This window comes from Hyperoodon ampullatus, assembly GCF_949752795.1.
Source record: "Hyperoodon ampullatus genome assembly, chromosome: 16".
In the NCBI taxonomy this organism is placed as follows: Eukaryota; Metazoa; Chordata; class Mammalia; order Artiodactyla; family Ziphiidae; genus Hyperoodon; species Hyperoodon ampullatus.
The window spans coordinates 60987869-61059957 of record NC_136929.1 but is presented as its reverse complement, the minus strand read 5'-3'; the positions used below and the strand labels follow the sequence as shown (position 1 = coordinate 61059957).

The window sequence follows — 72089 nt, the reverse complement described above, 5'->3', positions numbered from 1 at the left end:
GACTGTTTACTATCGGTTTATAAAATAAAGGAGACTAACAAACTTTATTATTAAGGAAAAAAGTGGGATTGGGGGTTATCTGTGCCAAGGGATAGCATAGCTCCCCAGCCTGTGTGTTTCTGAAGACTCCTTCTCCATTCTCTTCTCTGTTTGGCAACAAATGCTAAGATGCTTAGCATCAGGGCAAAGCTACGCTATTAATCTCGCCTTTTCTCACTGAGGTTTCTTGTGATTCCAAAAGATGACATTTCTAAAATCGTGAGGGGAATAAGCTTAAGGCCATAGAGCATGTCTCTTAAGAAGACAGTTTCATGAGCTGTAAAAAGTAATCATGGTTTGTCAAGTCAGCAAATCTCTCCCCTTAGACCTTTCAACCATCACTAATGCCTGTTTTGGAGAGAGCTCGCTTTTGTTCTTTTCCTTCTCAAAGCTGTTGGTGGGGAGAACTATTTCTTTACCAGAGCGCCCTGAATGTCAGCCCTGACCACTTGGGGTGGATGGAGGATTTCACTCAACAGTTTCTTCTTGGCCTCTCAACTGGGGAGAGGGAGGCTGCTAACCAAAGAATTGTAATAGCAGTTAGAAGATGGTAAATTCCACAGAATAACTCAAGGAAAGTCCAGTTTTCCCAATAATCAAATGACAATCTTGGTAAAAAAAATATTTTTTTCTGCAATCTTTTCTGCATTGCACTGGTCTATTTCAGAAGAATCAGCTTGCAAGCATAATTAATACAAACATAAGCATGTTCCCCCCTTTTTAAAAAAAAGAATGGCATAATTAATACAAAAATAAGCATGTCCCCCTCCCGCCTTTTTTTTTGCGGTACGCGGGCCTCTCACTGTTGCGACCTCTCCCGTTGCGGAGCACAGGCTCCGGACGCGCAGGCTCAGCGGCCATGGCTCACGGGCCCAGCCGCTCCGCGGCATGTGGGATCTTCCCGGACCAGGGCACAAACCCATGTCCCCTGCATCGGCAGGTGGACTCTCAACCACTGCGCCACCAGGGAAGCCCGTTCCCCTTTTTTTAAAAAAAAGAATGACATAATGACATATAAGCAATGCCATATTTGACAGTGACTGGAAATGTAAGCATACTGAGTGTGATTTGTATCTATTATTGAGTCTTCGATGCTGAGTGTTTTGGCTGGAGCAAGAATTCTTTATAAGCAGGGCAAGGGCCATGTTCTGTCATTTAGGTATATAATAAGAGAGTGTGGATCCCAGCTCCCTGCTTTGCCAAAATACCCATTTGGATGAGGGGCATGACCAGGTGGCTCATGCCAGTGTAGCCTGCTCTGTGGTCAGAGCCAAGATTATGAATTGTGCTCACACAAGATCTCATCAGAGACTCATAATGAGCCCAAGGAGTGGCCGTCATATCTTCTTTCTTACGAGCAGGGCAAAAGACTCAGAGAAGTAAGCAACTCATCTGAGGATGCTCAGCAAAGAAAAGGTAGAGTTGGGATTCCAACACGGTCCTTCTGAGTCTAAAGCCCAAGGACTTTGGGTATCCTGCACTGTCGGTGTGGCGTTGCTACAGCTCTGATTTTAAAAAGCAAACTCCTGGGACTTCCCTGGAGGTCCAGTGGTTAAGATTCCGTGCTTCCATGCCATGGGGCGTGGGTTTGATCCCTGGTTAGGGAAGTTCCGCATGCCACGCAGCACGGCCAAAAAAACCAAAACCAAAAAACACCTTTAAAAAGCAAACTCCCCATTATCCCCTATGATCCTTCTCAGGATCTTTTGGTTGTTGAAGATGACCAAGCACCAGCTGTGCGTTCGGTAGCCTGCCCAACTATTTCATATGCCTGGAATGGTGTCCAGGTCTAAACCCCAGTGCGAAGAGACTAGTGAATTGAAAATATCAGCTGGACTCTATTTAAGGACTGTAAGAGGTTTTTGTCTTAATGACTTAGCTAATCATTCAGCTATAAAGGTTTTCTACCAAGCTGTTCCTTTTCAACAGAGCTTTAATCATTTTCTTGAAGACTTCTATGAGAGAAAAAGGGTTCAGTGACCAAAAGAGTTTATTTCATACTCCCTACGATATTCTAATCTCAAAAATTCACAATGGGGCCGGAGGAAGATGGCGGAAGAGTAAGACGCGGAGATCACCTTCCTCCCCACAGATACATCAGAAATTCATCTACACGTGGAACAACTCCAACAGAACACCTACTGAACGCTGACAGAAGACCTCAGACCCCCCAAAAGGCAAGAAACTCCCCACATACCTGGGTAGGTCAAAAGAAAAAAAAGAATAAACAGAGACAATAGGATATGGACGGGACCTGCACCAGTGGGAGGGAGCCGTGAAGGAGGGAAGGTTTCTACACACTACAAGCCCCTTCGAGGGCGGAGACTGCAGGTGGCGGAGGGGGAAAGCTTCGGAGTAGCGGAGGAGAGCACAGCAACAGGGGTGTGGAGGGCAAAGCAGAGAGATTTTGGCACAGAGGATCGGTGCCCTCAGGCACACACCAGCCCGAGAGACTTGTCTGCTCGGCCGCCAGGGCGGGCGGGGCTGGGAGCTGAGGCTCGGGTATCGGCTTTCAGTCGGAGCGCAGGGAGAGGTCTGGGGCTGGCGGCAGGAAGAGACCCTGAAGGGGTTAGTGCTAGCCCGGAGGGAGTCCGGGGAAAGGGTCTGGAGCTACCGGAGAGGCAAGAGACTTTTTTCCCTTTTGTTGCCTGGTGCGCGAGGAGAGGGCATTCCCCTCCCTCCCCTCTGCCTGAGTGAGCCAGAGCCCCCGAATCAGCGGCTCCTTTAAACCCGTCCTGTCTGAGCGAAGAACGGACGCCCTCCGGCGACCTACGCGCAGAGGCGGGGCCAGGTCCAAGGCTGAGACCCGGGAGCTGTGAGAGCAGAGACAGGGAAATCTCTCTGTGCAGCCTCCGAGGCAGCGGATTAAAGCTCCACGGTCCATTTGATGTGCCCTGCGTCTGTGGAGTGCATGAATGGACAGCGAATCATCCCAAATTGAGGAAGTGGACCTTGAGGACAAGATTTAAGACTTCCCCCCCTTTTTTTTCCCCTCTTTTTACAACGAATTATCTCAAATTAAGGAGGTGGACTTAGCAAGATTTCAGACTTTTCGCCCTTTTCCTCTTTTTACAACGAATTATCCCAAATCGAGGAGGTGGACTTGGAGAGCAAGATTTTTGATTTTTCCCCCTGCTCTCTTTTTGTGAATGTGTATGTGTAATCTTCTGTGTAAGATTCTCTCTGTATAGCTTTGCTTCCACCATATGTCCCAGGGTTCTTTCGGTCCGTGTTTTTTTTCAATAATTACTTTTTAATTTTAATAACGCTACTATATTTCATACTTTATTCTATTTTACTTTACCTGCTCTTTCTTTTTTTCCTCCCTTCCCTTCCTCCCTCCCTCCCTCCGCTCCTCCTTTCCTTCTTTCTTTTTCTTTCCTCCATCCCTCCCTCCCTCCCACCCTTCTTCTTTCCACTTTCTTTTTCTTTCCTTCCTCCCTCCCTCCCTCCTGTCTTTCTTTCTTTCTTTCCTTCCTCCCTCCCTCCCTCTCTTCTTCCATTCACTCTTCCTTTTGCTTTCATTCCTCCCTCCCTCCCTCCTTTCTTTCCTTTCTTTCCATCCTTCCTCCCTCCCTCCTTTCTTTCTTCCTTCCTTCCTTCCTTACTTCCCTTCTTCCTTTCTTTCAATCTCTCTTTCTTTCTTCTACTAATTATTTCTTTCTACTTTTTCTCACTGTTATTCTGAGCCGGGTGGATGAAAGGCTCTTGGTGCTGCAGCCAGGAACCAGTGCTGTGCCTCTGAAGTGGGAGAGCCAACTTCAGGACACGGGTCCACAAGAGACCTCCCAGCTCCACATAATATCAAGCAGCGAAAATCTCCAAGGGATCTCCATCTCAACACCAGCACCCAGCTTCAGTCAACGACCAGCAAGCTACAGTGCTGGTCACCCTATGCCAAGCAACTAGCAAGGCAGGAACACAACCCCACCCATTAGCAGAGAGGATACCTAAAAACATAATAAGGCCACAGGCACCCCAAAACACACCACCAGACGTGGACCTGTCCACCAGAAAGACAAGATCGAGCTTCAACCACCAGAACACAGGCATTAGTCCCCCCCACCAGGAAGCCTACACAACCTACTGAAACAACCTTAGCCACGGGGGACAGACACCAAAAACAACGGGAACTACGAATCTGCAGCCTGCAAAAAGGAGACCCCAAACACAGTAACATAAGCAAAATGAGAAAGCAGAAACACACACAGCAGGTGAAGGAGCAAGATAAAAACCTACCAGACCTAACAAATGAAGAGGTAATAGGCAGTCTACCTGAAAAAGAATTCAGAATAATGATAGTAAAGCTGATCCAAGATTCTATTTCCCAGATCCAAAATCTTGGAAATAGAATAGACAATATGCAAGAAACAGTTAACAAGGACCTAGAAGAACTAAAGATGAATCAAGCATCGATTAAAAACACAATAAATGAAATGAAAAATACTCTAGATGGGATCAATAGCAGAATAACTGAGGCAGAAGAACGGATAAGTGAGGTGGAAGATAAAATAGTGGAAATAACTGATGCAGAGAAAAATAAAGAAAAAAGAATGAAAAGAACAGAGGACAGTCTCAGAGACCTCTGGGACACCATTAAACGCACCAACATTCGAATTATAGGGGTTCCAGAAGAAGAAGAGAAAAAGAAAGGGACTAAGAAAATATTTGAAGAGATTATAGTTGAAAACTTCCCTAATATGGGAAAGGAAATAGTTAATCAAGTCCAGGAGGCACAGAGAGTCCCATACAGAATAAATCCAAGGAGAAATACGCCAAGACACATATTAATCAAACTGTCAAAAATTAAACACAAAGAAATCATATTAAAAGCAGCAAGGGAAAAACAACAAATAACACACAAGGGAATCCCCATCAGGTTAACAGCTGATCTCTCAGCAGAAACTCTACAAGCCAGAAGGGAGTGGCAGGACATAATTAAAGTGATGAAGGAGAGAAACCTGCAACCAAGATTACTCTACCCAGCAAGGATCTCATTCAGATTTGATGGAGAAATTAATACCTTTACAGACAAGCAAAAGCTGAGAGAGTTCAGCACCACCAAACCAGCTTTACAACAAATGCTAAAGGAACTTCTCTAGGCAAGAAACACAACAGAAGGACTATACCTACAATAACGAACCCAAAGCCATTAAGGAAATGGGAATAGGAACATACATATCAATAATTACCTTAAATGTAAATGGACTAAATGCTCCCACCAAAAGACACAGAGTGGCTGAATGGATACAAAAACAAGACCCATATATATGCTGTCTACAAGAGACCCACTTCAGACCTAGAGACACATACAGATTGAAAGTAAGGGGATGGAAAAAGATATTCCATGCAAATGGAAATCAAAAGAAAGCTGGAGTAGCAATTCTTATATCAGACAAAATAGACTTTAAAATAAAGACTATTAGAAGAGACAAAGAAGGACACTACATAACGATAAAGGGATCGATCCAAGAAGAAGATATAACAATTGTAAATATTTATGCACCCAACATAGGAGCACCTCAATACATAAGGCAAATACTAACAGCCATAAAAGGGGAAATCGACAGTAACACAATCATAGTAGGGGACTTTAACACCCCACTTTCACCAATGGACAGATCATCCAAAATGAAAATAAATAAGGAAACACAAGCTTTAAATGATACATTAAACAAGATGGACTTAATTGATATTTATAGGACATTCCACCCAAAAACAGCAGAATACACATTTTTCTCAAGTGCTCATGGAACATTCTCCAGGATAGATCATATCTTGGGTCACAAATCAAGCCTTGGTAAATTTAAGAAAATTGAAATTGTATCAAGTATCTTTTCCGACCACAATGCTATGAGACTAGACATCAATTACAGGAAAAGATCTGTAAAAAATACAAACACATGGAGGCTAAACAATACACTACTCAATAATGAAGTGATCACTGAAGAAATCAAAGAGGAAATTAAGAAATACCTAGAAACAAATGACAATGGAGACACGACGACCCAAAACCTATGGGACACAGCAAAAGCAGTTCTAAGGGGGAAGTTTATAGCAATACAATCCCACCTTAAGAAACAGGAAACATTTCGAGTAAACAACCTGACCCTGCACCTAAAGCAATTAGAGAAAGAAGAACAAAAAACCCCCAAAGTTAGCAGAAGGAAAGAAATCATAAAGATCAGATCAGAAATAAATGAAAAAGAAATGAAGGAAACGATAGCAAAGATCAACCAAACTAAAAGCTGGTTCTTTGAGAAGATAAACAAAATTGACAAACCATTAGCCAGACTCATCAAGAAAAGAAGGGAGAAGACTCAAATCAGTAGAATTAGAAATGAAAAAGGAGAAGTAACAACTGACACTGCAGAAATACAAAAGATCATGAGAGATTACTATAAGCAACTCTATGCCAATAAAATGGACAACCTGGAAGAAATGGACCAATTCTTAGAAATGCACAACCTACCAAGACTGACTCAGGAAGAAATAGAAAATATGAATAGACCAATCACAAGCACTGAAATTGAAACTATGATTAAAAATCTTCCATCAAACAAAAGCCCAGGACCAGATGGCTTCACAGGCGAATTCTATCAAACATTTAGAGAAGAGCTAACACCCATCCTTCTCAAACTCTTCCAAACAATATCAGAGGAAGGAACACTCCCAAACTCATTCTACGAGGCCACCATCACCTTGATACCAAAACCAGGCAAGGATGTCACAAAGAAAGAAAACTACAGGCCAATATCACTGATGAACATAGATGCAAAAATCCTCAACAAAATACTAGCAAACAGAATCCAACAGCACATTAAAAGGATCATACACCATGATCAAGTGGGGTTTATTCCAGGAATGCAAGGATTCTTCAATATACGCAAATCAATCAATGTGATACACCATATTAACAAGTTGAAGGAGAAAAACCATATGATCATCTCAATAGATGCAGAGAAAGCTTTCGACAAAATTCAACACCCATTTATGATAAAAACCCTGCAGAAAGTAGGCATAGAGGGAACTTTCCTCAACATAATAAAGGCCATATATGACAAACCCACAGCCAGCATCGTCCTCAATGGTGAAAAACTGAAACCATTTCCACTAAGATCAGGAACAAGACAAGGCTGCCCACTCTCACCACTCTTATTCAACATAGTTTTGGAAGTTTTAGCCACAGCAATCAGAGAAGAAAAGGAAATAAAAGGAATCCAAATTGGAAAAGAAGAAGTAAAGCTGTCACTGTTTGCAGATGACATGATACTATACATAGAGAATCCTAAAGATGCTACCGAAAAACTACTAGAGCTAATCAATGAATTTGGTAAAGTAGCAGGATACAAAATTAATGCACAGAAATCTCTGGCATTCCTGTACACTAATGATGAAAAATCTGAAAATGAAATCAAGAAAACACTCCCATTTACCATTGCAACAAAAAGAATAAAATATCTAGGAATAAACCTACCTAAGGAGACAAAAGACCTGTATGCAGAAAATTATAAGACACTGATGAAAGAAATTAAAGATGATATAAATAGATGGAGAGATATACCATGCTCCTGGATTGGAAGAATCAATATTGTGAAAATGACTCTACTACCCAAAGCAATCTACAGATTCAATGCAATCCCTATCAAACTACCACTGGCATTTTTCACAGAAGTAGAACAAAAAATTTCAAAATTTGTTTGGAAAAACAAAAGACCCCGAATAGCCAAAGCAATCTTGAGAACGAAAAACGGAGCTGGAGGAATCAGGCTGCCTGACTTCAGACTATACTACAAAGCTACAGTAATTAAGACAGTGTGGTACTGGCATAAAAACAGAAAGATAGATCAGTGGATCAGGATAGAAAGCCCAGAGATAAACCCACGCACATATGGCCAACTTATCTTTGATAAAGGAGGCAGGAATGTACAGTGGAGAAAGGACAGCCTCTTCAATAAGTGGTGCTGGGAAAACTGGACAGGGACATGTAAAAGTATGAGATTAGATCATTCCCTAACACCATACACAAAAATAAGCTCAAAATGGATTAAAGACCTAAATGTAAGGCCAGAAACTATCAAACTCTTAGAGGAAAACATAGGTAGAACACTCTATGACATAAATCACAGCAAGATCCTTTTGGACCCACCTCCTAGAGAAATGGAAATAAAAACAAAGATAAACAAATGGGACCTAATGAAACTTCAAAGCTTTTGCACAGCAAAGGAAACCATAAACAAGACCAAAAGACAACCCTCAGAATGGGAGAAAATATTTGCAAATGAAGCAACTGACAAAGGATTAATCTCCAAAATTTATAAACAGCTCATGCAGCTCAATAGCAAAAAACCAAACAACCCAATCCAAAAATGGGCAGAAGACTTAAATAGGCATTTCTCCAAAGAAGATATACAGACTGCCAACAAACACATGAAAGAATGCGCAACATCATTAATCATTAGAGAAATGCAAATCAAAACTACAATGAGATATCATCTCACACCAGTCAGAATGGCCATCATCAAGAAATCTAGAAACAATAAATGCTGGAGAGGGTGTGGAGAAAAGGGAACACTCTTGCACTGCTGGTGGGAATGTGAATTGGTACAGCCACTATGGAGAACAGTATGGAGGTTCCTTAAAAAACTAAAACTAGAACTACCATATGACCCAGCAATCCCACTACTAGGCATATACCCTGAGAAAACCATAATTCAAAAAGAGACATGTACCAAAATGTTCATTGCAGCTCTATTCACAATAGCCCGGAGCTGGAAACAACCTAAGTGTCCATCATCGGATGAATGGATAAAGAAGATGTGGCACATATATACAATGGAATATTACTCAGCCATAAAAAGAAACGAAACTGAGCTATTTGTAATGAGGTGGATAGACCTAGAGTCTGTCATACAGAGTGAAGTAAGTCAGAAAGAGAAAGACAAATACCGTATGCTAACACATATATATGGAATTTAAAAAAAAAAAAAAATGTCATGAAGAACCTAGGGGTAAAACGGGAATAAAGACACAGACCTACTTGAGAATGGACTTGAGGACATGGGGAAGGGGAAGGGTAAGCTGTGACAAAGGGAAAGAGAGGCATGGACATATATACACTACCAAACGTAAGGTAGATAGATAGTGGGAAGCAGCCGCAGAGCACAGGGAGATCAGCTCGGTGCTTTGTGACCGCCTGGAGGGGTGGGATGGGGAGGGTGGGAGGGAGGGAGATGCATGAGGGAGGGGATGTGGGAACAGATGTATATGTATGACTGATTCACTTTGTTATAAAGCAGAAACTAATAAAAAAAAAAAATTCACAATGTACTTGGCAATGAAAAAACTCTGGAAATCCCACAGCAATAAACAAACAAAATTTTAATTTTGTTTAGCACACAATTTCCTCACCTTACTTGAGGATAGTCTTTGCTTGTGTAATCTCTGTTAACATCTCAGAAAATCTAGTTCCATGGAATATGCTTTAGAAACTCTACCAGAGGTTCCCCTCTAGAACAGAAGCACCTTTAGAAGAGAGCTTTTTGTTTCTCTTATTTATTGCTGAGTGCTAAGTTTCTAGAATAGTGCCTACCATATAGAAAGTAGTCAATAAATATCGTTTGAATAAATGTATAGATACTTCTCCTTAATTTTAGCTTTGGTCTTCTAATGTTCTAGATAAACTCATCACATGAAAAATTCCATAATTAATCATTTAATGTCAGTTGAACAAAGACCACACTGATGGAAACATTTATGGCAAACCCTCTAAATGAAATGTCTAAAAAATTTTTTTTCTATATTGCTTATAATATTAAAAAGTAAAGGCCATAGTGTACTAGCTAAAGATCAAATTAAAATACTAAACTAAGTATTTTTCACATGGTAAGTCTGCAAGACACCCAAATTTTTGGAAGAAAAGTAAAAACTTTGATCATTCTGATACCCTGCACACAGATGCCAAGTATCTTTATATTGAAAACAGCTGCTTGACTGGCCATTTTTCACACGTCTTCCAAATGTTGGATGCAGAGAGGACTCCATTGCTGCAAACCTTTCAGGGAAAGGAAAACAGTAATGTTTCCCCTTCCTTGATTGGGTGTTGTGAGAATTCAGATTGTTTTCAAAGAAAATAGCATAGACTACACAATACCAAAATCTGGTTGATTTGACCTCATAAGCAAGGAATATTTTTAAAAGCCAGTAATATGTTAGAATTTTAGAGCAAAGCAGGCCTTAGACATCATTCAGCTCAGTGCCATCATTTGATGGATGAGTAAAGACTGAAAGTAATAGAGTGACTTTTCCCGACTTATGTAGCTTGAACTGATGGTGCTGGGAGTTACTAAATCCGAGCTCTGTAGGTTCCAAAACATTTTCTCTACAACACTGCTCCCTTTCTTACTGTGGCCTTTCTGAGAGTTGTCATGCAGAATTGGCCCCCAGGTATCAAGAAAGAGCTTGGGATGAGATGCTCAGAAATGGGAGGGTCCCCAAGACTATGTAACATCACCCTCTTATTTCCCAGTTGAGAAATATGCAGAGATCAAGTGTGGACAGCTGGAATAATTACCCAGTGAATTCAGTATTCTTTAGAGCAGCACTTTCTGAAAGAACTTTCTGCAATGACGGAAATGTCTAAAACGGTAGATTGAAATACAGCTAATGCAACTCAAGAACTGAGTTTTCAATTGAGGTTTTAATATAAATAAGTACAGGTGGCTAGTGGGTACCATATTGGACAGCAAGGCTTTAGAGGGCTAGTCTAGATAAAATAAATTCACTGGGCTTGTTGTACCTTCCTCTACTAGGATTTGTTCATGCCTAAACTACCAAAAGGTACCACTTGTTAGAGCATTGTGTTATATACATTTTACAAATACCAGGAGTTCAATATGAGAAAATGAGAAGAAAAAGCATCTCCATTTTTGATTACACAAGTAGTACTAGATTCAATATAAAAGTCATCATAAACAGTCATTTTGCTTGGAATAAATCTATCTTTTCTATAGTCCTGGTAAGGAAGTAAAAACATGAAAATGTATACTAGCTATCTATAACCCTCCCATGTCTTTTTATTTTTGAACTGTTCAGATGATTTCTAAAATAATTACAAATTATTTATTTCTAAGTATAACCTCTAAATAATTTGTTAAGGCCAATCTCTTAGCTGCTTTCTTGCAGAGATATGCACTAATCACATCATTAAGAAAATAAGCAGGGGAGTTTTGCTTCCTTCTGCCGTGTATTGTCTCAGAAGCTAACTGAAACATCTCAACTTGTCTACCAGCTAGCTGTGTCCTGTATCCAATTAGTTTCAGTCCATTATTAGAAAAATAGGAGCATTGTTGAACCGAGAGCTGCATGCAATATTTAGATTTACAAATTAATACAGTATAAAGGCTTCCTCAGAAACTTTCTTGCTTTGGTCTGAAAGACTGGCTCCTTCAAATGATACCAGTGATTACCGACATCAGACAGTCGGCCACAAAGAAGTCAGGCAGTGGACACTCAGAGGACTGATTCAAAGAGGGGGTGGTGCTAGCTCCATGGCCTATTACTATGTAATGGGCTCAAAAGGCTCATGTTCTTGTCTCCTTACATGCTCTACCAGACAATTAGGCTTTCTTGTCCTGCTAAAGTCTGGCCTTGAAGACTTGTTTTTCGATGTCCGTCTTCCAAGAGAAAACAAAAAGTTTTAACTAGATGAAATTGGCCTACGGGAGTACTTCCCCAGCTTTCAGGTGGCTGAATCTCCTCTTTTTAAAATAGCCTTGCTGTCTGCAGAAGCCAAGACTGGTCTACCAATAGGATCCTCCACTTGCCTCACTGGTAGCAGGAGAAAGCCAGTACAGATCAAAACTGGAAGTTCAAGATTTGTTCTATTGTCCAATTTTGTCTAAGACTCTTTGCTTGATAACGGGGAGGGTCACAAGCTTGGAATCAGAATGGAAGCTGCAGACTTTATCTCTAGAGAATTTGTGGTGAAAACTGTGTGGGTAAGTACTTTGACCACAGAGAAGATGAGGAGACCAGATGAGTCCCATGGGTCCATGAGCACGGAAAACTGTTTATGGACCATTTTTTGGACATACATGAAAGACGCCAAAGCAAATTGTAACAAAGCTTCTAAAAGTTGAGACACTCTTTGATGTGACTCATTAATTCAAGGAAAAGGGAAAATCATATACAGAAATTATAAAAAAAACTTTGTCACATTATTTTTGATCCAAATCAAGATTCCTAATGTTAAAATAAATATTTTGTGTTTGCATGTGTGTAGGCTGTATTTTGAGTCAGTAGATGAATATAGATGTCTGAAAATTGGCATGTCAAATTGTTCAGTCCAAACCTCCAGGTATTCCAGCAGGGAGTATTATTTTCTGCAATCAAGCAAAAGAGAAGATACATATTTGAATATTTTACTGACTTGTGAATACAGATCATTACTTCTAACAATCAGGCAGAAAATAGCATCTTGGTTCAACATAATGCCACATGGTATATAATAACAAGCTGCTTTGAAATGTAATTACTTTTATAGAAATATAATCCTTTCACATTTTGTTTTGTTGACAAATATACCAGGCAGCTGCCAGAGGAGTGTCAATGGAACACTTTTCTCAGAAGCATATGCTTCACTTTAGCCAAGAAAAAAAGAAAAAAAAAACTTGATCAATGTGTATGTGTGTATCATGAAACACTTAATCAGAAAGATATACAGTTCTTTCTTTTCCATAATCATGAGACCTGAGATTTTCTCGAGGGAAATGTTCCAACATGAGAAAGAAAATACATAGTTCAAAAAGCCCATGTTTTCAATTTGCTGCCACATGGTTTAAATTATCTATGTATTTATTAAGGGCACTAAATAGGCAGCTTAATTTAGGGAGAGGGGTCATTCAAGTTGAGAAAAATCATGTTTAATCCCTTAGCTCACTGCAGGTTGATTATGCTTTTTAAATGCATACAGCCTCAGCTAACAAAATTCCCCATGATAAGAAGGTCCCCTGTCTGCTTCTAAATTCGTTGGCTGCCAATAACAATGGAAACTTGTTAAGATCCTGGCTCCAGGCCCAGCCTCTCTGGGTATCTTCCAAATTAGGGATTTGTCAGTTACTTTCTCTTTATGTTGCCAGTGTGCTTGCCTCCAATTTGGGGGTCGCCCTCTCTGCTCCTGGCATACCATGTGTTTGTTATATTACTATACGTGGAAACAAAAGGACCAGGGCATCAGAGTTCCTTTCCTTGTATGATAAGTCTGCCTTGGTTTTCCCTCTGGACAGGGGATTCAGTAGGTCTGAGGGGAACCAGGAGGAAGACATGGTTAGATGTCAGGAGTTGGAAATTTGAACACTTACTGGATATTTGATGACCTTACAGAATTTTAATATTTTTAGGCATAATAATGCAATAGTTATGTTTTTCAGAAAGCATCCTTATGTTTTAAAAATACAACATGAGGGGCTTCCCTGGTGGCGCAGTGGTTGAGAGTCCGCCTGCCGATGCAGGGGACACGGGTTCGTGCTCCGGTCTGGGAAGATCCCACATGCCGCGGAGCGGCTGGGCCCGTGAGCCATGGCCGCTGAGCCTGCGCGTCCGGAGCCTGTGCTCCGCAACGGGAGAGGCCACAACAGTGAGAGAGAGGCCCGCGTACCGCAAAAAAAAAAAAAAAAAAAAAAAAAAAAATACAACATGAAATATTTTAGATGAAATTATATAATGTCTGTAATTTGTTTCCAAATAATATGGAATGAAAAAGTAGATGAAACAAGACAGGCCATGAGTTGATAATTGTTGAAAGTGGTTGATGGGTACAACAAGTTCATTAGATTATTATGTTAATTTTGTGTACATAGTTGATATTCTCCATAGTACAAACTAAAACAAAATGCCAAAAAAAGAAAAAACTGAAGAAAAAAAGTGCCTGATAAGAATATAAGATCCCCAAATAGCCCTTTTTGGACTATCAACAAATCTTAAAGAAACAAGGTGAGAATCCAAGAAGGCTTGAAAACCTGACTTTCAACCTTTGTTTAGCATTTATGAAACAGTATGTTGCTGCTCTGTGCTTTGCCCTGAGTGTTATACGACTCCAGTGTTTTGTATTGTATGGTTCTCTGTTCTATCAAACATTGCTGGGGAGGACCCATAGGCTGAGAAACTCCTCTCTAGAAGGCTTAAAGTGTGGCTGAGGCTTATCAGCCTCGCTCCTTGGGTCTCCAACCTCCGTATCCCATATTCACAGGGCTGAAACGCCCTGGGTCATTTCTCCATGGCCCCCAAACACAGCACAAATGGATTCTCTGCATGGATCTGGCTCCAGATACACACAACCAGTCTTCAAGTTCCACCTATTTTTATTTTCAACCCACCCCGTGTGGCCAGACAATGGCAGGAAGCGTTTCTCCCAGTGACCCCCAGTTGCCTTCCTTCCTCCTCAGTTTGTTGCTGTGGCTTTGGTTGTCTTAGACCCTCTGTGTGCTAAAAGCAGCCCCTTTCAGGACTTCCTGAGACTCCGGGCTATGTCCTTCCCTGCTCTGAGCAGTTATTTTGACGACCAGAGCGTGGACCCCATTCTTAAACAGACCCAGCACTGTCAGCTGAAGACCTGGGTGACAGCCCCAGGCATAGGCTTCTTAGTCTTGTGCCCAATTCCAAAGGCAGGAGGCACTCTGCCTTTCTTAGGGCAGCTCCTGCAAGCCTCATCTTGGAGAGTTAGCCCTGATCTTAGACAGTGGATACCATGGGCTTCAGAGTTTGACATTAAAAGTTCCTGCAGAGTGACCTGGGCCTCAGCAGAATATCTTCTTCCTTGGTTTGGCCTAAGGTACCTCTATCCAACCACTTCAAACAAAGGTTCTTGAGAAAAAAGGAACAGAGAAGTATAAGAACAGACCATCACTAACACACTAAACAGTAGATCAAGCCTGAGCAGAGGAAATCACTCACATCCTGTACCAGAAACTCTAGTGCTCAAGTACTTCTTTCACTTGACATCACAGTTTACTTTTATTCTTGAGGGTACTAAGAGGTTGAATAAGAAAAAGACTGGTTTGAGAAAAATGAGATTGACCTGGCCCTAACCAGCCACTAACCAGCCCCCTTCCAGCAATCTGACTTTGGATGTACTTTATTTCATTCATTTATCCAACATCCAGCACCTACTATGAGCCAACAGTAGTACTAGGCACTTCAGGGACAACATACACAGGTAAGAAATGGGCTTTGTTTTTAAGAAGTCCATGGGAAAGCAGACCCATAAATAAAATATAAGCCACCCAGTATTGTGAGATTCATAGTACAGAGTGCTAGGGCGTAGGGTCCAGGGACCTCCAAGAAGGGACTGGTCTACTCCACCTGGTTAATGGAGAAGAGGATGATCGACAAGGGCTCACTGCACCTCAGTCTTCCTGTGTTATCGTAAGAAAGTCAGACTAGAGTATCTATAATTATTCTTCTTCTAGAAGCGTAAGTGTCTCTGAATTTATATAACTGGGGGACCAAGGCAGAGAAGTGTTGGTGACTTGCCCATAGTCCTACAAAGAGTGTGTGGCAAGGCCAAGGCTAGGACAGGGGCTTTGTGACTGCTGGCTCAGAGTTCCTTCTATCAGGCACTAACTCAGTCTCAGTGCTAAGACTCACCTTCCAACGTGAATTAATTCAAATATGCCTGCTTATTTCATTCAAAACAAGACTGGAAAAATCACCAGTGGTTGCCAGATTGAACCTAATTTTGAATGAAGGGAAAGAACTGTTCTTCAAACTCTCTCCATTTTCCTCGCAACACTGGGGCTCTTTGCAGAAGTCCCTTACGGTAAAAAACAAAACAAAACGTAGTGCTCATTCCAATAAACTTGCAGTCAACCCTAGCCCAGAAGCAAAATCCCATGCAGAGAATATAACCCCTTGTTCCTCACAAATCTAAAAGAGAAAGAGATTTGTGAGTAGAGCTTTCAGCTGTGCGAATAGACCATTGTTGGGCGTCTCGTTGAAAATTCTACTTTAGAACTTGTTTTTTTTCCACTGATACCCTAAATTTTTTCCTTGTGTACCTATCAGTAGCAAAAAGGAGAGTTCCAAAACAGAAAGGAAATGTAGAGAATGAGAGGAAGAGAGTGAGGAAGAGAGAGGGAGAGAAAGAGAGAGGAAAAATGCACTGTGGAGTTCAAATGAACCTGTAGCTAATGACATCTGCACTTTGCCAACTCCAGTCTGTCCATACTCTATAAAAATGCCACATTTAGGAGTGTAATGAACCTTGATTCTTTGTCAGATTAGTAAAGGTTTCACCATCTGACTCTAATGTTTCTAATGCTTACATCTCAAAGGCTCAAAGTTGAGCGAGACTGGGATCATAGAATAAAGGACCAAGTACACAATCCCTTCTGGATTGCTCACCTTCTGGATTCTAAGACCTCAGTTGGAAGTGTGGCTGATTGCTAATTGTGTCTCCAAATCTCTTCTCCCAGTTTTAGCTGAGCACATGGATGTCCGGGTAACTACTTCATTTCCTACCTTTTCTTGCAGCTACGTGAAACCAGTGACTGGGTCCCCACCAATAGGATACAATCTGAGATGGCGTGTGACACTTTTGGATCTTGCATTTAAGATAATTGGTGGGTGCTCCCCCACAGATTATTTCCTCCTTCTCATTGTCTGTAAAACAATGAGAATGGAGTGTCACTCTGAAACCAGAAATGGAAGCCATGTGTTAAGAATGTCAGAGTCTTCTTACTGGCCCTGAACCATTCTTATCTGAGCAGTAAAGTGAGAGAGAAATAAATTTCCATCTGATTTACACCACAGTACCGTGGGGTGCCTTCGTTATAGCAGCTCCCCTCTACCCTAACGACCCCACGGTTTGAGGTCAGAGACCAGCCTATAGACCTATCCATGCTTTCTCAGGGACACAGTCTCACTTTGGCATTGAGAGTGGGCAAAGCAGAGCTGAGCCAACTTCAGAGAAGTTACCACATGAAGTATTCATTTCTAGATATCTGTCCTAAGGAAATGGTGCAATCATGAAAAAATCAACATGGTATGTATTCGTTATGAAACTAAGAATTGAACTCCATCACCTTGAACAACAAGAGTAGGGTGATTAATTAAAATATGGGCTATCTATCTAACATTTTATCTTATTATAGAAAGGATATAAAGTGTAACCAGTGGGGGGAAAAACATGTTTCTGTAGAATGTGTTTGTGTGTGTGTGTGTGTGTGTGTGTGTGTGTGTGTGTGTGTGTGTGTGTGTGGTGTGTGTGGGGAGGGGGTGTGTAGGGAGAGACTATGCATTTTTATCAAGCTCCCCATTATGTTGATATACATGCAGGTTTGAGGAACCACTGTTTCTTTTATCTTAATCACATGATGATTTTATTGAATATTTTAAAAGGCAACAATAAAATTTCCAGGGAAACCTTGCTAAAAATGTGTTTTGAAAGTAGTATAAATAAATGGAGACTGATTCTTCCACATCCGCAAGCTCACCAGTGCCCTCGAACATTTTTAAAACAAAGTTTTAAATATTAAGAGCTCTTTCTTTCTTTAGTTTTTCTCAACATTTCAGCAACCTGTGTCACAGAGAGGAGAATGATGCAGCAAATGAGTAGCAAGGATGAAACGGGTCTATCACAGTGAGTTCTAGCCTCATGCTGTCTGAAAAAAACCAAGAGAACCACTATTTTAGACCCACGTTTCCATTCCAAAGGCAAGGAAAATGAGGCTTCTATAGAATCCACACTCATCTGGGCTCTTGGTCCAAGACTGAATATCAGAGGTACGCGATAAAGGCTCAGTGGATGAATAAATAGATGAATGCCAGTTCTCAGGACTTCTGAACCTTCCCTAATCATTAATGTTGACCATGCAGAACTACAAGTGCTGCTCAAATTATCTGAGCTCTAAACCAGTGGTTTTCAATTTTAGTACATCCAAGAATCACCTACAGAACTTATTTTAAAAATGTGTGTCCCTGGGCCTACCTCCAGAGGGTCTTACTAAGTAGGCTTAGAATGGGGACCAGGAATCTGCATTTTTATGAGCATTCTGGGCAATTCTCTTCTAGGAACATCTTTTGAGAAACACTGCATACATATAATGGGCACAAAATATTGTGGCATTGTTCGCTTGAAAGGAGCTCTACTATCAATCAAAATGGATCACTGACACTAATAGATTTAGTCACATGATTAATTCAAATTTTGTCCAATATTTAACCAAGAGTAAAGAGTCTGGAAAGCTGGCTCAACTGATGTTGTGGCTGGTACTTTGAAGGTTTCAACGGATGTATATGCTTCTATCTTACCATCTAGACTTGGTCATTGGGGCTGTCTTCAAGTCAGGAGACATCAAAAAAAAAAAAAAAAAAAAAAGGTAAGTCAGACCAGGTAGCTCTAGCCAGACATTTTAGTGAAAAGGGATAATTACAAAATAATTGTTTTTTTAAAGGTAAATTTATTCCTGTACCTGTCCCCCAAAGCAGGATGAAGATAGGAAAACATTGACGCAATGGTGGTATGAGATTATGCTGGGTCAAACATGACTAATGCTGGATCAAAAGTCAAAACAGGAAAGAAATAGGAATTAAAAAAAAGAACTCCAAAATAAAAGAAATTAATAATAGGAATTAGTATTCTTAGTGAAAGGAACCAAATGTTTAGATTTAACATTGTCACTCCATTCTGGTTTTCTTTGTATCTCTCCTTGAACACTTTTATAAACTTCTCAGACAGAAAAAGAGTCTTTTTGTCTGCTGCTGTCTGCTGGCATGAAAAATATAGCTTTTTTCATATAACAGGAAAATAAGCTACTGACTCTGTTTCCAGGTCTTGTCTGACATTAGTATCACAAACCACACACACAAGGGCCAGTGGTGTCGGCACCCTACTGACAGCCTCTCGTCTTGTCCCCGAGCATCCTTCACAAGGATTTGCCTGCAGGGGTGATAAGAAGCGTGACCACCATCTGAATGCTGTAGCAGGATCAAGGGCCCCATGAGGAGCACAGCCATGTCCAAACGTGTGTACCGTGTGCCTCAAGATTGCCAGAGATCCCTTTCAGAGTATTAGGAAACTCCTCAGCAGGGGTCAGAGCCACGAGGGACATTTCTAAGAGACATTCAGAGTTTTCCATTTCTGCTGAATCCATCTTGTATCTTATGCACTAGACAATCCTGCCTCACAGCTGCATTGAATCCTGAATCCTTCCAGTATTCTTGGAAAAGAATACTCCTCAACCAACATTGCTGAGATTGGCGCCATGGTTTATAAGCTGGAAGGAGAAAGCCAGTTTCTTTTCATTGTCTTCTCTTGGAGACAGTAGCCTGCTTGCCTATCACCTCACCCCCAGCCCCACTGTTCCCACATCCCACCCACGGGCCTGCTCACCACCATGTGGTAGGCTGTCCTCTACTTCTTTCTCATAATACTAATAAGCCTCATATCCTCCCCCCAACACACCACAAAAACCAAAGGAATGGAATGAAAGCGGGTGACACACAAGGCAGATGTGTGACGAACTCAGATTCTGGAGTCACACGGCCCTGGATTCCAGTCCCAGCTGGTCACTTACCACTGCCTGACCTTGAGCAGCTTATTTTAACTCCCTACACCTCCGTTTCCACCCCAACTTTGAGATTAAAGCAAGGCAACACGCTCAAGGCATTTAGTATGGTTCTAGCAAGCTCTCAGTAAAAGGGAGGTAATAGTAATAAGCATGGGACTAGTAGTCAGGGTGGATGCTGATAAACTGTTTTATCGTGTCATTTCTCAGGCTTTCCACAAAGAAAAGAACATAAAACTCTTATTCCCTGGGGCTGTACATCAAACCAGTACTTGGTAAGCAAGATTCTAGATATTTACAGACCTGACAGGCCTACAGAACAGATCCCTGACTTTTTTGTAGCACTTTGTTCTCTTTTAAACTCTGCCATTTCAATGATGGTTCTCTGGAGAATGCACCATTATTTGGTTTTTAACATTGCCTATGTAGCCACGCGTTCAAGGGGGCAAAGACTGGCCAGCAGTCCTGGCCTCTATTACAAGGCCCCATGAGGCTCTCTGTCCTCTGGCTGTCTGAGGAGTCACCAGTGACGTCAGCCAGATAGCTGCCACCGCTCACAACCCCAGGCTGCTGAAATGAAAAGCGTCCCCACTTTCTCCTCCTTGGCTGTAGCTGGAAAATTTGGAGTCTCTGGGGGTGGGGAGCGTGGGGGGAGAACACAGCCGAGAAAGCCCGTCAGCAGAGGGGGGTAGTGGTGCCAGCGATTCATGTCTCTATGACTTGCCACAGACACTGTGGGCATTGTTTAAAATCACACAGAAATTGTTCTACACGGCCCTCAATCTTATTAGCTGCCCAGCCACTTTTCCACATTAATCATTCAAACTGACGTGAGTAAATAATACCACATGTGGTCGTGATGACAGTTGTCTCCATAATGTATTCGTCTCATGGTACTCATGGTTTTTGCTAAAAAACAGTGTCAGTAAATGACTTTAGAAAATTCTGCCGTCAGAATAACCAGCTGTCTTTATGAGGAGAAGTGTAACACCTTGGAGACTTATGTTGGGAGAAGCCGAAGGCAGGTGAGACTGGTGTGTTGTGCTCACAGCCTAATGATGCCTTATGACTCTGATAAGACATAGAAAAAATTAATAGCACTGAGTCCCCAATCTCTGTGCATTTCACACGCACGCGTGCTGCCCCACTCCCAACTGTGTCTGTTACGAGCAGTTTTGCACAATGCTCAAGCAATCTTTGTTGAAACCAGACGTAATCCTTGGGACAAGCACATCCTTCCTTCTCATCTTCCTTCCTTCCCTCCTCAAATACTGAGTACAGGGCTTGTGCCTAGTTTTGTGCTAGATGCAGGAGATCCCAAGAGGGAATGCACAGTCCTGGTCCTTGAGGAATAGAGGTTGGTAGGGTCTGGGGAGAGGATACACAAACAAACCAGGACCACACAGTGAAACATGTACATCGGGTTCAAATCGCAGATGAACATTATGTACAAATAGTTGAAAAAATTTAGCCATCTTTGTGGGGGTCATAACGCCTTTTGAAATGAGTAGTCTCAAAAGATGTAGGTTGAAGAAGTGGGGGAGGAGTGTGACTGGGATGGAAGAGCGCTGGCCATCAAAGACACAGTGAAGGTACAGTGCCAGTGGCCAGTGGGTCTGGGACTCAAGCAGAAGACAGAGGCAGCTTTTTAGGGCTGGGCAAACACATGGATCAGAATAAGAACATCCCATAGAAATTTACATTCGTGATAGATTAAGGTCAAAACCATCCTTCCCAGTTGATCCTTGGGGGTTTGGTTGAGGCAAAGCTTAGGAAAATGTTCCTAAATCTTGACTAACCATCAGAATCACCTGAAAACATTTTTATAACCCTACCTCAGACCTGCTGAATCAGTATCACATCAGAGGCCTCGGGAATCTGTTTTTTAAGAGCTAGAAATTTATCTGGAAGCTGCCCTGCAGAGTAACCACGCTGACTGTACTGAGACTGCCAGCTAACCCGTACGAGTTGACTGAGGAGTGAGCTGAAGCCCAGCCGAGCTTCAGCCTAGTCACGCCCACTGTCAGAAGAGAAAAGCTTTTGAGGCATTAACCCTCCAGTGAAAACGGTTAGTGTTTGTTCCCTCAAGAGTAATTTGAGAAAGAGAGAGACCTGCCGTCTGCAGCGGTGGACATTCAGGAGTCATACAGGCAAAGGGGACAGCATAGGTTTAAGACTCTCAGAGTTGGAAGAGGCCATCTAGGCTATGCCTCCACCCAAAGAGAAGTCCACTCAACAACATGCCTGCTCAGTGACCATTCAGTCTTTGCTTGAATACATCCAGAGACAGGAAGCTCACTACCTGTAGAGGAAGCTTGTTCCATTGTGTTACAGCTCTTGCTGAGTCAAAGGAAAACAGGAAGAACTTGTGTAACTTTTTGCAACTTCTCCCTTGCTCTTCCTGCTGAGATTTTGAAGAACATACCTACTTTTTCCTTCAAATATTTGAAATCTCCTATCAGATGCCCCAAATCTTTTCTCACAAGTCACACTTCCAGACCTTTCCACTACCCATTTTGTAACAGGTTTTGAGACCTTTCTAGATATCATGGTGCTTTAAAGTCACAGTAGGTAGGTCCTCCCCCTCCCCCCTCCCACTGAACCAACACGCACAGAGGGCTTCTCTTGCCCATACCCAGCCCATGGTTGCAAAGACAGGGAAGTCTCTCAGGCAGCCTGGGCAATGCCTCTGAGGTGGTGGAGAAACTGAGGTTCCATCTTCCGTCCTCAGCCTTGTCAGGACTCTCTGGGGAAACAGCCTGAGCTCCTGGCGCTTCCAGTCATCATAATTACAGCAGACACGTGGTATAAACCTCTCTTCCTCCCCAGAAGGGCAGTGAGCCCTTCTTACTAGTGTGCTGAAGGGGTCAGACTCTGTTTCTCAGTCCAGGATTCTGGCCATTTGGAAAAGAAAAAGGAGCTGAATAAATAAGTCTAGTGACTGCTTTCCCACCCGAGGCTCTGCAGCGAGCATTAGCATTTGGAGTCCTCCAGCAGCACTGCTCTCAGTCTGCGTGCAGCCCATTCCATGGTGACCCTCAGCCTTACAAGCAGGGCACAGCTGCAGGACAGGGCTTCGCCTCAGAGCTGGGACAGGGACAGGGTGGTGACTGGCAGTGAGGTGGAAGTTAACAGACACACCGTAAGTAAGCCGCAGCCCAGGTTCCTGACACTGGCTTTCTGAGAAAAAGGAGCTACAGACCCATCTCTCTCTTGTCACCTTCCCCACTCCCCTGCCCCGAAGCGGCATCGGTCGGACCTATTTTTGAACACAGCATATGAGGAGGCTCAGACCTCACAGCATGCTTTCTGCATAGCTCACCACGCAGGGAATCTGTATCGCTCCAGGGGCAGGGACCCCAATCGGCTATTCACACAGGTCATCTCGATCCTCTGCAGCCAACCTTCTGCCTTGGGTTTAGAACAGAGGGGCCCCACTGTTAAAGCGGGGGTGGGTATCAGAATCATCTGGGGAGGTGTCTGAAAATATTCACGGCTTGGGGGAAATGAAGAGGATTTGCACTGCAGATTTCACGCGTCCCCTCTTGCTGTGGAGGAGTGTGGACAGGCACACACAGTGTAAGTTGACAAACCTCCCCAGCTGACACTTACTTGAGGAGAACTGCTGGTTTAGACAGGACAGCAAGTCAAGTCTAAAGTCACCTGTCTCTCATTTACATGAAAGCATACAATAAAAGTGTCACCATCACCAGGGCTAGAAAATCCCTGGAAGCAAACACTTGAAGGCTACCAGGACTTTCTCCCTTGACTGCATGCATCTTTTTCTTTCTCTGCATTTCCATTAGCCTTTCTGGTCAGCTTCACCCCCAAGCTGGGAACGTGGCTGCTGAAGTGTTTTACTCCAGAGCTCCTGTTCCAGGTTAGGACTGAAGTTTTTTCTCCAGCAGCAGTCTGACCTAAGGCTCTCCCCATGTCCTTCTGCTCGCCTTGAGGTCTCATAAGCCCCTTCCCATCCCGTCCAAGCAGAGAAGTATGAGCTGGTGTTGAAGAGTAACAGAGACTTAAGCTCTATGGCAGATGCTGTGAGCTGGCTTCCCCACATCCATTCCCCTCTCTTCCTCACTAATAAAACCCCAGTTTTTGTTTGATGTTGAAGCTAGGGATGGCTGTGGAACAAAGTTCTGGTTAATGTTATATAAGCTGAGGATTTCTGGGAAAGTTGTTGTTTTCCTCATGCTGCCATTTCCTATTTCTACTTCATTTTCTTTCTGCTTTGGAAAGATAATGTGTAATCTGGTGGTGCAGTAACCATTTTGCAACTGTGAAGCAAAAAGCTTGCAGATAAAGACCTATGGGTTAAGAGTGGTGAAATGGAAAAATGGAGTGAAACTGGGTCCCTGATGGCATTGTTATAGAGCGCTAGCCTGCCTAATCGGAACTTCAATTGTGTAAGATTTCTATTCTCTGCTTAAACTACTGTGGTCAGGGTTTTTTGAGGTCACTCAATTCATCTATTTAAAAATTATTTATTGAGTACTTACTTTGTGCTAGGCACTGCTCTAGACAAAATGTAACCTCACTGACTTCATGAAACCTACATTCTAGTTGGGGAGGAAAATAAAACAATAAGTCTGTTGTATAATATATGAGATAATCATAGGTGCTAATAGAAAAATAAAGCACAAAAAGAGCTTTAGAAAGTTTAGGGGGAGGGGAATGGAGAGGAAGTTACCTTTTTAGACAGGGTGACCAGGAAATTTTTCATTGAAAAAGTGACATTTGAATACAGACCAAAAGGAGATGAGATAGCCAGCCTTGCAGGTGTCCAGGGGAAGAGCTGTCCAGGAAAGAGAGCAGCAAGTGCAAAGGTCCTGGAGCAAGAGAATGCCTGGTATGTTTAAGCAACAATGATGAGGCCAGGAAAGAGTGAAAGAAGAATATTGAGATGAAGCAGAGACAAAATGAGCAGCCACAGTAAGAGGATCTTCTAGATCATCATAAGGACTTTGGCTTCCATCTGGGTAAAGTGGGGAGCCACTGGAGAGTTTAAGCAGAGGAGTGACATGATCTGACTTTCACTTTAACAGGCTTCCTCTGGTGCTACCTTGAGGTGGGGGCAGAAACAAGAAGGCTTCTGAAATAATCTATGGAGAAACGATGGCAGCTTGGACTGCAGTGGCAGCGTGAAGTGGTAAAGAGCAGTGGGATTCTCGGAACAGGACGGCAAAGCCCACAGGGTTTGCGGATGGAGTGAATGTGTAAAGTGTGAGAGGGGAGTCAAGGGGGACTCAGAGGTTTGGACCTCAGCAAATGGGAGAAGGAGTTACCATGAACTGAGTGTGAGAGGACTGACTGCAAGAGAAGGAGATGTGGAGGGTGGAGGAGCAGGCACTCGGCACAGTCCAGCTGGTTCAGGCTCATTATGGACAGACGTGAAGTGGAGGATGTGCCCTGAGCCCCCGTTTCTTCTCTGCTTCCTTCCCAGTGAAATCTCCTCTTCCACGTTCACATCTCTGGTGCTAGTTGGTGACGCTGGGGCTTCTGAAAGTGCTGGAATCAAGATTCTGTTCTGTCCTTTCTGTGCTACTTCATAAGGCAAGAAAATGGGCCAAGCGAACATTTTAGCAATGTTTTCAATTAAAAGAATGGAAAAGCTTCTGTTTGCTTAAGATTTCACAGTGAGGTCATGTTTCATAAAGTCTAATAACTCAGTGCAAGGACTCTGCTTTTTCCTGGGGGAGAACAGACCCCTGGGGAGTGGTCAGCCACCAGCTGGGCATGATGACCACTCCTCTCACTTGAATAGCCTTTACAGTTACTGAGCATCCTCACGGTGCTTTCATCTAACATTATTTGATTTTCAACTAAATCTCTCAAATTCTCTCTAATTTATGGTTAAGGAAACTGAGGCTCAGAGAACTCAGGCCACTCAAAGAAGGCCATCCAGTCAGAAATCAGCAGAGGCAGAATTTTAATTCGAACATTCAGCTCTAAATTTGATTCCTCATTTTCTACCATACACACTACCCTTTAACCCCATGTGTCGTGAGTTCGGTTGAATTTGTGAAATAGCAGTAAGACTTTTAGGCGGGAACCTTATACAAGTCCTTGTGCGGGGGCCGGTGCGGGGGGTACCTTTGCTTATATCAGCTGTACTCCAAAGCCTCAGTTTTTCTGTGACTCCAGCGAACAACTGCGATTCACTTGTTGCAAAGGAATGTGGATTGATTCCAGTGAATAAAAGACAGATTAAAAATGTGACCTAAATGATCTCCTTCATAATGGGGCCGCTGTGCTATATCTTACAAAGACTAGCCAAACTTGTGATGAAAAATCGTGACTGGTCATTACAGAGTATTGAGTAGAGTTCCCTGTGCTACAGAGTAGGTTCTTATTAGTTATCTATTTTATATATAGTAGCGTGTATATGTCAATCCCTATCTCCCAATTTAACCCCTCTTTTCACCTATATGGGAAAAGAATCTAAAAAAGAGTGGATACATGTATGTGTATAACTGATACACTGTGCTGTACAGCAGAAACTAACACAACATTGTAAATCAACTCTACCCCAATAACAATTAATTTAAAACAAAGAATCATGATGGGGAGCCCCCCTCCCCAAAGCCCTCCTCCCATCTCCTAAACCCCTTTTTCATTTCCATGGGACCAAAGCAGAAACAATTCTCCCTTCTCTCCTTCTTTTAAGCATTCCCTTCTGTTCTCCGTGTAGCAGTGGGATGTGGGAGAATGTCCTCTTATGAAACATGGAGGTCAAGGGAAAATAGCAAAGTTGCCATGTGTGACGAGGCAAGGAAAGGAAGGCTCTCGCCTTTGTCCCCTCCTGATCCTGTAAGATGCCTTCACCACAAATGGCCTGGTTCATTCTTTCTCTTTTTATCATTTCCAGAGATCTTGAAGTCCCACCTTTTGGGCAAACTCCAGGTGGCCTCAGGAAGCATTCTGAGTGTAGGTGACAAGGGAGAGGTAGGGTGTGAGCCTTCTGCCAGTGGTATAACTGTGCCCAGGCCCTGCCAGGCAGTTTTTGTAAAGGCACTTTTACTCAAAACCTATTATGAGTGTTTCAAAAACAACGAGGGTCAGAAATAACAAAAGGCAGATGTTGGCTTGTTTTGTGAGAAATGGAATTAGCAAATGAGATGTTCATGGGCCCTGCAAGTGTAATTTAAGACAGAAATATCAAATGTTGGCTTCCAGCCTTCTTGGTGCCTGAGACACTCCCTGGAATTGGATCAGGAGCCATGCGATGCAAAATACCGCACCAACCGATTCATGTCAGGGCACAGGAGGGAGAAAATGAATATTTCTCCAAATTTATTCCAAGATAGTCACATCTGCATGACTCCTGGGACACAGGGATCATTTTGAAGATGGAATCAACTTAACTCTTTTTCATGTTGTCTTATGAACAAATTATACTGGTGGGGAAAGTTCCAGGCTTCCCTTTTACTCTCTAACAGTCTCCTTCCAGGCAGGGTAATGTAGTGGAAAATAACACAGGACATGGGGTCAGAGCCCTGCACTGCTCCCTCCTTGCCAGGTTTTGATCCTGGAGAACCGTCTCGGCAATATCTGTGGGCCTCTTGTGCATTTGTAGAATGAAGAAAATGGGAAAATGATCACTAAAAACTGATTTCTATCAACTCCATGCTTGTCACTTCTTCACAGGCCACTTTATCTGCTTTTATTTATTTTGCTAAGGTTTTCTTTCTCCACGATGAGAAAGATAGGCAAAAGAAAATGGGAGAAAACCCTGTGACTCTTCAGTTTTGAATTGAGCGTCTCACATCAAGCACTTGGATTTTTCAGGACACTTTTGTGAAAAACAACTTAGAAAACCTCCTTCAGGATTCAACATGGTGTTTTCCACTCAGTGGGATAATGAAAAAAATATATTTTATTGACCTGACAACTTATACATTTATAGATACATATAGTTCAGTAGGACTACCACTGGAAAATTATATGAATTGGTACCAGATTACATCTTCTCCTGGGTATCTGGGACTTGGAGCTAATCTCAACAAAGGAATATCTTAATTTCCCTCAATCTGGAATCTGTTGCATTATATTCAGTTCCTTCAAGCAGCTGACATTCCCAGGCTCTGCCTCCATTGGTCACTGACTGGTTAGTCCTAGGAAAGGGCTACTTTTCTCCATTAAAATTGGAAACAAACTGCAGTTGGCAAGAACACCGGGCAGGTGGGCACTAGTTCCCTTTACTTCATCTTCACCCCAAGGGAAAATGGGAAAATTCATGAGACAAGTTATGTTATTTATTTGCTTAAGAACTTCCCTTCTGCCATTCCCTCCATATGGTTTATGTTTTCCTTCTGAATTGGTGCTTTCACAGTACAAAACTGCCTTTGTTGAGAGGCAGTAACAGGTGTGTTGTGAGAGAGGGAGCGTGTGAGAGAATGGGAGAAAATGTGCATCTGTGTGTGAGAACGCGGACGGCAGAGTGTGAGTTTTGTGTGTGCAGGTGTCCATGTAGTCTAAGGCACGAAGACCCAGTGTGCTCAGGGAATTCCTCAGGAGAATGTAGTCACATAATATTTAAGAGCTCTTGGCTGAGAAATCTATGCACCATCTGTGAACACATCTCTTCCAGAGAGATGCTGCAAAACCACCTTTGATTCCTAAGACAGATGAAGCAAATGCATTTCAGCAAAAGAGTTCTGATGAAACTAGCTCAGCAATATTCACTTTGTCTTGCTTTTCTCCCTAAACAGTGTCTTAGACAAAGCGTGGGCCTCAGGCCAGACAGACTGGACTTGCATTTCAGCCAGGTATTCCTCAGTGTGGGGATGTTGGGTAATTTACTAAATTTCCCCAAGTCCCAATTTTTTTACCCATAAAAACTGATAACAATGCCCAAACTCACAGTGTAACTGGGGGAATTTAGTGCCCAGGTCACAGTGGTCATTTAATAAATTCCTTTCCCATAAATGCAATTCTTAGACCAGATTGAGTAGAGATGGGAAAAATTCTTCCCACGTGTTCAGGTAGGTAATTGACAACGTCCAAATTGCCTTCTAATTTGCCAACAAGGGTTTTGACCTCTTGTCCTTTGGCATGGTAAAGATGCTGGAGATGCTGCAGTTGCATGTTTTTGCTTTAAGCTCATCTTCTCTACAGAACACTGGAATGACTGTGCACTGCTTTTAAGACAGAAAAGCACTCCTTCCGCTCTGCTTTTAGCAGATCCTGACCCCCAAGCTGTTTGCATGGGGATGGTATTGGATCTGTGGCCAGCCTGGGAAGTCTATCTGGACTGATTCCCATTGTGTCCAGTGGCACATGGGATGGACTGCTGCCTAGGATATGCTCCATGGCAGTGAGACCACACACGACAGACACATCTTTTGGGGAAACGTAAAACCAGGACCCTTTGTTTCATCAGCCCGACAGAGCAAGCCGCTCAATTAGACTCTGGTTCGAGAAGGAAGACTTGCTCCCTGCTTTTCAACAGCCATCACAGTATTGTGGAAAGAGAATGGACTTAGGAGTCAGAAGAAAGTTCAAATCCCACAGCTGCCACTACGATCCAAAAGCAAAACAAAATAAAACAAAACACTGATTTAACTCCCCAGTTTCTGTTTCCAGTTTCCTGCATGGTAATACCCAAAACATCAAGTCGCTATTCCTGAATCCATCATGAAAATCACCTTATGCCATGCCTGGTACAAAGTAAATCATCAATGAGTATCAGTGCCCTTCACAAAGCTTCCAAACCCACATGACAGAGAATTATTTTACGCACATATTTGAACAATTTGTTACTTGGCCTGTTGGCAGTGCTTAGCCAACTCCAAAGGAGAAACCACTCTGTGCGGACAATTAGGGGAACACAGACATTGAGGTAGAAGCAACTTTTCTCTTTGCTCCAAGAATAATTTAAAAATTTAATAATAATTTCAGCCACCATTTCCTACTTTTGAAGGCAGATCAGCGTGCTGTACAGGGTTCTAAGATGTATCTTCGTGGGCTGGCATGGTGGATACTGCAAACCAGCCCCCTCTGCACACAGTCTACCCCATCCAGGCATGCCTTCCCATAGTTCAGAGCTTGCAAGGCTCACTACTGCATTTCCAAGACCCCTAACAGTTAGGGTTTCACATGTGAAGTAGACTGCAGTAATCAGGTGCACCGCATCTTAGATTTGAAATCAAGTTATATGGTTGCTTAGTTTGGAACCCCTGAAAACAGATTCCTAGACAAAGGTTTGCATACAGAAGATTTATTAGGGACTGTCTTCAGGAACAACACCCAGAAGGAAAAGAGAGAAGCAGGAATGGACCGAGTTTAGAGAAATTGAACTGTAAGGTAGTTGCAAAGGGGACTTCAACCAATCCCAAGGGTGTTCTGCCCTGGGAAGGCCAGTCAGAGGAGTCCCTAATCAAGACGGAAGGGACTAGTATATTGTATCCTGCATCTCTTAGGCAATGGACATAGGCTGCCCCCAGGGACAAGGCACACCTTGGACAAGGCAGCTCCTAATAGTCAAGAGCGATTTTCAAAGATGGACAGAGCGATCAGCAGTCACCTCTCTTGGCAGCTGGGAGGACGTGTGCCTGGGTCCTGCAGGGGGAATGTGGACGGCCCAGAACACATCCCTAAAGTCCACTACTGAGCACCCACTGTGCTGCTCAGACTAACTTGCTTATACTATATTTACCCCATCTGCAAACAGCTTCTCTGGCATTTGGTTGGCATCATTTCTGGAGAAAATTTATAAAGGAGGTTGGTCAAATGAATACAGTCTCCACTGATGCAGCTGGTTTTAAGGCCACAACTGATACTCATGGTCTCCCTTCTCTACCGCTCCTTCTATATTCCCTCCACTCCTAGCTATCACCTCCGCGGCTCTAGATGCTTCACTGTTGCGGGGACCAAATCCTCCTCCCTGAAGGAAGGTCTGAATCCCTGGTCAGCATGCACTTTTCTGGCTTGACTACTGCACTTGTCCATTGATCATCATAACTGTACAGGGTCAAACAAAAAGATGTCAATTCCAGTCAATCTTCAGAATGCCAGAACTGTAGTTCATTGCATCTTTTGTGCAACAACTCCCTACCTTTTTCTGGTGATCACGCTAATTGTTCCTAAGTGCAATGATGACTCCTTTCCTTGACTGCTGGTCTTTTGGCATGATGGGCCATAGTGCCTAAAGGTTCAGGGATAGAAAGCACAGATTCCCTCAAGTAGATCACTCGGAGTGTGATCACTTGGGGTACTCGTATTTCTACCCCTTAGTTCCTAGGCACATGCATTCTACCTACTGGGGGCACAGCACCATATAATGTTGGTTAGTTTTGAGTGTATTGTGTCCTAGAGGACAGCATCCCATCTGTGAATGAAGTTTAGCCTTTTTCCACTTCTGTCAGCTGGCGATAGGGGACTCACCATGTGGCCATGTGTGTGCACTGAGCGACAGCAGTGCAAGAGTGGTGGATGACACAGGGATTGGGGGTCACTTGCTTGTGCAGCTAATTTGTGCCAGTCCCAGATGCACTACTTCCATCTTACGACAGATTGCTGTTGGGCCACCAATCATATGACTTGGTGGATCTGACAGATAGGCAGCTCTGTCCAGAGGGCCACTTGATGCCCATGGTCAGGGCCTAATGGTTTTTCAAACGGAATAGAATACAATTTTATGCTGCAGATATAAATTGCTTTGCTAGGTGCCTGTGTTATGATTCTCCTATAAGGATAAATTTCCCCTATAAGGATAAATAAACTCCACAGGGCAACTGTTTCCACCACAGGTACCTCTATCCTAGCGCCCTGGTATTGCCAAAGTGGCCTGGCTACGGTACAGAGACTTGGTCCTGCTGCACAGCCCCTTACTGTCCTGCCCTTCCGGCTCCACCTCTAGCTGCCCCAGCAGGCAGGCTTACTTAAGTGGATTGGACAAATATTCCAAGGTGTGCAATTTGCTGTGCCCAAAACCTGAAGAGGTCTATCACACACGTGCTTCCTTCTTGGTGGTGGGAAGTACAAGATACAATAATATGCCCTTTACTTTGGCATCGATGCCCTGGCATGCCCAGACCCTAAAAACTGTACTGATATGGGGCCTCTGAACTTCAAAGGGTTACCTCCTATCCTCTGAAGCTCATAGACTTACCAAAGCTTCCAAAGTATTTGTGTTGGCATTTACCTCTGTCACTGACCCCAAGATGTGATACTGTTTTTCTGTTTACAGTCTTGGCAGGAAGAGGCAGGCAGTTTCAAAGCCTTCCCTTTGCCATTCCCCACTATGGTAGTGCTAACCTCCCAGGCCAAGAAACCAGTGTGGGAGATTTGCCAACTACTACATATGTCCATTCAAAATATCCACTCAGGTACCACCTGAGTGGTGGAATCATAACACAGGCACCTAGCAAAGCAATTTAATGACCAGTAGGTGGGTCTGTGGACCCAGTGATCCACACCTGGGCCCAAACTCCATTTATTACCTCTCATATCCAACAGTGGGGCCATGTTGTTTCAGGTACCCAGCTATCAAAGTCAACTTGGAGTCCATGTCCACTAGTTCTCAAAATATCTGAGTATTTTCCTTTTCTCAGTATATAGTTACCCAAGCAAGTAGCTAAAGATCCCTTTAGGGAGGGGCAGGGAGAATCACTATGATATACAAGTACCATGGTGCTCTGGGATCCTTCGTCCTGGTGACCCAGCTTCTTCAGTCAGTGGATTCCAGATATGAGAATCAGCTCAAATCTAGGAACTACTTATTGGCGTTGCCGCCCTTAGTCTCCTAACCATCCATTTTAAATTTCTTTTGATTGTATAGATTGAGAAATACCCTTTTTAGCTGCCTATTTCTCTTGCCCCTAGGAATGTCATATTCTATTCATCATCTCCATGGCTCTCTATGAGTCAGGCTCCCTGGCGGCCACTCAGACTTTGTTGTTCATTATAATAATTGTACCCACTTGCTTCTGATAGGAAGAAGAAGCTAAACTAAGATACAATAGCAACAGAGGCCTCTGCTGATTCTGTAAGAAATGAAGCAACTCACAAAGGATTAATCTCCAAAATTTATAAGCAGCTCATGCAGCTCAATACCAAAAAAACAAACAACCCAATCCAAAAATGGGCAGAAGACCTAAGTAGACATTTCTCCAAAGAAGATATACACATTGCCAACAAACACATGAAAGAATGCTCAACATCATTAATCATCAGAGAAATGCAAGTCAAAACTACAATGAGATATCATCTCACACCGGTCAGAATGGCCATCATCAAAAAATCTACAAACAATAAATGCTGGAGAGGGTGTGGAGAGAAGGGAACCCTTTTGCACTGTTGGTGGGAATGTAAATTGATACAGCCACTATGGAGAACAGTTTGGAGGTTCCTTAAAAAACTACAAATAGAATTACCATATGACCCAGCAATCCCACTCCTGGGCATATACCCTGAGGAAATCATAATTCAAAAAGAGTCATGTACCAAAATGTTAATTGCAGCTTTACTTACAGTAGCCAGGACATGGAAGCAACCTAAGTGTCCATCAACAGATGAATGGATAAAGAAGATGTGGCACATATATACAATGGAATATTACTCAGCCATAAAAAGAAACAAAATTGAGTTATTTGTAGTGAGGTGGATGGACCTAGAGTCTGTCATACAAAGTGAAGTAAGTCAGAAAGAGAAAAACAAATACCGTATGCTAACACATATATATGGAATCTAAGGGAAAAAAAAAGTCATGAAGAACCTAGGGGCAAGACGGGAATAAAGACACAGACCTACTAGAGAATGGACTTGAGGACATGGGGAGGGGGAAGGGTAAGCTGTGACAAAGTGAGAGAGTGGCATGGACATATATACACTACCAAACATAAAACAGATAGCTAGTGGGAAGCAGCCGCATAGCACAGGGAGATCAGCTCGGTGCTAGAGGGGTGGGATAGGGAGGGTGGGAGGGAGGGAGACGCAAGAGGGAAGAGATATGGGAACATGTATATGTACAACTGATTCACTTTGTTATAAAGCAGAAACTAACACACCATTGTAAAGCAATTATACTCCAATAAAGATGTTAAAAAAAAAAATGCTCTGTAGCCAGGATGGCTCTGCAGAGTTGCCCCTAATTGAAGCAAGGAGGCTGGGTCTTTGTAGCCCTGCAGCAACAAGTCAATGGCGTGGAATGCATTCTTTAGGCTATGCAGCTTCCTATGGCCAAGGGAAATTCTTAGTGGTGAGTTGCAGCCAACATTCCTGGCATTTGCAGGACCATGCTTCAGGACCGCGCTTTAGAGCTTAAAGGAGTTTGAGTAGACACACTACAGTATTAGCTACTGTGGGGAGAGAGGTAGATGACAAAGCATCTATTTTGCTTATGTGGACTGCGGTGAGGGCAGTATGATTCTGGAGCCAGGTGCTGTAGCAGCAGTTTGCTGACTGTTTAGCTTTTGATCATGTCAAAGGTGGCAGCTCCCTTGACTTTCCAGTTCTGCAGTGTTGTTTTGAGACATATCCTGAAAACTGAGATCAGAGTCTATTTCTTTAGCCCTCACAATGATTATGTGAACGTTCAGCACCTCTAAATAAATCCCTTCCTGCTTAAACTAGTTCAAGTAGATTGTATGTTCTCAACTAAGAACCTTGAACAAAGTTGGTATTTGATAGCCAGCATCCGTTCTGGTTAGATGGTGCCATGATGTATTGGTCATTATATACACTGAAAATTACATAAACCTTCACCAATAGAGTCAGGTTTCTAGATTAAAGGCAAAGTAGCTAATATATGCTGTACGCTGAACTTCCCAGGACCCACAGCTCTCTGTGGCTGATTGACATGGGGTTAGTGCTCAGTTTTGGACAGTGTGTGCTTATATTACTTTGATAGTTAGGCCTGCAAGAAAGGGACACGAACAGATGACTTTGGAGAAAAGTCTCTGTGCTAAGATTTTGTGGGATTGTGGTATAATAGGTGATGAATCTCAGTAGCTATAGTCACTCAGGGTCTCAGTGCTTTAGGAAACCAGGACAACTGGCCAGTGTCATTCAGTATGCAGTCTAAACTTGAAAATCTTGCCTTCTCTTTGTACCTTGGCATTTACTCTTTTCCAAAACATTGGATTGGAACTGTGATTATTGGACAAAATTTCTCACCAAGCCTTTGCAAAGGGAGTTGGCTTCTCATGTGCCTAGTGCTTCTGGTTTCTCCATTGATCCCTGGTTCAGCCCACTGGAGCCAGGGTAGCAAGAGCCATTCATAGAAAAAACAGAATGCTACTTCCCTTTAAAATGTAGCAACTGTTTTGTGGCAGTTAAGTGGGGTTTTGTTCAGCCCCAGTGCAGCTATTCCAGTGCTGAATCCTCCCAGAAAATGGCTTGTGAGAGTTTGGGTCCCAAGTGTTATATCAAGGGGAGCTGCTGCTTCCCTTCCCTTCTCCAGAGTCCTTTGTATAAATCCATCTCTTCCCAATAGCCTTAGATAAACTTAATGAAATATGCTTTGTTGAGAAGCAGGTTTATAAACATGCACACATTTGAAGGTAGAGCCTGCAGAGTTTTGGATATATACATACTGAAGCACAAGAGGATAAACTGCATCCATTTTCTCAAATAAACAAGTATTTTTAAAGCTCATATAACCTTTACCACAGTGTTTTCCAAATGTACCTGAGGATAAGTTTGAAAAGTTACCTGCGCTTTTTGTTAGACTTTCAAGTGCTCAGACCCTTTGAATCAGAGTCTCTAGGAGCAAGACCTGGGAAGCTCTGCATTTAACAAGTGCCCAGCCAGGGTGATTCTTATCAGAAAAATTTAGGAAACCAATCCCTTCACTATAGCCACCTCTCTGGCCAGTCCTATAAATTGCCTGCAGGTGTCTTCACCCACCTCAGGGTCACAAATGGACCCCTTGCATGGGTGAACCAATTGTATGTGCAGAAAGCAGTTGTTAAACAGATCTTAATATTCAAACCAACCAAGGGAACTAATATCAATGTGGTCTTTTTTTTTTTAAATCAAAGTGATGAGATAAACCTAGGCCGACAATCTAAAAGCAAGTGTGCTGAAATATGACCACTTTATGAAATAATATATTGAACAGTACTAATCCATTACTTTTTCCTTTCATCCAGGATTCTTAGAAATCTCTGTCTTTTTTTCCCCCCAATGAGAAATAATTCCATAGAACATGCACTAAATGCTGGACTGTGTTCTTTGTTGTAAAGGCAGAGAGAAGTGTAGCTTGACAGTAATGAATGACTATATTACACAATTACTTAAATATGAGTCTTCAGCAAAAATGAAATGACTTGAGGCTTTTCAACAAATGCAGCTTTAAGCTCAGCAAATAATGGCTTGTGTCAAATTTGTTTATTAGCATGGGTAATTTGTTCTTAACTAGACATATTTTACACTTGAAGTAATGTTTTACTAGAATTCCATAAAGCAATTGTGCAATTGATAATAAATATGTCACTACTGGTAAGTAATTAATTCATATGAAGTTAGTTAAAACCATGCTAGCACCGCCTAGAGTATAGGAAAAGAACGCATAAATAACTAAAGTAGTTATAGTCAAATAACAGATGGTATGAAGAAGTCAGCAATAGAAGAAATAAAGATGTGGACAAAGTGTGCGTGCGTGTGTGTGTGTGTGTGTAATCATATTTATCAAGCACCTATAACACACCTGACATCATGCCAGACCATTTCCTCAGAATTTTTCAGGGAAGTATTGAATTCAGTTATTACAGATGAGGAAACGGAGGATCTGAAAGTTTAAGTAGTTTGTACTATGATACACCATTGCTGGAAATAAGGTCTGAGCACAGGTGTAAAGCCGTGCTTTTTCTACTAGTGTTTAGTATAATGTTATACAAGTATGAGTTTTAGGGTCAGATATAGCTTGTTTGTGTCCTGAGTCAGCCACTCACCAGATATATAATCTTGGTAAGGGGACCTAGCACCTCTTAGCCTTAATGACAACAGCATCTACTACACAGAATTATTGTGAGGATTAAATGGGAAGACACATGGGAAAAGATAGTATCAATATAATGCCTGGTACACATCAAGCACTAAGTTAGTCAATTACATGGTATCTCCAGGAAAGTTATCACAGAATAAATAATTACTCAACAGAGTAAGAATTGAGCATTATTTTCATTTACAGTGAACAGATATTATTTTCTCTCTACTATTCAGGTATATATGGACTGAATTTAACAAAGATTGATTAAATACAGACTTCAGATTTCTGAGGCAGTCTTATTTTCATGAAGTTTTACTTTTGAAAAATGTTTCATTTAATTCAACTCAATAACAATTATTTAAGCACCCGTGTCAGTTACTTCCTTCAAGGACCTCACAGCCTTAATGATTGGGTATAAGGTGGTGGCAGGACAGAAGAGGAAGAAATGGGAGGTATCTTGAAGGGAAAGAAGTGGAACTTCAGACTGACAGAACAGCTCAGAAGACCTAGTCCTACTTTTAAAGCAGCAAACAGATCCTAGAAAGCCTTACAAACTGATGCAAAAGACACATAACAGTTAAGTGTAGTATATGAAGAGGTAACACTTAAAACGAGATATAAAGGATGAATAAAGGAGTGGGCCAGGCAAAGAAGGGTGATAAATGCAAAAGATTGAAGATAAGAGAGAGCACTGTGGTCTGGCACATCAGAAATGGTAAGTAGTTCCATCAGGCTGGAAGGCATATGGGCTTGGGAGCCAGTCGATAGAGAAAAGACTGTGGTAAAACATTAGGTTACATAGATTTGAAGCAATCAATTCATGAAGAATCTTACATGCCTTTTATGCTCTATGTCTGTGGTTTGTTACTGCAGCTGCCCGCCCGTTAGAATCACCAGGGAAGCGGGCGTCGGTACTAAGCAGCGGAGTCTGCTCCGAGGGTCCCGAGCCAACAGCTTCTTCGCGGGCCCCGCCGCCGCCGACCCCACTCCTCGCTGGAGAGAAGATGGTGGGCCAGAACAGCGCCATCGCTGTTTTCATCGGGTACTGCAATTACTTCGACCGCAAGAGATGGAGTGACCCCAACTTCAAGAACAGGGTGCGAGAACGAGGAAAGAAACAGAAGCTTGCCAAGGAGAGAGCTGGACTTTCCAAATTACCTGACCTTAAAGATGCTGAAGCCGTTCAGAAATTCTTCCTCGAAGAAATACAGCTCGGTGAAGAGTTACTAGCTCAAGGTGAATATGAGAAGGGTGTGGACCATCTGACAAATGCAGTTGCTGTGTGTGGACATCCACAGCAGTTACTGTAAGTATTGCAGCAAACTCTTCCACCACCAGTGTTCCAGATGCTTCTGACTAAGCTCCCAACAATTAGTCAGAGAATTGTAAGTGCTCAGAGCTTGGCTGAAGATGATGTGGAATGAGAAACAAATGTCAACATAATAATCTCAATTAAAAAATATTTTTAAAATCTGAACTTGGAAGATGATCAGCTCTGGGGGAGTAAGGGCAAATACGCTTGTTATGGACTGTCCTACACTGAAATCTACCAAAGTTCATTTTTACTTTGTGTAGATCCATTTGTCTGTTTTATTTATTTTTCCCAGTGAAAAGTGTAATTTGATAGAGAGGTTTTCGTTTTATAAATACACTCTCAGTTACTGAAATATGGATTTTGTTTATTCCTAAAATGTGCAATTAGAAGGTACATATATAACATCACATTACTTACAGTAAAATGACCCAGTGCTCAGTTTTGAAAGGCCAAAAAAAGTGTAGAAGAAAACTGAAGAAAGCACTTTTTTTTAAAGCTAGTACAGTTTGCTATACATCAGAAAATTGGATGGAAACTTGATTGTGTATCAAAACTGAGCATTAAAATCTTTAAGAGATTATTTCTTTCCATTTAATCTCTTAAATATGTATAATGTGCTGCTGTGCTACAATAACTTCACCCCCACTGTTGAACTGTTTTGTTTAAATCAGTGGGCCTAATGTGTTCCAGATATTTATCTCCTTGTATTTTAGATATGTGTAGTTGCAAATAGCACCAGGAATTAGATCTATGTACACCCTTAATCTAGCTGAGTAAACTTCGCCAGTTAATGTCTGCCCACATTTATAAAATGAGGGAATTTGTCTGCTAATTCAGCTTCTAATTCCTTTGGTTCTGCTCAGCATTTTCAAATCCCTTTTTCTGAGGGATATATCTGTTTGGGCAACCAGCCCTTGCATTTTTTAATACTCTGAATTTTGTATGCTTGCCTGATTTAGTATTTCTGAACTGATTTTTTTTTAAGGTGTAACTTGTGTTGATTTTCACTGAAATCATGGTTCTGTCACTACTTTTGTAAATTAATCTGAAATTTAACTTTCAAGGTAACTGGGACAATATGCTTGTAGAAGTGTGTGTTCCCCTTTGCTTTTAGCGTCAGTGTACCTCCTAAATCCCCTTCCAGCCTCATTCACTTATCTTGTTATGAGAATAAGGTGTAACTTTGTGGCTGAAGACTTGCAAAGGATGAAGATAATGGGACCTTTTATTCTCAAAATAGTGACATCATCTGCAGCCACAGATTCAATATCAGACCTGAGAATAAAGATCCTTGGTACTTAAAAAAAAAAAAAAAAAGAATCACCTGGGAAGTTTTTGAAAACTACTGAAGGAGTACTGCATCCCTAAATAACTATCTAGACTGTTTAGGGCCCACCCTCCTATTGAGATAATATAAAACTGGACAAAATATATTTTAAAAATGTGTTTGAGCATCTGAAACTACCAAGAGAGTAAGAATTTGGAGGGCCAAGATCCAGATGGGAAGGAAATCCAAGAGTCATGATCTGACATTTGGGGCAACTTTTTCCCTCAAGAGGATTGACAGCCTATTTCAAAATCAGTGCCTGAGAGATTGAAAAGTTGGGGAGTTTCCAGTAGTTTCACAGGAGTGGGGATTGGGGTTGGTGAAAATTGGAGTTCAAAGCCCACCAAGGTGGACTGGACCTGGTATATACCCTCGGACTTCATTTGGGACCCTCAAAATTTACACACTAGGAATAAGTATGGCCTGGAAATAAATCAGACTTCATAAGAATTGGAGCCTAGATTTGATCATCTCATTCCCTAATTGGATTATGGTGATCTTATCCTAGTCTAGTTGTCTTTCAGAAACAAAAGTAAACTCTCTCTGGTCAAAATAACATTAAAATATAAGCCAGAAACTTAAAGTATGTCTACCGTGCCGCATACACAATGTCCAACACACTCACAAAATAGTTATTATAAAGTCCATGTTTGGAATAGACATAGACTTTTAATAACTATTGTTAATATTTTTGAGGAATTAAATAACAAGTGGGAGAGTTTCAGAAAGAATAGAAATTATTACAAATATGAGAATGGAACTAAATGGAAAAAACAGTAACTGCAATTAAGATATCAATGGATAGGCTTAACAGAAGACTTAAAGTTAGTGAAAAATAGGAGAAAATATCTAGATGGAGGTGTAGAGAGACAGAAGTAGACAAAATAGATAAAAGAACCTAATACAAGGTAACAAGTCTAAAATTCAGGTAACTTGAGTCCCAGAAGTAGAAAAGAAAACGTCTTGGAAGAAGTAATATTTGAAGAAATAATGGTTGTAAATTTTTTTTTAAATGATGAAAGACACCAAGCCATTGGTACAAGAAGTTCAACTAACCCCAAGCAGGATAAATACACAAACAAATCACATATAAGCACATAATAATAAAACTTCTGAAAACCAAAGACAAAAAACAAACTCTTAAACAGGTACAGAAAAAAATGACATATTACCTTCAAAGGAGAAATAATAAAACTGTTGACTTTTCACAATGTAAAGATTAAAAGCCAATAACCAATGGAATAATATCTTCAAAGTTCTTGAAGAAAATAACAGTCAATTTATAAATTATGTATTTTGTGAAAATATTCTTCAAAAATTAAAAGATTCTACTTGTAAGAACCTTGTAAAAGGTTATGTCAGACCAATGCTCCTGTGACAATGAGATGCCACTACAAACCTATTAGAATATCTAAAATTTAAAAACTGACCAAAATGAATGTTAGTTAGCAAGGATAAAGAGTAACTAGAACTCTTATACATTACTTGTCAGAATGCAAAATGGTATGACCACTTTGATAATCAGTTTGACAACTTCTTATAGAGTAAAGCATATGCTTCTCATATGAACCCACAGTCTCACTCCTAGGTATTTACCCAAGACAAACAAAAACTAATATTCACTAAAAATCTATATGTTAATATATATAATGGCTATATTCATAATCACCCCAAACTGCAAAAAGCTCAAATATCAATCAACAGGTGAATGGTAAACAAACTGTGGTATATCCATTCATATAATAGAATATTACTTAGCAATGAAAGGAACAACTACTCATACAACATAGATTAATCTCAAGTTCATTAGGTTAAATGAAAGAAGCTAAACTCAAAAAGACTACATTCTATATGATTTCTTTCATTCAGGAACAGACAATACTATAAGAACAGAAAATATATCAGTTGCTGCCAGGGGCTGGGGGTGGCATAAAGGGGTGTGAACATAGTATGCTGGCAAATGTTCAAGCTGTCCAAATAAAAACTCTCTGATTTGTAGCACTTGCCAATTTCTCTAGTGTAAATATTCTCATCATGGCCAATTTTAACCTCCCAAAGTGATGACACTGAACATAGAGTTGGGAAGAGATGCAAAGCAGCACATTATTATATGGTATTTCCACCATACAGATAAAATAGATATAAATAACTACACAGCCACAGATAATAGTACAGTGTAAAATAATGAGGAAGCAACAAGTTTTTCGTACTTATTACCTTTTAAAAAATATAATTATATTGAATTGTAAGTTTATGTAATTTAATTTTAAATAATGGCTGTTTTTAACAACGGGCTTTGAAAATTCCTTAAAGTTTAACAATCTGCTGACTCCAGGGAGTCACTAGGCACAAGGGAAATGTTTGAGGTGATAGAAGTGTTCTGTTGTCTTGATTTTGGTGGTGGTGTACAAGTGTATGCATCTGTCAAAACCTATAGATCTACACACTTAAAAGGGTTAATTTTATTGTGTGTAAATTATAGCTGAAAAAACCTAATCACAAAATTTGCATATATCCTTTCACTCATCAATATCCGTTCTAGGAATCTATCCTCAGTTATATTCAAACCTGTCCACCCCTGATTTTAATAATAAAATTTGAATTAACCTGAAATCCACACATTGGATAATGAATAATAAATTATTGTATATCCAACAAGATATTTCAAGAGATATTCCAAGAGAATTTTCTTAGCAGCTAGAAAAAGGTGAGGCATGAAAAAGTAAGTAGTTTCTTCTGGAAGGTGGCTGAGGGATAAAAGTTAAGAGGGACTTACATGTATTAATACCCTGTTGTAATTTTGAAATTTTCCATGTGTGTGCATGACTTTTTCAAAAGATAAAGGGACCCTAAGTTGGTTTTAATCAAAATGAAATACAGACTTTTTAAACAAACAAACTCTCCTGAGATAATTTACAACCAACACACCTTCACTAATACTTAAATGCCTTCAAGTACTGTCTCATGCTTTGCTCACCACTGTATGGATGGAGAAATGGAGGCCCAGAGACTGAAAAACTTTTTCAAAGGCACACAGCAATAGTGTAGCTCTGGGACTTGAAAATGCACACTCTTAGCTTTGCTAGACTGTTTTTCAGGAAAGTTCAGGGAGGGTCTAGGCGTCCTTTTCAGAGCAGTGCTAACTGAAGTCAAGGTGAGCTAGCAGTTCCCTGAGAGGGAGTTTATAAAGGAGGAAGACAAAGAATCAAGAATAGAACCTGGAGACATCCATACTTAGGAGAAGAAAGAGAAGGCTGACAAGAAAACAGAAGAGGAATGATTAGAAAGAAACAATATAACAATGTGATCTATTGCTTAAAATGTTGGAAGAAAATACATTTGTGGGGAAAAAAAATCACTTTGTTCTGTTACTTGAACTGTAATCTTCAGACCTCGCCCTGCTTTTTAAGGAGAAAGCATGTTCACCACACCCATGGGCACATGCATGTTGGAGCACGTTGGACCCAATACCATATCTAGGATTCTGGCTTCTCTGTGCCCTACTATTCAACAGTTAGAAAGGTCCTGTCCTCTACTTGCATTTCAGCCAGAAATACAACTCCCCAGCACATGGGGACTTAATTTCCTTGGACAGTTTAGATTGGAGCTGTGAAGAAAGAAATGGTTTTAAACCATTGCTTCTTGTTTTGTTTCTCTGTTCAGTGGTGGGAAAGAAATAAAAATGATAGTACCTCCCTGCCCCACAAATAAAGTGAAACCAGTGATATGTGTGCGGAAGGAAGCTGGAGCAGGGAAATCAGGAATAGCTGGGCCTAACACAGTGCAGTTACATATGTGTCCTTTTTGAAAGACAAATCAGAATGGCTCAAGAGAAGGCCGCAGAGACACACAAACTTCTAAAACTCTGGACTTGCCAGCTGCAGAAATGGATTGTGCTGGGAGAACTTAAGAGTCACTTGAGAGTATTTAGTTCTTCAAGTGAGTAGCAAAAGTGTGCTAATGAGGTCTTTAACACCTGTACTCCAACCAGCAGCTGGGTCTAAGCAGAACCAGGCGGGGCAGCCAACAGCTTAGAGGTGGCCTTGGGGAACTCGGAAACAGAAAATCACTATTCCTGGTTAGTAGGATGCAGATGATATTTGCTTTCCTTTTTATGCTTTTTTTTCTATTTTCCACATACACATCAAATCAGGAAACAAAATGTTATTTTGAAAAACAAAAAATTGCATTCAGTTTATCTTTCCCAGTTATTCATTCCCTGGTCACTTGTTTTTGTCTCTGAGCATGTAATGGTTCAGGCACTAGATGCAGCTCCGCTTCTGTCAGTTGTCACCTCCAGAAAGTCTACATACAGGCAGCATCAGGTGGCTAATACAGAATAGATGGGATGGGAAGGGAAGAGAAAACATCCTTCCAGGATATCTCTCCTTGGCATACTTCGTTTTCTGTACGTTTTCTTTGCTCTGAGAACTGAAGAAGACTCCTTTTAAGTACCCTATGCCCCTTCTCTCCCCAAAATACTCCCTGATGATTACTTGCCTCTCTTTCCCACTCAGGTTTGACAGAAAAAATAGTGATAACTAGAGAAATGGAACATGAAATATCAACTTATTAATCTGGGTAAGTGGCTGAAAACTAAAAAAGGAAAGACTTCAGGTAAACTGGACAGGAAAATGGGACTTAGAGCCAAAGCAAATGAGAGTGAGGCATTCCACCTTGAATCTAAATCTTGGATTCTGTATGGTGAGGTGTCCTACAGAGAGAGGGAGAGAGGAACATGCCTGTGCCTATGGGGCAGACTTGGAGGCTAATGGCCCACCTGGGCACAGGTGGAACAGCAGGAGGGTGGCCCCTGTGCAGACCATGCCCTCTGCAAATGTGGTCTGATCACTTTCAAATTCTGACCAATCAGATTAGTGACTCCTGTAATGGCAAGTGTTAAGGAGGTCTCCAATGGCAAGGGTAGAGGCTGAGATCTTTTTCATGGGCTGCGGCTGGTAGCCTAGGGGTAGAGAGTGAGGAAAGTGACTTTCTTGCCTCCTTTTCTCCTCCTCCCAATAAAGACTGGAATCCGTTTTAGAGTTCCCCATGACTGGATTCTTCAGCCCAATTTGTTACCATTTCTTCCTGAACCAAATCCTCATTTCAATAAAAATATGAATGATGCAAATCTTTATGAAGCTTCCACACTCCTTTCAGCTCCAAATCTTGCTTCTATAGAAACCTGCTGTACACTGTGTTCTATCTGCCATTTTTCAAAAAGTAGGAAAGTTATCTCATGGTAGGATTACATTTGGTAAGAGCTGTGCATGGTGAGTAAGACAAAAGCTTACAATTGAAATGGTCACTATTTGCTTTTTCTAAATTGAGTGTAATAGGTTACAATTCTTTGGGTTATTGGCATTTTAATCAAGACTCCCAGATGTTAGGGTAAATTAATAGCTTATGATTAAGTTTCTATTGGCAATTAATGTCAGCTTTTAAATCAGTGTTTGTTATACTTCATATCACATTTACATTTATTAAGTAATCAAATATTTATGTTTATTGCACAATGTTCTTATGAATGCTCACAAGCATTCTCATTAATTATAAAGCATTGCTCTGCAAAATATTTCTTGTGGTGAGAATGTTTAGATACATGTTTTCACAGTGTAAATTTGCAATGCCTGTCTGGCCTAATGTTTGCACATTGTGTGCACTAGAAAAGCAGGTGTGAAGGGCATAGTGTTCCACATACTCTAATTGAACAAAGGTGGTTTTCACCCTCAGTTGAATGAGATTGATGAACTCACAGGAAACACTGATTAGATGGAACTCGGGAAGTTTTTTTCTACTTATTCCTGGGGTTTGCTCCATGAAAATATTGTTTTGGAATTGGCGGGAAAACAAATTTATATAAAAATAAATGTCCTTTCTTCAACTGAAAGAACTAGGAAACTTCTTATTGCCTAATGTTAAAAAACATAAGAAAGCAAAAAGATGTTCTGTTTTTCCACAATGAACGAATTAATTTCAGCTGCGTTTTGAGATGGGCCATCAAGGCAATTATGATATTAAGATAATTTAAACAACAGCAAACCTTCTGTTGAGGAAAAAGTGAACTTGGGGTGTTCAGATGATCTCTGTGATGTAGATACTGCTTTAGGCTTAAAGAAAAAATCTACTGTCATGCCCCCAATATATGATCTTTCCCTTGTTCTAACTCTGAAGAAAGTGACACACAAAAGTAGAGTGTCCCACAGCAAATGAGTGACAGAACTCAGTTTAGTACAGGGTTCTTCATTCTCAGACTATGGCTCTCTTGCACTAGGCCAATGGTTTACAAATTCTTTGGAGCCACAGAAATCTTTCTTCAATGAAATCTCATCAGGAAGCCTAATATTTAAAACAGAGTAGAACTGCTTGATAATTCCAAGCCAATTTCAGTGTCTCCAACAATTTTCAAAGTTCTTGCCAGATTGTAATAATTTCCAAGAAAACTGACTTTTCCCTACTTCATCTCCAAGAAATGGAATTCAAAGGACTTCTGAAAACTTCTTCATTAAAGGTTTCATCACCGCTGATGGGCAGAGCCATTACCAGGCAGGTAAACACTCAGGCACCACATGCACTTCAGCAGAACCTGAAGATGGGAAACTCACACTGATGCTAGTGAATGGAACAACTTCCACGCAGCTCCTATCATTAATATTCTACCTGGACATGTCCATGCATTTCTCCAGGTACTGGCCTTGCATTCTGGATCATGCAGAAAAATATCAAAAGGGAAGCCTAGCTGAATCACTCAAGATTCCTGTCCCCTGATAAGATAATACATCCTTTCTCAGACTGTAAGAAAAGAAGAAACCCAATATATATGAGTAGCTACTGAGGGCAAGGCATTTTTTGCTAGATGATTTTCATATCTCACTTGACCTTGTGAGATGTGTCATTTTGTTCTCATTTTACAAAGGAGGAAAACAAGACTCGGAGCAGCTTCATAATTTTCTCAGATGACTCTGTTGAGAGTTGGGATTTGGATCTGGGTGAATCAAATTCCAAAGCCCATGTTCCTACCACCATCCCATCTCTGAGTCTCATTGCTGATGTCTCTCATAATGACCAGAAACAATAGGCTACTGGGCACAGATTTTGTGTTATTAGGTACCTTTTTAATTATAAAAGCCAGATCTCCTCAGTTAGTAGACTACATGCATTTTGAGGAACAGTTTCTAGCATAGAGAAGAGGTTCCCTGGTCTAATTCCCTCTTTTCAGAATGATAATACTGCATGCCATTGTAATCGATATTTATGGTTACATGCTATACTATTTATCTACTTGAAAGACACAAATGGGCATCACTAACAATCAAGCTTTCAAAAACATCTCTTTCCATTCTGTTACAGGATGGTCTGTACTGCTAAGATCTATGGGTCTGTTAGCTTGAATTTTGTTTGATTAGAAGAAACAGTTACTCAAATCGAGGACACAACTGCCATTCATGTACAGAGAGATTCTTTGACAGGAGAGGAATACACACTTCTAAATACACTCATTGACTTTGCTATTCTTGAGTTTTCATGACTATGTATGATCCTTTGCAAACATACCAGAGTTATAATTTCTGAATGCACTAACGACGAATCTCCCCTTACTGAGTAGCTCTTTCTGGAAGAGTTCCTGGAGGTATATATCATTTGATTTCACAATATCAAGTGCAGTTGCCCATACCAAAAAAAAAAAAAAAAGATAGAATTGTCCTTTTTCATTACTTGTAACTTTTTTTAATCCAATTTTTTTTCTCTGTTCCCTCCTCTGTCAGTTAGTAATCTTAGGAGATAGGAAATTTGGGCAATTTCTTAGAGTGTAATCATTTCTCGCCCCCAAGTTTTAAATTGCACTTGGCATTAAATGACAATAAAGCATTGGTATCAAATAATAAGCCTGGAGAATGTCTATACACATACACACACACAGCAGTTTGAATAAAAAAAGATAATTCCTCTTTTTCTGAAAGTAGAGTTTCTCTAGTTGGAAGAAAAAACCTGAATTTGCCCCCCTCAACCTTTTCTCCTCCTGTCTTAGTCACCTCAGGCTACTGTAACAAATTACCACATGGTTTAAACAATAAACATTTATTTCTTACAGTTCTGGAGGCTGGGAAGTCCAAGATCAAGGTGTCTGGTGAGAGCCCTTTTTCTGGTTTGCAAATAACTTTCTTCTTGCTGTATCTGGTGGAGAGAAAGAGAGGGCTCTGGTTTCTTCCTCTTCTTTTAAGGACACTAGTCCCATCACGGGGACTCCACCCTCATGAACTCATCTTACCCTAATTACCTCCCAAAGGCCCCACCTCCAAGTACCATCACGCTGGGGGTTAGAGCTTCAACATACAAATTGGGGGGAACACAAACATTCAGTCCATATCTGCTCCCTTCTCCCTCCCCACTTTTCACCCATGCCTACAAGAGACTCTGCAAAGCCAAATTTAGAAGCCCCTGTTGTCCCCACTGACTCTTCTTTCTTGAGGACACTCCTTGGATAAGGAGGTCATTTCTCCTTTTCCATTTGTTCTAATTAACATATAACCTTGATGAATCAAAGTAGCCAGCCCCACACCAGGCTCCAGAATAGTTCCCATTCAAGGAACCTGAATTCTGTTAAGTCCCCCAGTGGTCAGGGGAGGAGAGAGAAGAAAAGTTGTAATAACAAGAGATTTTTCATTTTTTTAAAGATCACTTTTTGTTGCTATAATATCTTATTTTTCCAGTAAGGAAAAAAAATAGTTCCATGAACATTTTTATTAAATTTAAAAATAATTTTCAATATTACAAAAGAATTTGTGCTCAGTTAACTTGGGACCAATAAATTAAGGATATATCTTTGAATCAAACTTCGGGTTTTAAAAACTTGCAAAAGCCTAGTTATTTTGGGACACATAAAACAAGCTGCAGCTCTACACGGCCAGAGACTGCTAATTAGAAGGTCCTGTGATGTTTCAGAAAAGGGCTGTGCCTTTGAAGACCACTGGCAACAGAAAAATGGAAAAAAACAAAACAAAGCAAAAACAACTGGCTGGATCAGAATGACGAGCATCTACCTGCATGAAAGGATCTGACTCAAAAGCATAAGAGGGGTTTTTCCAGGTCCTGAAAGAGTTTTCCCCTCTGTCTTCCTCTTTGTAGCTCCATCCCTTAAGCAGGTCTGCCAGGACCTGGAGCTGTCCAAAGGGGAGGCTGTTCCTGACTTCTTGGACTCTGGACGCTCAGAGGACAAACAAATCCCTTCCAGGCCTCCAGTCCGTAGCCTTATAATGGCAGATTGCACCAGCAAATCTCAGGGGGGATGTTTATAACAAGCAAACTGTTACTAAAAACAGTTAGAAGATACCAAAGTTTTTAGATGATAAACGTAAAAGCAGTAAGAGTACATCCCAAGTTACCCCTCCAATGCTGCTTCTTTTGTTCACTTGCACTCTAAGACACTTTCCTGGGCAGGGGAGAAAGCGGTGGGGTTTCAGCCAGCACCTGCAGAGCTGCACTTCACTCCTGGTCTATTTTATTGATGCAGCAGCCTGCAGTCTATGCCCATGGGAATAAATCATCACCCATCACAGGCGGTAGCAGAAGGAAAGATTGAGAACTCCCAGGTGATAAGACGCCCAGATGTCTGCGCTCTTTCCACACAGTGACTTTGCATCTCTGAGGTTTCTGCTCTGAGGCCTCTGCTTTCAGAGGCCACAAACACACGTGTGGTAAGAAGCAGCTAAAACCCAAGGACACCTTACCTCTCAACCCCCAACACTTAATTCCCCGAGAGAATTTTAGTGGAAGTGTAAGAAGATTAAGCTGAGTTTCTAAAGGAAATTATAGGTGGCCACATTCCCAGATGGGAATTTACACGCCAGTTTGGGGCAGCCTTTTTGATCTGTCCCTGACCTATTTTTTCTACTAAATACTCTTGTTATAGGAGTAGCTCACCTTATCTGAATAAAGAAATGATGGTATATTACTGCCCTTATAGAGAATAGCTACTTACAGTTTCTTATCACCACGCTTCTTGTAAAGCAAGTAATTCTATACTGCTTTAACCTTTCTATTCGCTTATAAATTTGGAATTTCATGCATTTCATTGGCTTAAAGCACGGCATCTCTATATTATAAACCTGCCCATGAAATCTACAGTTTATTGCACATTTTATAAGAAATGAATGTTTTCATGTCCTTTATCCAATGAGATGAGTGTGTCTGCATCTTAAATAAGCACAGAATCTAGGAAAGGATGAGACTGAAGACTAGGGGCCCAGACTCCTAGCCTGACCTTTGTTTTGTTGCAGAGGAGTGGCTGGGGGGAAAGTTCTCATGCGTGCAGCTTCAGAGAGTTTTGACACCTTCAGTGGTAGGCTTGCAGCTCACGTGGAAATCCATCTACAGAAGAGAATCCTGCTTTCACTCCACAAAGACGGCACTCTCTCTGCACCAGAGCAGCTGTTTCCCTATGATAGTCGTGGAAGCCTCCACAAACACACATGGAAGTCACTGATCAGAGGTCTGTCGTGCAGGGTGAAGCTAGCTCTCTCATGGCTGCTGAGCTCTGGGACCTACTCCGCGGGCAGGAAGATTGATCACGAGGTAGTTTATTTAGTCAGAGGATCATGGGTGAGTCAGGAGACGAGGAAATTCAGAAACCAAAGTCAAAAATGACTGTGTATAGAAGAGGAAACCAGCTGCACCTGGCAGTCTGCTACCAAATCAGAAAGGGCTGTAATGGAAAACGGATGCGTTTATAGAAAATCCACCTCCCGTCCTCCACTGGCCAGAGCTGCTGCCCTCTTCACAAGGAGTCAACGTATTAAGTTTGGCAGCTCTTGTAGAGCTTGCCATGCCAGGGAGGTTATTAAAACTGAACTGAAATGGTTTCATAACTCAAACTGGAAACAAGAGTGAGGAAAATGCTAACACCAAAGTGACAGACCAGAACGAAATGGAGCTAGATTCGTACGCTCTCTGGCTCATGTTTCAGGAGGTTCCACGTGTTAAAATAGGCTGAAAAGTTAGCTAAATAAAACAAAGTGCCAAGCAAGACATTTAACACCCTCGAAAGGGGGCTTACCAGTGAGAGAATTCCGTGATTCACAATGTTGACTGAACTGTACTTCTGGGAGTCTGAAGACAAGAATAATTATAACTACATCCCCTAAAATGTCTGTCACATGTGAGGGATTTCTCCCTTCTCTCCAGTGCTCCTCATTGATTCGAAGGATCTCAAAGATATTTTCTGGTTTGCAAGGATAAACTGCCCCCTGGTAGAGAGTACCAGAGACTGAAAAAGCAGATGAGTGATGTGTTTTACTGTCACATATTACAGTCTTCAAGAGTGTAGGCCAACTCCTTGTTGGAAAGACATACTAATTTCAGAATTATACAATTTAAAACACTTGCTAAAATTTTAGAGGTTCTGATGCTAGCAGAGTAGTTCAGGAGAGCTACCAATAGGCTATACTATTTTTCCAGGTGGATTTGTGTGTTTCCAAATAAAGCTATTAGTGCAAAAATATCGGCTATCATCTCTGGGAGGCCCTCAGTTGAGAAGCAGAAAACAGCTTTCATCTTTGGAGCCAAAATGGATGTTTTCAGGCTCATTGAAAAGGGTAGGCTTCATCCATGAGAATACATGGTAAGACCAGGTTATGCCAATGCAGTTCAGAGGAGAAAAAGGGCTGGGTCTGCAAAACCAGTGCCCATGACCAAAAATGGTGGTAAGAATTTTAATGAAGAAGATCAGGAATGTCAGAGCAAATGGTCAAAACTAATGTTCCTTGTGGCTTCTTGGGACAATTCCATGACTATTTTTGTTCATTTCAAAAAATAGGCATTTCTTTTTCTTTTTCTTTTTTTTTTTTTTTTGTGGTACGCAGGCCTCTCACTGTCGTGGCCTCTCCCACTGCAGAGCACAGGCTCTGGATGCGCAGGCTCAGTGGCCATGGCCCATGGGCCTAGCCGCTCCGCGGCATGTGGGATCTTCCCGGACCGGGGCACGAACCCATGTCCCCTGCATCGGCAGGCGGACTCTCAACCACTGCGCTACCAGGGAAGCCCCAAAATAGGCATTTCTTATATTCACTTTCTTTTCCATAAATTTTTATTTGCCTCTCATTCAGCAGCATATCTTGGAGGCTCTACCTTCAGAATACATCCAGATTCAAATATTTATCAACACAACAACCCCGTGGTGGTCAAGTATGATTATATCTCACCTGGATTACTGGAGTAGTCTCCTATCAGGTCCCCCTTTACCCACCCTTGCCTCCCTGTGGTCAGTTCTTAATGCAGCATTCGGAGTGATTCATAGACATAGAGGAGCTCTGTTTAAAAACTCACCAATGGGAGAGGATTTGGGGAAGATGGCAGAGTAGGAAGCACCAGAAATCTGTCTCCCCATCTAGACAACAAATGCACTGGCAGAATCTGTCTGATGTAACTATTTTGGAACTCTGGAGTCTGGCTTGCAACTTCCAGGGAAAGGTCTGAACAGTAAATTGTAATTAATTTTGGTCAGTTTCAGCTCATACTACACTAATAGCTACTTATCCTCTACCCCCAGCTGCATGGCAGGCAGCTGTGCATGTGTTCCTGGAGCAGCCTGCACACAGCTTGTAGGAACCAGGGCGGGCAAAAAGTACCCTGTCCACCAAATGTCAGGGATCTGTGCTTTGATAGCTGATTGCTGCTTCTGATCACAGAGATGCAGACAAAGAGGAGAGCAACCATTGTTGTTGCACCTCCTGCATTGTTGCAAGCCTCTTCCCTTATGGCTAAAGTAACTTAGAGGCGTTTTAAAGAACTGGAACCCTTCCCCACCTCCTCATTTTTCTCTTTTTTCCCCTTTTGGGAGCCAGACATTAAGGCGAGGACATTCAAAAACAATTGCATATATGGGGAAAATTAGAAAGTAAATGCACATGTCCAGGGAAAGGCATGGGCTCAGAAAAGACCTGAGATGATCTTAAGTTTATACCAGGATGATCCTTGGCATAGAGACAGACTACAACAATTGAGAAACAAAACAAAACAAAACCCAGAAACCATAACAGAACCAGCAAACCCAGGGAACAGGAGACAATATGATTTCCAGAGTTCCCATGTAATCATATTCAAATGCCTAGTTTTCAACAAAAATTCAAAAGGCATACAAAAAAAAATAAGAAAGTATGACCCATTCAAGGAAAAAAATAAGTCAACAGAAACTGTCCTTGAAACTGATGGCAGTTGTACTAGAACAAAGACTTTAAATCAATCATCTTAAAGATGTTCAAAGGATGAAAGGGAGACATGGAGAAAGTCAAGAAAATGATGTATGAACAAAATGGAATATCAATAAAGAGGTAGAAAACCTAAAAAGAAACCAAAAAGAAAATTGGAGCTGAAAAGTACAATAAGTGAAATAAAAATTTCATTAGAAGGATTCAAAGGCAGATTTAAGCAGGCAGAAGAAAAAATTGGTGAAGTTGAAGATAGGGCAAGGAAATTGTTGAGTCTGAAGAGCAGAAAGAAAAAGGAGTGAAAAACAGTGAACAGAGCCTAAGGGACCTGTGGAATACTATCATGTGGACCAAAATATGCATTGTGGGAGTCCCAGAAGAAGAAGAGAGAAGGTAAAGGACAGAGAGAATATTTGAAAAAACAATGGCTACAATCTTCTGAAATTTAACAAAAGACATGAATATAAACACTAAAGAAACTTAATGAACTCCAAGTAAGATGAACTTGAAGAAATCCACACTGAGACACATTATAATCAAATGGAGAGACTCTTGAAGGCAGCAAGAAAGAAGCAACTCATCGCATACAAGTGATTCTCAATAAGATAATCAGTAGATTTCTCATCAGAAACTTTGGAGGCCAGAAGGCAGTGGGCTGATACATTAAAAGTGCTCAAAGAAAAAAAGCTCTCAACCAAGAATCTTACATCCAACAAAACTGCCCTTCAAGAGCAGAGGAATTAACACATTCCCAGATAAACGAAAGCTGAGAAAGTTCATTACCACTAGACCTGACCTGAAGGAAATGCTCAAGGGAGTCCCGCAGGGTAAAATGAAAGGACACTAGAAAGACTAGAACCTATATGAAGAAATGTCTCTCAATAATGTAAGTAATTGTAAACACATGGGTAATTATAAAAGCTGGTATTATTATAACAATGCTGTGTAAGTCCATTTTATGTTTTCTACATGATTTAAGAGACTAGGATATTTTAAAAAAATGATTAGTCTAAAAGCTAATATTATTACACCCTTGGTTTGTAACCTCACATTTTGTTCTCTACATAATTTTAGACACCAATATATTTAAAAGAATTCTTATATTATATTTTGGGGCACACATGTATAAAGGTATAATTTTGTGACATCAACAACTGAAGGGAGTGAGGATAGAGTTGTAAAGGAGTAGGAGTTTTGTATGTTAAAAACTATTAAATGATTACTGTGTTAAAAACTATTATTGAAGGTAAGCTGGTATACATTTAAATTGGAGTGTTATAACTTTAGGATATTAAATGTAATACCCAAACTCAACAGAAAATAGCTATGACTATATACAAAAGGAAACAAGAAAGGAATTTAAATGTTTCACTATAAAAAAATCAACTAAGCAGAAAAGAAGACAGTAATGCAGAAAATGAGGAACAAAAAGCTAGAAGGCAAGCAGCAAAATGACAGAAGTAAGGCTCTCCTTATCAGTAATTACTTTATTTGTAAATAGATTAAAATCTCCAGTCAGAAAATAGAGATTGGCAGAATGGATAAAAACATATGATCCAACTATGGTCTATCTATAGAAGACTCACCTTAAATCCAAACACAAAAATAGACTGAAAGTGAGAGGATAGAAAAAGATATTCCATGCAAATAGTAACCAAAAGAGAGCAGAAGTGGCTATACTAATGTCAGACAAAATAGACCTTAACCAAAAAAGTTTTCAAGAGACATAAAAGGACATTTTATATTAATAAAATTTCAATACAGCAAGATATAACAATTATAAACATTTTTTCACCTAATAACAGATTAGCAAAATATATGAGGTAAAAACTGAAAGAATCAAAGGGAGAAATATCACTATAATAATAGTTGGAGACTTCAATACCCTACTCTCAATAATGGAGAGAAAAACCAGACAGAAGATAGTTAAGGGAAAAAGAGGACTTAACACAATAAACCAACTAGATCTAACGGACATGTACAGACCACTCTACCCAACAACAGCATACCCATTCTTCCCAAGTGCACGTGGGACATTTTCCAGGATAAACCATAGGTTAGGCCACACATTAATTCTCAACAGATTTAAAAAGACAGATATTTTACAAAGTATCTTCTTCGACCACAATGGGATGAAGTTTGAAATAAACAACAGAAGTAAAACTGGAAAGATCACAAATTTGTGGAAATTAAAAATGCATTTTTAAATACCAATGAATCAAAGAGGAAATTATGAGGCAATTAGCAAACACTTACAGGCAAATGAAAGAAAAACATACCAAAACTTATGGGGCACAGCAAAAATGGTGTTAAGGGGGAAATTGTAAGCTTTATTTTAAAAACTTACATTAAAAACAAGAAAGGTCTCAAATCAACAACATAACTTTACAACTTAAGGAACCAGAATAAGAAGAACAAACTAAACCCAAAGCTAGCAGAGGAAGGAAATGATAAAAATTAGAGCATAGATTAAAGAAGTAGAGAGTAGAAAAACAATAGAGAAAATCAATGAATCCAAAAGTTGGTTCTCTGAAAATATCAACAAAAAATTGATAAAACCTTTAGCTAGATGGACTAAGAAAACAATGGAGAAGACTAAGAATCAGAAATGAAAGTGGGGACATTGCTACTGATTCTACAAAAATAAAAAGAGTAAAAGCGAGTACTATGAAGAACAAATTGGATAACCTAGATGAAATGGACAAATTCCTAGAAACACAAAACCTACCAAGACTAAACCACAAAGAAATAGAAAATCTGAATAGATCTATAACAAGTAAGGAGATTGAATCAGTCATCAAAAATCTTTCTACAAATAAAAGCCCAGGACCTGATGGCTTCACTAGTGAATTCTACCAAACATTTAAGGAAGAAGTAATACCTATATCTCCCCCCAATTTTTTTTTCCAAAAAACTGAAAAGGAGAGTACACTTCCAAACTCATTCCATGCAGCCAGCATTATCCTATACCAAAGGCAGACAAAGATATTACAAGAAAACTATAGACTAACATCCCTAATGAACATGGATGCAAAAATCCTCAACAAAATACTAGCGAACTAAATTCATAAGCAAATTAAAAGGATTATACACCATGGTCAAGTGGGATTTATTCCTGAAATGCAAGGATGGTTCAACATACAAAACTCAATCAATGTAATACATAATATTAGCAGAAAGAAAGGGCACAAACACATGATTATCTCAATTGATACATAAAAGGCATTTGACAAAATTCAACATACTTTCATAATAAAAACACTCAACAAACTAGGAATAGAAGGAAACTACCTCAACATAATAAAAGCTATATATATTAAAAACAGCAACAACAAACAATATATGCAATGGTGAAAAACTGAAATCCTTTCCTCGAAGATAAGGAACAAAGCAAGGGTGCCTGCTTTTGCCATTCTATTTAACATAGTACTACAACTTCTAACCAGAGAAATTAGACAATAAAGAGAAATAAATGGCATCCAAATTGGAAAGGAAGAAGTAAAAAATATCTCTGTTCATAGATAATATGATCTTATATGGAGAAAACCCTAAAGATTCCACAAAAATCTGTTAGAACTATTAAATAAATTCAGCAAAGTAGCAGGATACAAAGTCAACACACAAAAATTAGTTGCATCTCCTTATACTAAGAATGAACAATTTGAAAAGGAAATTATAAAAATAATTCCATTTACAATAGCATCAAAATGAGTAAAATACTTAGGAATTAACTTAACCAAGGAGGTGAAAGACTCGTGTAATGGAAACTACAAAACATTGCTGAAAGAAATTAAAGAAGACATAAATAATTGGAAACAGATTCCACATTTGTGGATTGAAAGACTTAATATTGTTAAGATGTCAATACTACCCAAAGTCATCTACAGATTCAATGCAATCCCTGTCAAAATCCCAATGACACTTTTTTGGAGAAATAGAAAAACCCATCCTAATATTCATATGGAATCTCAAGAGATCCTGAATAGACAAAACAATCTTGAGAAAGAACAAAGCTGGAGGACTCACATTTCCTCTTTTCAAAGCTTACTTCAAAGCTACAGTAATCAAAACAATGTGGTACTGGCATAAAGACAGATGTATAGACCAACTGAATAAAATAGAGACCCTCAAATGTATTGTAAAATGATTTCTGATAAGGCTGCCAAGACTATTCAATGGGGAAAGGACTGTCTTTTTAACAAATGGTGCTGGGAAAACTGGATATCCTCATGCCAGAAAATGAAGCTGGATTGTTATCTAACACCATATACAAAAATTAACTCAAAATTGATCAAAGATTTAACTGCAAGTCCAAACCTGTAAAACTCTTAGAAGAAAATATAGAGCAAAATTTAATGACATTGGACTTGGCAATGATTTCCTGGATATGGCACCAAAAGCACAGGCAACAAAAGAAAATGTAGACAAACTGGACTTCATGAAGATTAAAAAATATTATGCATCAAAAGACACTATTAACAGAGTAAAAAGGCAACCCACAGAATGGGAGAAAATACTTGCAAATCATACACCTGATAAGGGACTAATATCCAGAATATACAGAAAACCCCAAAACTCAACAGCAGTAACAAAAAAATTCAAGAATGGGAAGAGTACTTGAATAGGTAGATATTTTTCGGAGAAAAAAAGATATACAAATGGCCAATAAGAGTATGAATAGATTCTCAGCATCACTAATAATTAGGAATATGCAAATCAAAAGTACAATGAGATACCACCTCACATTCATTAGGGTGGCTTCTATAAAAAACAGAAAATAACAAATGTTGATAAGAATATGGAGAACTTGGAGCCCTTTGCACTGTTGGTGAGAAGGTAAATGGTACACGCACTATGGAAAACTATATGGCTATTCCTCAAAAATTTTAAATAGAATTTCCATATGTTGCAGCAGTTCTACTTCTGGGTATATGCCCAAAGTAATTGAAAGCAGAGTCCATACACCCATGTACTCCCATATTCATAGCAGCATTATTCACAGTAGTGGAAGCAACTCAAGGGCCCATACATAGAAGAATAGATAAGTAAAACGTGGTATATACATACAGGGGAATATTATTTGGCCTTAAAGAAGAAGTAATTCTGACACATGCTACCACATGGATGAACCTTAAGGATATTATGCTACATGAAATGTCAGTCACAAAAAGACAAGTACTGTATGATTCCAACTTACATGAAATACTTAGACTAGTCAAACTCATAGAAACAGAAAGTACAATGGTGGTTTCCAGGGGTTTGAGGGGGGAGGAGAATAAGGGGTTATTGTTTAATAGGTGCAGAATTTCAGTTTTATGGTATAAAAAGAGTTACAGAGATGGATGGTGGTTATAGATGCACAATATTATGAGTGTATTTAATTCCACTAGATGGTACACTTAAAAATTCTTAAGATGGTAAATTTTATATTATATGTATTTTACCACAATAAAAAATTATTTTTAAAAGCCTCTCTGATGGGCTTCCCTGGTGGCGCAGTAGTTGAGAATCTGCCTGCCGATGCAGGGGACATGGGTTTGAGCCCTGGTCTGGGAAGATCCCACATGTCGTGGAGCAACTAGGCCCGTGAGCCACAACTACTGAGCCTGTGCTTCTGGAGCCTGTGCTCCACAACAAGAGAGGCCGCGATAGTGAAGAGGCCCGCGCACCGTGATGAAGAGTGGCCCCCGCTTGCCACAACTAGAGAAAGCCCTCGCACAGAAACGAAGACCCAAGACAGCCAAAAAAAAAAAAAAAAAAAAAAAACCTCTCTGATGACTTGCACCTTACTCAGTGTAAAAGCCAACAAGGTCCCACATCAGTGATTCTCATCTCCTAGTGGGCATCTAAGTCCTCTAGGGAGCTTTAAATTATACATATACCTGTGCTACCCCTATCAATTAGTTTTAAATTGGTCCAGGGTGGGGCCCAGGCAGAACCTGGTTCCTGTCCAACGTCATTTTCTACTACCTTCCCCTCCCTAACTGCAGGTGCACTGGCCTCTAAGCACACTTCCTCCTCAGGCCTCACGTGTCCCTCACGTGTCCCTCACGTGCCTTTCCTCCTGTTTCACTCCTCCTTGAGCTGACACTCAATAAGTATCTGTTAAATGAATGAATTATTCTAATTAATGCAACATGGTATGACTGATTTAAGAAGTCTGCACCACTAAAATATACCCTTTTACCTGGTCATTTAAAATTTCTCAACCTTTTTCAGAAACGTATCCACTGCCTGAATTGAGAGACAGGTGCACTTGGGATGAACACTGTCCTGTCCTCACCATTTTTAGAGTTGGAGGGAACCTGGTAGGATGTTTCTGCTCAGTGCATTGTTTTGTAAAAATGATGAAAAGAAAGAGCAATCCCCATGACAGCCAACTACAGCTAGGGATTTTCTTTTGGGTCCCAAGTCTTGTTCTCATTCATATAGATTTTTCACTGTATGCCATAAGATGTCCATGAATGTTTAAATATAGAAAATCTTTTAAAATTTTTATTGGAGTATAGTTGATTTACAATGTTGTGTTTAAAAAGTTTTAAATCACGTATCTTAGGAACATGCTCCCTATTTACCATAGCCTGGGGAACCCTCAGCTGCTGCATACTCTGATGGCGAAAGTTCCCTAGATAGAGAAGCATTTTATTACCTACCTCCCTAATTGAACCTGAAAGAACTTAAGACCCTAAAAGCACCAATGACTTACCAAGATCACATAGTTAATTAGATACTGGAATTAAAACTGGAATTTGGCCCCTAGCCTCTAGTTACAGGGCTTTCTCTGTGTGCCTATTTTCTGTTCACAAGCACGTGCAAAGTCTTTATCCCATTAAATACTCCACACCACCTCACAATTTCTAACCACATTATTGCATGAGATCAATGGCAAGGAAAGGAGGGTGGCACTAGGAAAATTACCTAAAGCTTTTCAAGCAAATCTCCATTTTCTGATGATGAGCTGGAATTTCTGTAGAAACGCTCAGCAGGAAATCAAGTTATCTAAAATGCTCAGTAGGGCAATAGTCATGGAATGGAGCTTGTCAACCAACAGTGAACACACAGAAGGCAAAATTCTGACCTTCAAAGGGAAAATGAGTGAATAAATTGTGGCAATATTTAAATCAAGGAATCTTTTGCTACTTTAAAAAGCAGTGTAGGGCCTCCCTGGTGGCGCAGTGGTTGAGAGTCCGCCTGCCGATGCAGGGGATACGGGTTCGTGCCCCGGTCTGGGAGGATCCCATATGCCGCGGAGCGGCTGGGCCCGTGAGCCATGGCTGCTGAGCCTGCGCGTCCGGAGCCTGTGCTCCGCAACGGGAGAGGCCACAACAGTGAGAGGCCCGCGTACCACAAAAAAAAAAAAAAAAAAAAAAAAAAAAAAAAAAGCAGTGTAGGAGCTCTGATTTTAGAAGAGCACCATCTGTAAGGTCATGTTAAGGGAGAAAAGCAAGTTGGAGTCATGTACATAGGACGATACTAACTTTTATGAAATTAATCAAATAACAACTCTCTGTGTATACTTACATGAGAGTGAAAAAAGTTATTAAGGGGATATACAGCAACTGTTAACATTGGTTTTCACAGGAGTGTGGAAATGGAGAGAAGCCTAAGGAAGGTTATTCTCTCTCTCTTAAGGCAAGGACTGGACCACTTTCTCCTCAAGCAAGTTATTCTATCTTGAGTTCCAAAAAGTTGGGTGAATATCATTTATTGGTGAAAAATCAAAGCATTTTAATTGCCTCTTTAGAAGAAGAACAGTAATTTCATTAAGTGGAGACAGACACAAACGGAAAGTCAAGAAGGCATGGGTGAATAGCTCTAAATCCCCACCTGCTGATTAGGTCAGCTCCCATTGAGAGAAATCAACTGGGGGGTGGGGAAGGGACAACATAGAGACAATGGGGAGTTAACAAGATTCTATCCAGAAAGAAAAGTAATTTAGGTAAAATCAAATGAGAACTCCAACTTCAGGTTAGAGATGGCAATGCAATAGTGCATCTAAAGTTAAGGACTAGACTAGACGACCTTGAGTGGAAGCTCTCTGTCCAGGCTGCCCACGATTATCCACGGACAATGGTGACTTGGAAAAAACTCAAAGAAACAGGTCTGACAATTATTGACAAGTAAACAGCTGAGGAGAAACACTGTCTTATCTTCTGAAGGGATGTATCAAAGCTACCTTCAGGTTTTCTGAGAAAGAAAATGTATAAAAATTATAATACTGAGGTCAAGATTCTTTCCTTCTTTCACAAATATTATTAAACGCTGACTGTTGGTCAGACAGTATTCTATGTGAGATACAGGGGTGAATAAGACAAAATTCCTGGCTTCAGAGTGTGCCCATTCTAGTTTATGATACTGATAATAAGCAAACAAATAACATAATGACAGGTAGAAATAGATGCCATGGGGGCTAAAGTAGTAGTGGTGGATGGGTTCCACTTTAAATAAGATGGCCAGGAAGTATCCTCTGAAGAGCTTAGAGCAGAGGCATAAATAAACTGAGAAAACAAGTCATGTGAAGATCTGGGGAAGAGTGCTGAGAGCAGAGGGAACAGCAAGCACAAAGGCCTGGGCAGAACCAGACTGATATGTGAGGAATAGCAAGAAGGCTAGTAGATAAAGGAGACAAAGCAAGGTTCAGAGTCACAGGAGATGAGGAAGGTCCTGTAGGCCACGGCGAAAGGAATTTAGACTTTGTTTTGAATGTGGTGGAAGCCACTGGAGGGCTTTGGCAAAATAGTAACTGAACGTGAGTTACATTTTAAAAAGATTGCTCTGGGTATAGCATGAAGGACAAATTGTAGAGGAATAAAAATATCAGTAGAAGCTGGCAGACGGGTGAGAAGGCTTTTGCTTTAGTCCATAGTGGCTTCTTCAATTAAAGCAGTGATAACGAAGGTGGTGAAAAATTGCTCCACTCCTTCCCAGAGCTTTGCATGCTAACAGGCAACTAATACAGGTGATAGAAAGGGTTTTGTCACTTTTTTCCTGGAGCAGGGGGTGTCTGCTCACCTTATACTTGCTTAACCAAGAGGTCTTCATGAAGAACACAAGAGATCCAACTCGAAGTGACTTTTTTACTTTTCCTAGACTGAGAAGCAGCTGGCAGCTTCACTGCTGAAATGTGGATTAGGCACGGACTCAACAGCGCCCCATCACACACTCTAGGGCCAGACAAGTGCACTTATGGAGGTTACATGCAGGTGACAAGGGAAATCCAGAAAGAGCACAGCAGGAGGCAGAGCGGGCTGTTGGGTCCCCCTCTTCTCTAGAATGTAAAACTTCAAGACTTCCTTGCAGGCTTAATTCTTAAGAGAACCGGAGTTTTATTAGGAGGCTATGTTAGAGCCTGCATATCCTTTTCAGCAATGAGAGAAGAGCATTCATTTGTCCCCCTTACTCTCTCCTTGTTATCTCTAAGTACACCTTTATAATTAGTGAACTGCAAAATAATCTCACAGACCTAAAAGGGAGTTGAAGCTGTAAAGGAATTATTTAGAAAATCATTATATTTGCACTATAATTTTTTCCAAATTCTTCTAAGTCCCTGTTTTTCCAATACATCTATAGTTGGACTATTTTAATTAGGCGATGGGGATCCACTGTAGCTGACTGATCTAGGAAGTGGACTGTGGATCTGTTTTTTTTTTAAGTAGCACATTTATTACATATATTACACCTTCCAGGTTAAAAGCTCAGAAGAGTAACCTGACAATAGAGGGACCTCTGAGCTGGGAATGTGGGTCATAAACCCAGTCTTATGACTGGGAGAAGTACTTTATATTCTTCTCCACTTGTTCATCTGTGAATTGTTGTAACAATACCTATCTTACCTACTCCACAAAGTTGTATATATTTTCTGAGCATAAAGCAAGATGGATACTCCCATATGAGAGAGAGAAAAAGTGCTGAAGGGGAATTTGCTGCAACTCCAGAAAATGAGAGAGGCTAAGTGTGTAAAGGGTTGAAGGGAAGTGATGAAGACACTAGAAGTGCTACTGATGTGGTGGAAAAGCAGGACGAGCAATGGGCAGCCAAAGAGATTTTTTTAAAGACAGAATCTGCCTCTTTTGGGTCCTAGCTGGCTCATGGGGCTAGTGCAACTTCATACAGAATAAAAAGCAAAAAGTCTCAAACTCTTACAAACTCAAAAAGTTCATAAACTCTGTCCCATGTGGTCCCACATCCCTCCCCAGAGGTTACCACTGGTATCTGTTTGGGACTATCATTCTAGAACATCCTTAGGCAGTTACAATAATATATGATGTATAACTAAATTAAACATTTTAAACTTTGTTGCAGAAAGATAGATTTTTTTAAGTAAATTGTTTTAATAATTTAAAACTGCACTAAGACTTCTGGGACATCCTATATCTTTTTATACCATTTTAACTCTGAATTTTCATTATTTCCATCATTAAATTATAAGAATGTATTGAGTACATATTCATGACTATCAACATTTTAATTAGAATTTTACTCACACTGATTATTTTTTCCAAATTGAATTCTATTACCCATATTTTAATATATGATAAATTGTCTATACAATGCAGTTATATTTTTATATTTTGCATTTGTGTTAGAAAAGTTATTGGGATCAGGATTAATTTCTTTTTATTTTGCCTTTTCACCTTTTCAAGGATTTATTCATTGATTACTTTTTGATTTATCATATTTTATAGTTTTGCCAAAGTGAGTTTTGATCTGTATCTTTTATTTTTATAAAATCCAATTTTCCTGTGTCAAATTTTGCAGATCCAAAATTTGCCAAGATTTTACTTTTCCTATCCATATTTGGCAACAACAAAGTTCATATTGTGCAGTTTTAGCCTTTGTCAATTTTATTCTCTATTGATTCTTTTCATCAGCAATGTTTGTTATGAATTGAATGATTACTGACTCTTTGCACTCGATTTTCAGATCATCCATAAGATAATTGTAAGCAATTCCCTGTCCCTCGAGTTTCAGAATGGCTCTGTTGCTTGAATCCTATTTTTCTTACTTTTCATCTCCCTGAATACCATTGTGGGACATACAGCAAGCAGTGAAGTTAAAAAGACATTTGAAATGCCCTGAGCTGATACAAGAAATAAGAAATAACACTGATCTGAATACATGCATAAAAAATGAAATAACTTGGCATCTCTACATGCCAGCTGGTTGGTATACAATGCTACAGTGAATTCAGAACCATGCCATCTACTACCATCTCCACTGGAGGCATTAATGTGACAATGAGGTTTAGGCTGGCATCTGGAACCAATTTATCCATCAGGCATGGCAGTCTCAGTGCTAGGGCCACAATGCTTTAAGGACCCAGAAAAATGTTTTAAATTCTTTTAAAATCAGATGGGAAAAATAAACTTTTAGGTTGAAGAAAAGGATGATATCTATATAGTACTGATAGATTTTTCTTCATACAATACAGTTATAAAATCTAACATTTTAAAATAAATTTAAAACATATTTTTTAAATATAATTTAAATTTAGCGGGAGGGGAGAAAGAAGCCTGCAAAAGCGAAAGTTCCTAGGGCCCGTGAAATCGAAACGTTGGCTTCTCGGCATAAGGGCATCAAATTGACATAGCAACGTATACCACACACCTAAAGAGTGTAAGAGAATTCTTGGGAACAAGCATTTTATAACATGATAAAAATCAAGCTTGCTTATTAAAAAATACTCAACATTAAAATAACCAGTATTTTCTCATTTTCCTTCCAGGGGAAGAAAGCTCAAGTACCAGGCTGGCTCAAGGCCAGATCCCTGGCTACCTTGGCCCCTGGTTGGCCCTACCACAGCTGGTCACTATAACCCATGTGGCTGGGTCTGGCCGTAATCAGAGAAGCCCTAGCAGACACATGTCTGGCCAGCTGGCTCGTGCTCAGAGAAACCATGTTTTACAGGGGTCTGTCACTAGGTCCTCTGGGTTCCTTGACTTCACCTTTGTTCCTCAGCACCTGACTCAGGGACTCAGTCAATACTGAGAGACTCACCTTCACTACTCTGGTAAGAGTGGAAGCTGATGTGGAATTACACACCATTAATAGTTGTATCTACTGTTTCAGAAAAAAAAAATTTTCTCTGATCAAATTCTGGTGAGAACTAAAAATAACATGATTTATTCAGAGGAAATATAAAGTACTTTCCTCCCGTTATTTTCTGTTGGTGGTTCATTACCTTCCCTTCCCTCCCACTTTCCTCTTTGGCACTTCTTCTCCCCTCCATGAAGTCAGGCATCTGGAAAGAATTTTTAGGGTCATCAGAGCCAGTGGGAATATGCTCTTTGCCTTCTGGGTTAGGTCATTCCCATTTCTTACAATTTCTCTCCTAAACCAGAGGATCAGAGTTTGACAATTTCTGCTCGTATCTTCCAGAAACAACAGTTCCATTCTTCTACCTCCCCCTTTTTTTTCTTTTCTTTTAAAGGGCACTAGCTCTGAGTTCCCACCAATTTCAGGCCTGTTTGGACCCTCTGAGGTGATGGCCAAAAGCAGTCCCCATACAGTTAACTTTGCCAACACGCTCACATTCTTTCCATGGCAATGTCATTAAAGGCATTTTAACTGCCTAAGACTCCCCTGTTCTTCCAAATAATTCTATACCATAGATGTGACCTCAAAGTTATTCACCATTAGCCTTTGATTACATCACGGCTTGGCAATTTGACCTTTTCTTCCACTAGTTGGAACCAGGAGCTTTGCTTTGTTCAACAAATAAATATGTAGCTTCCCTTACAGGCAGGCAATAGGGAGACAGGGTGAGAGGAGATTATGGTGTGATTAATGAACTGTTTGTTTTTTAATCAAGATAAACTGGTTAATTTGGGTGTACTATGGATTTGCAACCTGATACTGAGCCACCCACAGAAGCCCTTTGGAGTTCATACATCTGTACTTCTCAACAGAAGATGCTGCCAAACAACACTTCCAAAATAAGACAAAGTGTATTTTACAACAAGCATGGGTGAGAATGTGGAGAAACTGAAACCCTTGCCCACAGTTGGTGGTAATGCAAAATGGTATAGCATACAGAAGATAGTATGGAGGTTCCTCAAAAAATAAAAAAGTAGAACTACCAGGTGATCTAGCAATCCCACTTATGGGTATTTATCCAAAAGAACTGAAATCAGGACCTCAAAGAGGTATTAGGACTCCTGTGTTCACTATAGCACTATTCACAATAGCCAGGCTGTGGAAACATCCTAATTGTCAATTGACAGACTAATTTGGTATTAATATACAATGGAATATTATTCAGCCTTAAAAAAGAAGGAAATTCTGCCAAATGTAACAACATGGATGAACCTTGAGGACATTACACTAAATGAAATAAGCCAGTCACAGAAAGATAAATACTGCATGATTCTACTTATGTGAGGTATCTAAAATGGTCCAATTTATGAAATCAAAGAGTGGAATGGTGGTTGCCAGGGGCTGAGGAGAGGAGGAAATAAGGAGTTACCATAAGGGGCATAAACGAGAAGCATAAAGTTTCAGTTAAGCAAGATAAATAAGCTCCAGAGACCTGCTCTAAAGCATCATACCTACAGTCAACAATATATAATACACTTAAGATTTTGTTAAGAGGGAACATCTGATAAGTATTTTCGTTTTTTGTTGTTGTTGTTGTTGTTTTTTAGAAGATGTTGGGATAGGAGTTTTATTAATTTATTTATGCTGTGTTGGGTCTTCGTTTCTGTGCAAGGGCTTTCTCTAGTTGTGGCAAGCAGGGGCCACTCTTCATCGTGGTGCGCGGGCCTCACACTATCGCGGCCTCTCCTGTTGTGGAGCACAGGCTCCAGATGCGCAGGCTTAGCAGTTGTGGCTCACAGGCCCAGTTGCTCCGCGGCATGTGGGATCCTCCCAGACCGGGGCTCGAACCCGCATCCCCTGCATCAGCAGGCAGATTCCCAACCACTGTGCCACCAGGGAAGCCCCTGATAAGTATTTTTACCATAAAAAACCCCAAAAAGATGGGCTTCCCTGGTGGCGCAGTGGTTGAGAGTCTGCCTGCTGATGCAGGGGACACGGGTTCGTGCCCCGGTCCGGGAGGATCCCACATGCCGCGGAGCGGCTGGGCCCGTGAGCCATGGCCACTGAGCCTGCATGTCCGGAGCCTGTGCTCCGCAACAGGAGAGGCCACAACAGTGAGAGGCCTGCGTACCACAAAAAAAAAAGATAAGAGAAGGTATGTTTTTGAGTATAGTCCTTCTCCTCAAACATTATAGCATATTAGGAAAGGCAAATAAGTCCAGGTGGAAAATTATATAAATACCTCCCCACACCACTGAGCTACATTAAGAAGGTGGGTACCCCACCTCTCAACGTTCTTTTTCCACTGAATGATCTCACAGGAAAGACCCTGCTTTTGTCTACCAGTATGTCTTAAAGATGTTCCATGTTACTACACAAAGAGCATCCTCATACTTTTTTTAATAGACTTAACTTTTTAGAGTAGCTTTAGATTCACAGCAAATTCATTTGAAACTACAGAAATTTCTCATACACCTCCTGCCCTCACACATGCACAACTGACCCCACTATCACATCCCTCACCAGAGGGGTGCATTTGTTACAATCAATGAACCTACACTGACACATCATTATCACCCAAAGTCCATAGTTCAAATTCATTCTTGATGTTATACACTCTGTGGGTTTGGACAAATGTATAATAACACCTAACCACCATTATAGGATCATACATAGTAGCTTCACTGCATTAAAAGTCCTCTATGCTTTTCCTTTTCATCCCTCCCTCATCCCTAACCCCTGGCAACCACTTATCTTTTTACTATCTCTGTAGTTTTGCCTTTTCCATAATGTCATATCGTTGGAATCATATGGAATGTAGCCTTCTCATACTGACTTTTTTCACTTAGTCATATGCATTTAAGTTTCCTCCATGCTTTTTCATGGCTGGATAGCTCATTTCTTTTTAGTCCTGAATAATACTCCATTGTATGGATGTATCACAGTTTCTCCATTCACCTACTGAAGGACATTTTGCTTGCTTCAAAATATTGGCAATTATAAATAAAGCTGCTACAAATGTCCACATTCAGATTTTTGTGTGGATAGCTTCATACTTTTTTTTTACAGCTATATAATTTTACATTATGAAGACATGCCATTGTCTTTTTGTACCATTCCTCCACCGATGAACATTTAAATATTTCCAGGCTTTTGCTACTACACACAAGAGTTGCAATAAATAACATTTTAGATATATCATTTCACACGTATGTGCAAATGTATTCTCAAGATAATTCCTTCAAGTGGGACTTCTGGATCAAAGGGTATAAGCATGTTGTAATTTTAATGTATACTGCCAAATTGACCTCCATAAAGGTTGTAAAAACATACCCTCCTACTGGCAATATGTGGGAGTGTCTGTTCCCCGATGGCGTCTGAAACCCTTCTTCACCCATTCCTTCCCATGGCCCTTGCAGGAAGTAGATACCTGCTGCCCATTGACCCTATGCACTACCAGCCACATGTATTTCTTTTCTGTGCATTGTTGGCCTTGGTCATAGATTCAAAGACTGTGGAAGGCTGAAGAAATGTTTGTGTCAAAGTATCTTCTGTGAATAATCTTATAATAAGTATAGGTACTACTGTAGAGATATTTCAAGAGGACCATAATGTTTAAAAGACAAAATCATTATCATATATTACTAAGAGACTCCTAGTGAATGCAGAGGCAGCTGATCCTGGTATGATGCAGGTTCTTCTAATACCCTCTGTGACAGCTGCCTCCTGTGAGAAATCTGTAAACGTGGAAACATGGATAGTCTCTAAGGACACCCCCTCATTGTCTTTTGGGTTGGAGCTGTTTTCGAAACAAAAATCCCTAAAAACTTAGTGACATTTGCTGAATGGCCAGCAGGTTTAAACAGGCCTGAGACTATTAACATGGAAGAAGCAGAGCCCTCTTTCTGACCCTCCACTCTGATTATCTCTGTTAAACTGAATTTAGCAACGTGGTGTTAGATCTACTTTCAGATCCATTGTAAGTTCTCTCTTTGACATGTGATGTCCTCACACTAAAACTCTCCACATAGTCAGAAAAACCCCTCAAGCAACGCAGCCATGGCACAAAGGTTTAAGGCCCAGCCTTTTCTTTGCCTGGGACAGTGTCAGACGTGTCCTTGTGTGAGAGGTAGGCTTCAAGATGATCCACAATGACCTCACTTCTTGGTATGTATGCCCTTGTGTAATTCCCTTTGAGCAGGGCCTGATTCCATGACTTGCTTCTAACAAAAAGAACATGACAGAAGTGAGGGAAGACACTTCCAAGATTAGGTTATAAACGACTAAGGTTCTGTCTGGGGTCACTCTGTTTCTTACTCTCTTTATGAGTCACTTAGTTTGGGGAAAGCCAGCTTCTGGGTTGGGTGCTGCTCTATGGAGATACCCACATGCTAAGGAAATGAGGGAAGCCTCTAGTCAACAGGCAATGTGGAACGGAGGCCCTCAGTCCAATAGCCCATGAGGCACTAGTGAGCTTGAAGGCAAATCGTTTCACTTCAACTTGATGTGATTTCAGCCCTGACCAACATCTTGACTGCAACCTCCTGACAGAGCCTAAGCCAGAAGCACCCAACTAAACTGCCCCCAGATTCCTGACTCTCAGAGACCATGAGTTAATAAATGTTGTTGTTTTAAACTACTAAGTGTGAGGGTGATACATTATACAGCAATAGATCACAAAGGCACGTTATTACAGAAACTGTGCCACCCTCTGGAGAGGACATTATAGACACAGTCAGGAGATCCAGATGGTCACCAGGTCTGTGATAATTTTTAGCAAATCATGTAACATTTTTTTCCTCTCAATTCAGGAAGTAACAAGAATTACCTGTTTCATGAGATTTGAAAATTTTGAGAGAAGAGTTTCTTGCTTATCCTCCCTAACCTCAGGGACTTCATAACTTTCAGAAAGAATAAATGCAAAACTTTTTGCCACTGGGTTTCCTAGTACTGTAGCAAATAAACATAACTTTTTAATACATGTTTAATAATGATCACTAAATAATGATTCTTAAAGCTCTTGAGGATTTCTAAATATAGTGAAAATATTTTAGTGACACTGGTTCAGCTAAAAAATCCACAGCAGCAATAAATTAATGAGTCAATCAATAGTAGTCAATAAGAAATTTTAAATGTATTAGGCTGTTACTTAGTATGCTGCAGGCACTGTGGTAGGAAGTTTATATACTTTATTTCATTTATTTCAAATCTTATAAGGTAGGTGTTACAGACTACATATTTATGTTCTCCCAAAATTCATATGCTGAAATCTTAACCCTCAGTGGGATGGTATTCCTTTGGGAGGGAAGTAGGCCATTAGGGTGGAGCCCTCGTGATGGGACTAGTCCTCTTTTAAAAAGAGTCACAAGAGGGCTTAGGAAGAAGGCTCTCACCAGAACACCACCCACCATGCTGGCACCCTAATCTCTGGATTCCAGCCTCCAGAACTGTGAGAAATAAATTTCTGCTGTTTAAGCCACCCAGTCTATGGTATTCTTGTTATAGTAGCCAGAACTAAGACAGTAGGAACTGTAGTAGTCAACAATTTCTTTATAGACCCAGGGAAAATGCATGCTAGATTACCTAGGTGATACAGAAGTAATGCAAATATACTTGAGAACATGAGGTAGCGTGGGAGTTAACCCCTTCAACCACACAATCATTTCTGTACCCCCAAATTCCCCACACTGCAGTATACAGTGGGAGTTCTGGTTACCAACAAGTTACTCAGCATTCTTTGGGATGGCTACCTTAGCTCAACGGAACTGTCTTCTCTTTGTTTTCCTAGCAACTATTAATCATAAAGGGGAAGATTTGGTTGGGTCAGTTTGTACCCGTCCAATATAAGTTGATTATTTGGTCAATATTTGAACTTATTGGTCAAATACTTTGCCCAGCTACCTCCAAGACATCTTCCCTCGTATTCAGTTCATAAGCAGTAGCCTGTGTCCAGTGAATTGCTCTTTGGTCTAATCATCTCTACCTAGATTGGAAGACTTAGTCTCACTTAAAAAGAAAATGGCATGTCATAGCAGCTTATGCTGGAAAGAACCAATTGAAACCACTTTCCTTCAGAAGTAGCTATGTAAAGAGAAAGCACTCCAGATGTTATGGACTTCTGCTGCAGCCCATTCAGTAGAATTACTATCCCCCTGTGACAAGACAGTGTTTTAATGTGTCAGCAGCTATGGTCTATTTTGCATATTCCCTGTTAACGCATGACCCTGCCATATTTAGCCAGCTAGATATGGAGAATCTATTGCCTGTACGAAGGTCACAGCTGACTGTAGAGAACAAAAAGTAAATGTTAATTCTCAGCTTTTGAGTCTCAATATCTGAGGTCCAGATGTGAGACAAAAGAGTTGGAAGATTACATGAGCAGACAGAGTGAGTTTTCTGCCCACTGGATACTAGATAAAATTTCCTTGGACGTGGGGAAGAAGAAAGAGTAAAAGGAAAGCAATACTAAGGAAGTCTGATAAGGGATACTGCACTCTGTCTTCTCCTGAGGTCAAAATCTACAAGGGGAAGAACAATGGAACAGCTGGTAAATTGAAGGACATGAGAATAGAGATCTGTGTCTCGTTTCCTAAGTGGAACCTAGAAAGCAGTAAGGATACAGATCTCCTCCCTACCCTGAGTGGATGGAGGAGCACTAGATTAGACTGGGCAGTGGGTCCTGACACAGCTTCAGTGGTGAAGAAGCTCATCCAAGGGAGCTGTGCTCAGTGAGTGTCAGTGGACCTGAAGGATCCCTACCATCGGGCCAAGTGAGATGCAAAACAATCTGATTGGACTTTGGACAGAGACTAGATGGGGGAATAGAGCTCTTACATGTGTACATCTGCCAATGTCTGAACACCAATATGGCTAAGGATACAGCAGCAGATTCCCCATGGATAGATGGCAAACAAGGCTAGACACTTTTTCCTGTCCCTTCCCCATGCCCTGATGGCTTAAGGCACTCAGAATTTTGATACAATTCCACTGAGAAGCAGGAGGGAAGTCAACAAGTCAACTGTGAATTGACTTAGAAAATCCTTAAGTGAAACACAGAAGCATGAAATGACTGAAATTAAGTTTCATCTTTTAGGCGAAGTAAAGGCTTGAGACTGACTTTCCTTTGAAAATAATTATTGTCTCCTGAGAGATTCTTTACTAGGAATGTATGCATCCTCTAGGGAAATGGGATGTTCTTCCTTGGAGAAAGAGAAATTGCAGAAAAATAAATATAGAAGCATTATTGTAGCTCAGCCAAACCATGTAGAAAAAGCTCAGTTTTCTAAAATTTACACAGAGCCCATCTGACATTTTAGACTGAAATGACTATCACTAGGGAGATGAGAAGTGATAAGTTGCTTTTGTTCAGCTCTCTGTCATTGTTTAATTAATACCCACCTTTCATGATACTTTTTGGGATAGTAGAGAACTTAAGAAATTCAACTCTAGACTAAAATTTTGTTTGTTCAAATCCTGGCTCATCTACTTTCTAGCTATGTGACATTAAAAACTTAATCTTGGGACTTCCCTGGTGGCTCAGTGGTTAAGAATCTGCCTGCCATTGCAGGGGACAAGGGTTCGAGCCTTGGTCCAGGAAGATCCGACATGCCTCAGAGCAACTAAGCCCGTGCGCCACAGCTACTGAGCCTGCACTCTAGAGCCCACAAGC

At 40.7% G+C, this 72089-nt stretch overlaps 1 pseudogene across 1 annotated transcript; it reads left to right on the top strand.

The window, feature by feature from the left end:
• The first annotated feature begins 37544 nt into the window (after positions 1-37544).
• On the top strand, positions 37545-37964 carry LOC307065201 (mitochondrial import receptor subunit TOM20 homolog; annotated as a pseudogene). The gene has a single exon. The product of its transcript is annotated as a mitochondrial import receptor subunit TOM20 homolog (transcript).
• Positions 37965-72089: the final 34125 nt, after the last annotated feature.